This window comes from Bactrocera oleae, chromosome 2 (genome assembly GCF_042242935.1).
Source record: "Bactrocera oleae isolate idBacOlea1 chromosome 2, idBacOlea1, whole genome shotgun sequence".
NCBI lineage: Eukaryota > Metazoa > Arthropoda > Insecta > Diptera > Tephritidae > Bactrocera > Bactrocera oleae.
Genome location: NC_091536.1, coordinates 91221302 through 91293390, shown reverse-complemented (window position 1 = coordinate 91293390; position 72089 = coordinate 91221302). Strand labels below are relative to the sequence as shown.

The 72089-nt window shown below is 35.0% G+C and overlaps 5 protein-coding genes and 1 long non-coding RNA gene across 7 annotated transcripts; 1 reads left to right on the top strand and 5 right to left on the bottom strand.

The window, feature by feature from the left end:
• Positions 1-5672: 5672 nt before the first annotated feature.
• LOC106624155 (uncharacterized) lies at positions 5673-11116 on the bottom strand. Its single transcript, XM_014243837.3, has 3 exons — positions 10820-11116; positions 6787-7023; positions 5673-6707 (listed from the first exon to the last, which is right to left on the bottom strand). The coding sequence occupies exons 1-3, from the start codon at positions 10835-10837 to the stop codon at positions 5889-5891; spliced, it is 1074 nt and encodes a 357-aa protein (XP_014099312.3). The 5' UTR covers positions 10838-11116; the 3' UTR covers positions 5673-5888.
• Positions 11117-16955: 5839 nt separating this feature from the next.
• LOC138855591 (uncharacterized) lies at positions 16956-20916 on the bottom strand. The gene has a single exon (XM_070105992.1). The coding sequence runs from the start codon at positions 20495-20497 to the stop codon at positions 18602-18604; it is 1896 nt and encodes a 631-aa protein (XP_069962093.1). The 5' UTR covers positions 20498-20916; the 3' UTR covers positions 16956-18601.
• A 2553-nt stretch (positions 20917-23469) lies between these two features.
• Positions 23470-40559, bottom strand: LOC106624157 (putative mediator of RNA polymerase II transcription subunit 26). Its single transcript, XM_036356878.2, is given in 8 exon segments — positions 23470-27992; positions 28452-28826; positions 28905-29273; positions 29355-29467; positions 31046-31625; positions 35216-35374; positions 37126-37660; positions 39217-40559. Coding segments are annotated over 7 exon segments (2382 nt in total). The 5' UTR covers positions 37459-37660; positions 39217-40559; the 3' UTR covers positions 23470-27539.
• Positions 40560-41694: 1135 nt separating this feature from the next.
• LOC106624741 (nucleoside diphosphate kinase homolog 5) lies at positions 41695-43458 on the bottom strand. The gene is made up of 3 exons (XM_014244512.3): positions 42679-43458; positions 42536-42624; positions 41695-42476 (listed from the first exon to the last, which is right to left on the bottom strand). The coding sequence occupies exons 1-3, from the start codon at positions 42948-42950 to the stop codon at positions 41803-41805; spliced, it is 1035 nt and encodes a 344-aa protein (XP_014099987.3). The 5' UTR covers positions 42951-43458; the 3' UTR covers positions 41695-41802.
• A 145-nt stretch (positions 43459-43603) lies between these two features.
• Sap-r (prosaposin) lies at positions 43604-56573 on the bottom strand. Of its 2 annotated transcripts, XR_011394965.1 has the most exons (13): positions 56361-56573; positions 56141-56222; positions 49716-49998; positions 48661-49647; positions 47735-48052; positions 47450-47672; positions 47273-47391; positions 45171-45351; positions 44760-45107; positions 44527-44672; positions 44321-44462; positions 43908-44256; positions 43604-43848 (listed from the first exon to the last, which is right to left on the bottom strand). XR_011394965.1 is itself a non-coding variant. In XM_036356873.2 (12 exons), the coding sequence occupies exons 1-12, from the start codon at positions 56404-56406 to the stop codon at positions 44252-44254; spliced, it is 2880 nt and encodes a 959-aa protein (XP_036212766.2). In that variant the 5' UTR covers positions 56407-56573; the 3' UTR covers positions 43604-44251. The 2 variants fall into 2 exon arrangements, 1 of the variants encoding a protein (XP_036212766.2); XM_036356873.2 differs by having other exon boundaries at positions 43604-44256.
• Positions 56574-65095: 8522 nt separating this feature from the next.
• Positions 65096-66845, top strand: LOC138855778 (uncharacterized). Its single transcript, XR_011394851.1, has 3 exons — positions 65096-65244; positions 65743-66098; positions 66170-66845. It is a non-coding gene; the product is annotated as an uncharacterized lncRNA (long non-coding RNA).
• Positions 66846-72089: the final 5244 nt, after the last annotated feature.

Below are 72089 nucleotides of genomic sequence, written 5' to 3'. Positions count from 1 at the left end.
ATGTAAATGTTGACACTAATTACTTAATATTCCTATGTGCTCTAATTATAATTACAAATGAAAGTTGTTGTCAGCAAGAAGAACTTAAAAATCTGTAAAATGACTTGCAAAAGCTAATGTATTTTTATTTCAAAACAACAATATAGTAATCGTTATAAATATGCTCGTATATATATAAGAATATATATATATATATATATTTGATATCGAAAATACCTGTTGTGCGGCTATTTGTGAGAAAAAATTTATTTTTCATTATACATATGTACATTATATGCAGTACAGCGCTAAAACTACACAGACCACACCTACACACCAATTTTGTTGCAGCGAAGGAGCGCAATGCGGAGTTAATCATGGCTTGAAACAGCTGTGCCGTGTACCAAATTTATTATGGAAACCATAAGGCAAACAACTAATGCAACTAATAATATATGTATACAAACACACATACCTATATACACACAAAGACAATAAGTTGTATTTATACATGTTTGTATGTCTACGTTTTGTCCGCCGCGTGGGTTGAGCCGGAAAAGTCGCGAACTTGTCGACTTTAAAGCATTTTGCGCAACTCAAATTTTTCACACACAACAAGTACATTCGCCATACGAGTACCCAATATTTATTTTGCTGTTGCTATTGCATATAGCTTTAAATTTAATTCTTTGTTTGCTTACAACATCGTGCTTATGCCAGTCACACCTGGTAGTTGTTTTTGCTTTAGCGTGTAAATTCAATCAAAATTCCGAATTAATTTTTTTTTTTTAATTTTTCATAATATTAGACAATATGTTGTTAAGCCGTTCTTAGGCAAGTATACTCTTAGCTACTTAAAAAAATGTAATATATATGTGCAGCCATATGCTTATATACATACATATAAATGTATTTCTTAAACAAATACACATATACATATGTATGTGTATATGCTATATATAAATACTTAACTATTTATTTGTAACCATCCAACTGCTCATAAAAGTAATTGAGCATTATATTGCAAACGCCAATTGCCAATCACTGTGTTTATTAAGTTCTGTGCAAGTCGATTTCCTTTAGCGAATTCTTTCCTTCTCACTTAGCCATAAATACTAGTTGGTTGCTAATTTATTCCACTTACTTGGCTAATAGCAATTGCATGACTATTGGCATATTTACTATTTTATTATTATATTACGCACATACGCACGCACATATATTTATATTGGCAACACATAAGTAACTCTTGCATATACTTAAGATGTATATATAAATATAAATTTACACTTCATACTGCATAGTATATAATTTTCCTACGTCAGCGTATATGAATGCAGTTACTTTCAAGGTCACTATTTTTACTGCCTTACAACTTTATCCGCCAAGCTTGGCCTGTTTATTTCCATTACGTATTTGTTGTGATTTACTGCTTTGGATATGTCTGCGGCAGCGCTTGAATACATTAATCATTATTGGTAATTGTTATTTTATATGTAGGCTTCTAAATACAAGTACTTTTTGTTATTGCACAGTATTACGTTTTAAGCCAACTACGTTACAGGGGGAGACAGACGTATGGAAGCACAAATCCATAGTATATGGTTAAAATATGAAGCATGTTTGTTGTGGTTTATTATTGCTTGGCTAGTGACGAGATCTCTTTAGTGTAGTGTTATTTCTCCGAAGCAACAAGTCAGCCGAAAATTAGTCCGTGTCATGTCAGATTCTTATACCCTGAACATGCTTTATTTCAGTAATATTAAGTTTGCCACGAAATTTAGTTATGTCCATCTGTCCGAGTCCATCATTCGATCTGAAATTTTGTACACGTTGTTTTTTCCCCAAGAAGCTACACACATACAACGGACCGGCGGTTTAAGCTATCCAAGTGTGATCCTTCTTAGGATCGACCTTCTAACCTAACCTAACCTACGCGTTTGTCGGGACCGCCGATATCGGACTACTATAATCTATAGATGCCATACAAACTGATCGATTAAATCAAAATAAAGATCTTTATAAAAGACCTTGTTTCTTTGTTCTGTCACCTTTATTCCACTCGAAGTTTGTTTTTACACCCGACTATAACAGACATGTGGACAACAACAGAGACTCTAAAAACTCAAAAGTTTGTGAACTTAAGCTTACCTATTCGTCATAAATCCAACACGCTGTAGAAAAGGCGTATACAATATTAAATTTCCAAGTTAGCATAATGTTGGCCAATATCGGAGGACCGACACAGAAAAAACGGAAGCTTTTGATGTCGGTCACAGTGAATGTCTTGCGGCGCAGAGAGAGACTCATTCAGGAAATAACCGAAGTAAAGCCCTAGAAAAAGTGTATAGCACAGCTGATCTACTAAGCGCTCCCATCGACTTAATAGCATTTGAAAGGAAGGAAATATTGAACTTGAATAAACTAAGAACAAATGTCACCACCTCAAAAGCGGAAATAAAGAACGATAGATTGAAACACTTGAAAATTCGTTCATAGAGAGACGTCATTGCAGAGGGACGGCTAGACTAATCCGAAATATAAAAGAGTGGTGTAACAGGAAACATGGTGAAGTAGTTGTTACCGATGTTATCAGAGCACGGACATTTTAGGAAATATATATATTATGTACGTAAAATGTTAAAAGCCGAAGAGCTGTCCTCTAAACCTATACAACGATGCGATCGAGTTGATGCCGAACGCACGTTTTTCAAATACATACGCTGACAAACATAGCGAAATACAAGTAAGCTTCAGACTTTGGTCGACCCCCTAAATATGGACAACCTTATAACTTCCATGATTAAAAATGAGAAAAACTAAAAGAGCATGAAGAATTACAACAAAACGTACTACATTACGTACGTTCTAATATGTATGTTAAGTCTTAAGACGAGAAAAATGAAACGCCACCCTGAAGAAATGGGGAAAATGGTCCTAGCGTGGTCACGGAGAATTTTTTAGTGACCTGAAAGTTGCACATACCATTGCTGTGACGACACTGGCGACACATTGATAATGCGAACGGTATTTTTTTCATCCTTCGCCGAGACAAAGAAGCATCAAACAACGCGGCTAGAAAGAACGGTCAAAACGTTTTACAATGACAGAAAACCATTTGCCGGTTAGGTTTTCAGATTTAGTTGTACAAATAGTTGCTTCGGTGCAGCCGAAGTTGACGTTTTTTCCTGTTATATGTATCTACTGCAGAGCTTTAGCACGATTGACTCTCATTCCAAATCATTGACAAAATCGAAGTAACAATTTTTTTTCAGCAGCGTGTGAGATGTCGTAGTAGATGTAGATCATCGTAGAATTAATATTTGTACAATGAAATAGCGGTATAACATCAAAGGTGTTATGTTTGTTTATCTTGTTGACCACAACCGCGACAAGTTACCGTTTTTCGTCAGCTGAAGGGAGAATAAATCCAATATAATATTATATAATTAAGAGAAGTCAAATCAGAGTACGTCAGCTATGCAACAATAGTTGAAGAATGGGTTGAAATGTGTTTTAAAAACTAAATCACTTTGAATTATCTAAGCCAAACTCAGGAACACGATTGTATGTCATTACTTTCTGTTAAAATATAAAATTAGACGAACTTTGGAAAATAATCACGTTTTATATATTGATATTTTTAAAAAACTTTATTTTGAGCAAAAAAAACGATCCAAATGCAATTGTACCTGCCTTACTAATATATTAATACCTAATGCCAATGTTTCATAACGGGCGCTTCGAACAAGAGAAGGAATACAAAATGCCCCATCATTTTTAAAATTTTTTGGAAAAGTCACCTGCAATTTTTCTTAATTTGTTTCATATTAAATTCGACATTTTTACAATTTATTTAGATATTTTGTGCATACGACATCGATCAGGTTACGAGTTTTGCAAAATTAGCTCATTTGGCGTTTTATATTACTTGTTTGATCATTTTGGACGGTATAGCGATAATTTCGGTCCAGATGCTCGGTTTCAGCTGGAATTATTGGCGAATGCTTTAATTTTCTAGCAAGGCAACAAAAACAAGGAAGCGAGAGTAAATTTTAGAAATATGGATGGATCTTTTCCACATCATAAGCTTAGGCGATTTTTAATAATATAACAATATAATATAATATAACCAATAACAGTTAATATAATACATCAATCACACACTTGCAGGTAGATAGATGTGGCAGTGTGCATCGATATCGATTTTTATCGGCTATTAAATTTTTTATGTTTTTGAATATCTCAATGAAAAGCATGCTGTGTTAACGAAACTCAGCGACCATTTTCATTGTAAAATATATCTTGTTCAGGGCGTTGTTTCACGATGTAATGCTGCTCATGGTTAGAATTGTCCTAAATTAAGGTTTCGAATATGCCTAACCCTTTCAATTGGTTAGTAAATATCAAAATTATTCAATTTTCGCATACCAACAAACATGTTGTGCAATTTACTCTTCGACCCAGAGTTTTATCTAACTTCATAAATAACAAAATATTATAATAAACTCCGAAATAAATTGGATTTAATTTACTAAAATAGAAATTGAAAACCAAAATTTATACATAGTACGTATATAATTAGAGCAAGTACCTCGGATTCGATATGTTTAACGCTAACCTTCTTAACCGCAATAAATTCTCTCATAACATTTTAAGCAATTTAAAACCAACCTATTAAATTTATAATGTAACGTATTAAGATTTCATTGCAGTGCCGGAAAAAACACCCTGTGCTCAATTCGTTGAGATTAATCTTAAAATGTTGCATACCTTAAGGCGTATTTATGCTGTGGTTATTAAACAACCCTCGCTTGTTTACTGATATGAGTTACTACCATACTTCATAGCTGCGGTTGACGCTGGTTGAGTGCTAATCGGAAAAGTTTCTGCGCCGTTTTGCGACATTTGACAAAAATGGATGCATTGGTACACAGGCCTAGAGCCATAGGCCAAACCCTGGATGAGCCTGCTCCGTAGAAGGCACAGAAGATGACCACTATTTACTGGGTCTCACAAAGTGTGATCTATGTACATCGATTACTTAGAGAAAAGGTCACAGAGCTCTACCAAATTATTGGGCTGATTAGACGCCAAATTACCGAAACACAGCCCTTTATAGCGAAGAAAAAAATGCTTTTCCACCGCAAAAACCCACCGACTCACACTCCCACCATCGCCCCTGCCAAATTAATGTAATTAGCCTACGAACATCCGCAGTCGAACCATTCACAGCATTCTGAAAATTTGGCTCCGTGTGACTTCTTTTAGCTTCCAGACTTCAAAAAAGTCAGAAATTTGGGTGAAATGAGGAGGGTATGGCTGCCACAGGAGCCTCCTTTGCAAACCTTCCACAAAACGAATTTTTCAGAGTTAAAGAATTGAGAACATTGCTGGGTAAAGCCATTCATATTCCTTGGATGGCCCTCATATTATGCACATATATTTTATATGTTTGAGAGGATCACTAATCATTTCCCCCATTTTGGCGGAAACTATTCCTTAAACATCCCTTTTAAATATGTAAGATTCATTCTAACTATGTAATCGTAATTGTGTACAGATTTTAACATTTTATACTATTTTTAAAGGCTTAAATCTTTTACCAGGCCAATAAGCAATAAATGTGATCACATAGACCCATTCGAGTAATTTTTCAAATTTTTTTGTAATTTTAATTAAAAGCGCCAAAATTTACTAGAAGCAATTAAATTTTTATTTACATGTTTATATATTGTTACAAAATATTTCATAAAGTTATTAAAGGCAAAAAATTAATATCTTATGCAAATAAATCATAAATACAAATTATAAAAACTAGAAAAAATCGTAAAGCACCGTTAGGCGCACAAAACCTAAAACTATTATTCACTTTTTAACGTAAAAACGTCCAATAGACATCGGCATTCTCAAACATTGATGACAAGTGATGGGCGAAATCGCCGCTTACTCGTACCAACTATGGGCAATGGGGGCTTTGGTGACTTCGGTGAACGCTTCAACTCGACACCCTTTGGGCGTCTTCGCGATTGATTCGACTTGAATGTTAAATTGTCATCGAAACTAGGGCGATAAATTGGTGGAGGCTGTGGATCGATAGGCAATTCTTCAAATTCACCCTCATCATAATGGCGTTCGGCATCTTTCGATTTCATCAAATGTTGAAATTTCGGATTATTGAGCAATTGCAGCTTAAGCGCTTCATCGAGTAGCTTTTGTTGATCTTCCAAATACTTTTCTATTTGCTTTTGCGATGCAACACCCTTAAAACGTTCACGCAGTTGAGCTTTAGCTCTGTTAGAACTGAATGGATGCACATCGTATTCATCCTGTTCGGGCTCGTACACATTGTAGCTAAGACTGGGGGTCGGTGAGACGGAGGAGAGTGTAGGTTTAGGTGGGGATACCATATGGAAAGGATCTGGTTCATAGAATTGTGTATATTTATGATGGTGAATGTGTTTCTTAGATGGTGGTAACTTCTTGTCGTGTGCTTCTGTCGAAAGGTTAACATCAGCATAGGTGGTGCTCTTGAAATGATTAGGCAAGTGTGTGCTATATTTCGGGTGAGATGATGTGGACTTTTTCGGTACGGTTATTGGATGTTGCACACGTATTTGTGTGCCAATTGTATACTCGCGGCTATCATTCTCCTTGGAGTTGAAATTATGCGCCTCATTCGAGAACTCACTGGAACCATAGCGTTCACTAGAATTGTCTTCTTCCTCCTGTGAAATAAGTGAAAGCGAAACGAATCGTAATATTTTTATAATAAACGTAATTGGAATTTAATTTCTTCTAACTCACCGAAGCTACATGACGATAAGAGATTTTCTTAGCATATTTTTTCGGTGATTCCTTGCGTTTGCTTTCTTCGGTATGTAGATCGCTGGTGTAAGAGAGCGGCATGAACTCATGACTACCGGGATGTGAGGTGAAGTAGTGTGTGGGTGATGATGACATGGGACTGTAATAAGCGCGTCGATAAAACGAACTTTGCGCTCTCACGCTAGTGCCCATCCATAATAGGCTGAAATACAGCAGCTATAGCGATGAAAACGTATAAAAGAGAAAAAGAAATTGCAAATTATAAATTTTCACTGACAATATACAATAATTGACAAACTAATGACGACCAGTTGCTAATCTGTAGAAAGTCGCTTCTTAGATTTTACAGTATATTCATAATTACATAACTCTGATTATTGTCTATAATTGCCTTTGACTATAAGTTTCTCAGTAATGATCTTTAATATACATATTTAAATAGTTAAGTCATTATGTAGAAAGATCAATAGACAGCTTTGCAACTGAATACAAAATCACTGTCAATGTCTTCGCCACTCATTCACACTTACTGAAAATATGTAATAATCGCTTACTTATTTCCTCAGTTTTTATATTCAAACCGATTTTGAATTAATGCCTAATAACCCATACTAGTTTTAAAGTTTCTGGTGTACTAATATTTATTTATTCATATTTTCTTCAAATTATTATAATTTTTTTTTTGTATTTAAATAGTAAGAGACCGCAGCCACTACACGTGTTCAAAGAGCATAATTTATTTTGAGCAAGCCGAAGTATTATTGCATGAAGGTCACCTGCAGGCAATCTTGTAAACTTCTTGTGATAATTAGACTAGTTCCATGGAGTATAAAATATATTTACCCACTCTTCTTATGTTATTCAGTTAGGTCGTAAGTACGTACTTCCAAAAATATAGGTTAGTAATATAAAGTTCCTTTTAGTCGAATTCAAAATTTTTCCACTTTGACTTTGCCAGCATATCCTCAATTAACCCTTATTAAATTAACCATTTACGTTAAACTAAAGTTGATTCTCTCTTTTCAAATGTCTTAGAACTACTACAAAGAAAATTTCATATTATAATCTTCTTCACAGCAGATCAGCATTAGCACTCCCTTTGAGAGAGAAATTTTTATACACAAAATTAGGTTCATATGTATGTGCTATTCGGTGTGTCCCTTTTACCGAGTGTGAAATTTTGAAATTTTGAAATTTAAAAATAGCAAACTAAAATTTTATTTCAATATTTCAAATATCTTTTGAGTTACAGACTTTTAAATTGCAACCACTCAGTTCAATCAGCTCTATCAGTTTATCTTTAAACGCGTTTTTCTCAAAATCGCATTTCTCGCATTTTTCAAATTCGTTACAGTGATTACTCGATTCCATCACTATAAAATTTTTTCTGGCTTTTCTGTAATCATCCATACAATAACGAACTAAATTCTTGATCTGAACAAAAACCGAATTTTGGTATTTCAAAAACGACCAAACTTTTCAATTTGTTTTCAAAGAATTTTTAATTTGTCATTTTGCCAATTTTTGTATCGGCAATATCTTCTAAAAAGAAAAAGTTTTAGGTTTCAGAGAGAAGGCCGGAATCACTGCAGCAGTGGAAGTCCTTTTTCTAACGCTGTCTGGGATCACATATATTACGAAAAATATCTCTTCATTTTTTTTATAAATTTTACTGGGTATTCTTCGAATATGTATCGTTAAAATTTTAAAACAGTCTAAACAATTTTTTTTTACATATTCAAAAATCGACTTTTTTATTAATTAAGGTGCGTCACTGAAACTTGGTATACATGATAATATTCAAGGCATGTTGTTATCAAAATCAGTATCAAAATCTCAAATAATATTATTATGTGACTAATTAATCTAAAAAAACTCTATTTGGTTCAAAGAGCTAACATCTTTAGGAATAAATATCTTTAGAGTTTTAGTAACAACTCAGTTCCCACATAGCGGTATATTTTTTTCACAGTGCTCAGTAATGTTAAAAAACGAGAAAAATTGAAAAAGGAGGAACGTCAACATGCTAGAAATTTCATTATGATTTGAAAATGGGCAATAGGAGTGCAACGCCCAAGTAAAATTTAATATTTCTTCACCTAGTAATTACCAATATTTTTAATAAAAAAAATAGTATCAATCAATATGAGGTAACAGAGGATTTACGAATAATTCTCGAATAAGTTAATCCTCATTACAAACTAATTTTAATGAAAATTTTAAGAATTATTCGAAACTATAAAGTTTGCGAATGTATGGCAACCGTTTTGCTACTTAAGAATTTGAACTATAATACATATGTATATCTAAATAAGCTCAAACCTTTCCCTCGAAGAACAGCAAATCGCCATATCAGTAGAAGGCACAGCACAGACACACTTTAACACACCACACTACGCAGCACAACACTGATATACCTCAACACACGACCGGGAAACACAACTTATGTGAACGCCACTCGTGAGAACACCACGCTACAATACACACACAGCTACCACCCACGATGGCACCACGCATGAGGACACCACACCTGTTCACACCAGCCTACACCGCCCAACAATAAAAGGGATCGCCCCACCTCTTTTCGCACGATTCGTTCGATACCATATCGCATGTTGATATTTATCTTTATTAGTTTAATTTAATGTCTTTTCATTTGGTCGTGAATAATTGTTGTAATAATTTATAAGAAAGTGTATAAAAATAAAATATCTAACGTAAAATACTATTTGTGGCTATGTAAGTGAATAATTAAAAATTACAAACAGTGGTGAGTGCTCTTCTAAATAAATTGGGTCGAATTTTATTCAAAACAATATTCTAAATCATATCAAATGAAGTCTTCTGAAATGTATTACTTGTATAATATTATTATTGAAATGTATGTTATGAATAATCATGACTCAAACCTTGGAAAAATTTATTTTTATTTTATTGATAATATCTTATAGTAATAAAAAATTATTTTTTACACTATTAAATAATAAAAAAATTAAAATTATAATAATAAATAAATAAAAAAAAAATTTAATTGTTATTAAAGTTATATATTTTTTTATTTAATTTTTTTGCATTAATCTTAAGTTTTTTATTTATATTTCTTTTATAAAATGAAGTACTTTTATTTTTTAATTTTATTTAAATTTTTTTATTTAATTTTTTTTTTATTTAATTTTTTTTTTATTTAAGTTAATTTTTTTATATTACTTTAAATTACAACCGAGCATCGTGAATAATTTATAAGATAAATGAGCGCATATTAAGGTTGATCGAAAACTATGGGTAGTTTTTAATTCAATATTATTTATAAAGAAAGATATTTACAATGCTAATAGTACCCTAGTTTATTTAAATGCTACTTTCTTCAAGCCGATTATAAAAATACTATTCCAACCAACAAAATATATGTATTATACACTAAACATAATATTATTAATTATACTCAAAATTCTATACTTTACGGTTGACAGTAAGCCATTTTAACTACTCTAAAAATCTGTACATTAAATGAGAAGTTCAAATTTTAATAAAAAAATAAAATAAACAAAAACATGTTTTTTAAATAATAATTATTATATATTCCATCCATATATTCTACTTTCTCAACAATAACTCTATAAATTATATATTTTGGCAATTATATATACATATTTTCATATATCCCTCAAGCTCTATTATCTCTGACTACTTATTGAATACACAAACACGTCTCTAAATTTTGCGCCTTGCAAAAATGTGACGCAACAAGTTTCGATATGGGTAACTATGCATTCAAAAATGTTAGCATATTTTGAAAATGGACATGCCAGTAATTTGGTAACCATAGTAAAACAAATAAAATCTAACGAAATCGCTTTTATTAAAGCATTCGTTTACTTATTCAGGGTAGAAATATATATATTGTTACATACAAAATATTGAATTATGATTTATTCACTCTGTTAGGCCATTCTGTCAGCTGTTGCTACAAAAACCTGCATATGTGTAGACACATGTTTGTACATTTACTTACATTCCAAAACCTCTTCATGTTCACGCTTATTTACAAAATTCACAATCACCAAAACACCTTCAGCGGCACGCAAAACTCAAATCGCTTGAATCGCTCAATTCAATGAACAAATGAAATTTGGCATTAATTTCGACGCTATAAATTATATTAATAGTATACCAAATAAAAACACACAAGGCGCGAACCGACACGCAGCGCAACTTATTAACAGTAAACAAATGCCAACAGCTAGTCACAAAACGCGCCAACTACAAATACTCAAATGCCACGTAACTAACGATTTACGCGCCAACGTTGTCTCTATGAAACTGAAAGTTTTCCCAATGAGCGCATTGGTTTTATGCAGCTTCCTAATGCCAAAAGCTAGGCGCGCTGCCGCTACACACCACACCGCGCCGCCCCGTGATGCGCCAGAGCAGCGCTCGCTTCGCCTAGTCTAAGTGATGGTCGCGCTGCCGTTGTGGCTGTGGGCTTTATGATGGCTCGATTGGGTTGGTGGCTCTGGCACTAGTTCAGGCAGCATTCGTTGGCCATTTCGATCGCTATCTGCAAAGCAAAAAGTTAAATGTGTTGCCAGTAGTTATGCGCCGCCTCTCCCACCACCCATTGCTTAAGCGGCAGCTGTGCAACAAGTGGCGTCAGCATTTGCATTTCCCGAGGCATTACGCTGGCGCGCGCGTTAATGTAAGCCAATTGGGAAAAACGGGGAAACACTGAGATGGGGGGCTGCGGCATATTGTGTTAAGTGGTTGAAACAGCATAAATACTTACCGATATTTTCTTATTATCATTTCGTACGGTGTGTGCATAGTTGCATTTCTTTTGGTTTGCGATTCATGAGCGCGGTTCAACCGCGGCCAAGGTAATTAGTTTGTAAGCCAGTTTCGCTTAATGCTTGCAAATATTTTGTTTGCATACGAATCACACTTTTCTTTTGCTTTCTTTTTATTATTGTGTAAACTTGCCCAACTAAATTACTCAGACATTACATTAAATGGGTTTATTGCACCCATTCAGCATTGAACTTGACGGCTCTTAAGTCGATAAATTAAAAGAAGATTCCCGGCAGTTAAGTAATAACTTTAATGTATATATACTTATTTAGAAATACAAAGAAGGCCACCCACACAAACATAGTAAATTTCCTGAATGCTTGCATAAACAACTTGAGAACACAATAAATTGTTAGTAACTCAAACCTCTGGACTACATTGTTGACTCAAGCAAAGCCTTATGGCATTAGTTTACGCATAGGAAGGCGGTCAGACAATGACTTAGCCTCGTCACCAGATAGCGCTATTTAAGCAAGAGAAATTACTATCATGCAGTACATTCTCGTATACGATTATTGCGAAATCGGATTCGTAGTTTAGTTCTCATTCTCTCCACGATTTTTAGAAAAAATGGAACAACATTTACCAAATTATTGCTTTTAATCTCTACAAGTTGTCACCATCTGAAAAGTCTGTTATGCATTTGAACCGGATCGTCGAAAAAACACGATAAGGTAAGAGGAGGGTTACAAAATGTGAGAGCAGTCAGTGAGATTTAAGGGAGTAGACAGAGGGGTGGAACGAAAAAAAACTTTTTTCTTTTTGCTTAGCCTGAGGGTAAAATTTGTAGATTATAAAAATCGAAAATATTTGGAAACAATATAAAAAAATTTTAACATCTAGAGGTCCAAAAAAAAATTTGTCAAAAAAAAATTTTAACTCGGAATTTACTTTTTCCCAAAAGTTTTCTTATTTTATAATCTACAATTTTTACCCTCATCCTACGCAAAAAAATATTTTTAAAAAATTTCGCTCCACCCTAGTAGACAGGTTAAATAATGAATCAAATGCATCCCAGACAATGTTCTCTTTCAACAGATCCTGAAAAGGAAAGAAATTGAGTCTCAGGTATTCCCAAAACTTTTCTAAAATCCGTCTTATACATCCACCCTAACTTCAAATAGTTCCAGTAAAAACCAATAAGACCTCAAGCGCTGTAATCTCTTTGATATCAACACGACTATTTTCAAGCATTGTTTCTTTAACTTCCTCGTTATCGGCATTCATTAAGGAGGATGGACGACTCGAATAATAAGGAAGTTTTCGATGACTTCACTGAATGCTTTTCGCCATTCTCAATATTTCACTTATTCGTGATAAAGTAGAGTTCCCAAAAATCTTCTGCAACATATTCAACGATTCCGTAGTCGTGGTTCCATTGGCATTATAATATTTCAAGCAAATCGGTTGTTCATTCCATGGTAAAAATCACGCCCTTTGAACTTTTTATTCCTTGCAGATATCTTGAATACATAGTGTCCAAAACAATCCGGATTTCATAGACATTTAATGAATATGCATACAGGTTGCCTTTTCTAGGTTTCGTTATTAAAAAATAATCAAAAATCACATATGATGGATGCTCTAATCGAAAATAATACATAATCAACATTTCTTAACTTTTATCATATTATATACCACTCCAAATCAATGTTCAGAGGCAGTTTTCAACTACGAACTTCTAATACGTGGAACAAGATCGAGTTGTAGAGCCATCAAATTATGGGTAGTATAGATTGTCAACGACTAACGATGGCGAGAATAATCCACTTTATGTATTCTTTCAGAAATTATGCTTAAAACTACTTTGATTACTAGTTTAGCTTTCCTCATATAACGAAAACCTTCAGAAATACGTATATCCAACTACAGCCAACGAGCAAAAGAGTGATAGAAAATATTTGCAATGACCAGAAAACATTTTAATCCCTTATTACAGACTTAAAGATTAAATTAATCGAGAGCATTGAGACATTTTAAAAAGTTAAAGCAAAAGTATTTTTAATTTTCTAGACTCTACATAGGCGAGAAACCGATAAAGAGAGAGAGGTAGAAAGTTTATATTTTTAGATATCCTAGAAATAGTTCCGTTCAAAGCCCGTGGTAATGTTCGAGAAAAAAAACCAAACATTATAAAAAATATCTGAGATAAGCTTCAAGTTACATTGATGCACCATAAAAGAATCACGAATCAAGGACCAAAAATAGTTTTTGCATCAGGTTTGGAATAATTCACCATAAAGGGACCACTAATAAGACTAAGGTATGCCAAATATTCGCACATTCTTTTTACTAGTTGTTTTTCCCAATTAATTCAATTAGTTGACACCTCCAAAAATACATTTTCCACTTTTTAGCCTACCCGATTTTGAAGTGCTTTTTATTTATTACTAAAAAATCCTGCATTAGGCAGCACCTGTTTATCTTGTTAAAGCCTAAGTCGTCATTTTCAAATTGCTAGGTTATGGTACATCATACAATATACCGTTATATGAGTGTGTTAACACTGACAAATCAGATTTGGCAACAAAGTGGCGCGAACCAACTACAAAGGGGTTAAGCAAGAAAATAAGAAATCATAAAAATACTTATATTCACCCATAACCAATTGCTTTCGTTTTTTGAAGTTCAGGTTCAAATGCAGGAAACGTGCGCGTGCAACAAAGTCACATACACTGCAAGCAGGCGCGGCAACATTGCAATCACTTTTGCTTTATGCAGTCAATCGGGTTGCCATAAGGAGTTAGCATATGGCATGTGGCACGTTGCAAGCTGTATGTTGCTACACACTTACATATGTATAAGCCGCATGCCGCAAGTTGCGCAGCCCATGCACTACTTTCTAAGGCCGTTCGCTGCGGCAGGCAGCAGCAGCAAACAATTGCCTTGGCATTGATGTTCGTCGCAGTCAGCGGCCACAAGCCAGTAGCAAGCGGCAAGCAGCTGTTCACTATTCGATGGCGCTACAGGATGTGCTGCGCGCAAATGCGGAACAATTTTGTTGTTACCGGTTCGCTTTGCGCTCGTTTGGCAATTTATTTATTATGTCTGTATGTATTGGCAAGCGAATAGTAACAACAGGTCGCCTGTTTGGCCAATTGCACATTGCAAGTGGCAAGTTGCAGCTATTTTCCCTCATTGCTGCCGGTGTTTTTGTAATTGATTATTTCGTGTTGTCGTTTTTCATCGTCTTTCCGTTGCTTTTATTTCGTGCGCGCGCAATAATTGTTGCGTAACCATTTCTTATGCTGCATACTTATGCGGCCGTGTTGGATTTGAATTTTTCAAATTACTCAATAGTTGTCGCGAGCACGTACATATAATCGCGCATGCGCACATTTCCTCGGCATATCCTGTCTGTCGGGTGGCTTGTGCAGCGGGTTCGCGTATTATGCTTCGCATGTTACATTCGTTATGCATTTATTTGTGTTTATCTTCGGCACGCATAAATGCAATTGCAACGTCTAAATAATATGAAAAACCAATTGCTTTAATTACCGTCAAAGTAGCCGGCGGGAATATCTAATTTAGGGGTCTCCATCAAAGTAATAGATCTGTCGGTAATACAAGTGAGATTAGTATTTAATTGCGTAAAGCGAAGCTCATGGTTGCATGTTTATGCCATGAATGCGATCATGCTCGTGTCGTAATTTGATAGCCAAATTCAACGTGCCACATGTTATTTGACTTTACTCCAGAGTCTTCATCTTTATGCAACAATCTCAAGCTTACCAGCTGAGTATTACACGAATTAGCTTATAGTAGATAAAGTTTTCGCAGTTAAATGTGTGAAATTTCGTTGACAGTGGGTCAACAAGGTCAAGGTCATTCTCTGAAAGCGAAGGAGAGTGAATTATCATCAAAGGAATGTCTTTTGATACGAAGAGATATAGTACACCCTCTTGGTATATTTTGATATACTGACTGAAGAGCCAATCTCGATTCTATAAACGCATCAATCCCGTATAGTCAAAACTTTATTCTAATCAGATGACGAACTAGAAAACGAACGAGTCAAAAATTAAGCAATCAGGCATTTTTTTCAGATCTCACTAAAGTGATATAATTCCATCCTTCGATGCTACCAATATTCGTTTCATAGTTTTAGAACGCAAGTGCTGCCAGACTATTTGAACAACTGCTCCAGTTGTACAATTCTTTCAATACAGTACTTATAGTTCTATTAACCTTCTCAATTGCTTACACTGTCTACCCATACAGAGACGCGTAACAGCTGGCAAGGAAAGTCCCTATCCATGGGTTAGGTTAAGGTTAGGTTAAAAGCTCGATCCTTACAGGAATCTCACTTGGACGGCTTAGAACGCCGGTCCTTTGTGGTACCTAAAATCCCTATATAATTGATCATAAGACCGTCTTAAATCGGCAAAGCGCTATAAGCCAACTTTCTTAAGGCGGCTAATGTCAGTTTGGGTTATAATTCCTGGTGCTTCGAATGTAAGTCTGTTGAGATGTCTTGCAAAGGCTGGACAAAGAAGGAGAAAGTGTCCGAATATTTCCAACTGACCTTCTTTTCGCATGAATGCCTCCTACGATTGTGGAAAGATGAACATTGCTAACCAGGCACAAAATGAGTCTGGTAATGAAGTAGGTTGATGCTATTGACAACAGTGAAAATAGATAATATTTGACTTATTTTGAGCACACACTTAGCGACCTCAGAGCTAGTATTGCCACTCAGCTGACGGAGTGAATGCTCACCTCCCTAAAAGAGGCAGCACTTCGGATCAGTATGTCTACTCCCACCTTAATAGCAGCCATTTGCGGCTGAAAAACACTACGACGGTCCGGTAGCCTAGAGCTTAGCTTTACGGATAGCTTCTTACAGAAAACTCTTCATCCAAGCTACCTTCGATCCATCCATCCGAAAGCTTATTACGCCTCTTCTCCAGCGACTACTTCCCGTCCACATGTCTCTTGTCGATATGTGAACAGAGAAACAGCCATCACGCGTAGACCCTGCGACGCACGTCCCAAGCTTTCGGGGATGCAGTTGTTTAGTATAAAACTCTTCTCACAAAAGTAAGTTTAACATAAGAAATTGATTTATTTTGCATTTATAGACACAACTCTGTTTTCGAACAAATATGCACCATCGCAATTGCAATTGTTTCTCGTAAATTAACTCACCACAGTTGACTGTTTTGATCACAGTTCATCATCAAAAATACATATGGTATATAAAACCTGTCACTTTTTTTCTCAATCGACCAACAAGAACAAAAAGAATTGTTCATAAACACAAAATAATTTTTTTTTTGTACGTTTTAAACAATTGAAACCAATTTTGTTAGTTGGGTTAACATTTTTTATTTTTGAAACATTGTTAATTGAAAGTATTATTGATTATACAAACTAAAAATGATCATGACTACAAGAAAAGTAATTCTAATATTTTCGAAACTAATTACTAAGTTTTGATATAATTATGGCATATGTTATATATAATATATAGATCTTATACTTATCACATACATATATTCAAACAAAAAACGGAAGTTACAAGTTATTTTATTTTATAAAAACCTTTTTTAACAGTTTTCTTCATTAATTTTAATAATTTTTCATTCATACATATTTAGTATATACATAAATCGTTGCATTCGATGCCGTGAGCATTGAAAACATGAAACGAAAAATAATTTAGGAAAGGTCCGTGGTCAAATTTTTCAGGATATAAAACGGTTTATCTCGATTTCCAGAAAATCTAAAAGTCCTAAATGATCTATTTTTATGTCCCAAATACACGAAGTTAACGTTTTTTCTTGTTCCATAGGACTTTTATTTCTTTACGCTTAATACCCAACCACCACACTCCCATCTACTTTCCGACCTTAACGCGTCCGTAAATTATTTTTCCTTTCATTTTAGTTATATTCTCAATCTTTCAAACTGAGTTACATCCTACTAATATTTTTTTTTTGTGGTATCAAAATTTTTTAATCCTTTTCTATTTGGGTTTAAAGAATTTAACGATTATAATGTTCATTTTTCAAAAATATGTATCGCATTATAGATTAGATTACAACTTAAACCAAATAACTTAAAATTAAAAGCAAAAATTGTAAATGATCGTAAAGTTTCATTCGACAAAAGCTGCTCTTTTAAATGAATACAAATAGAAGATAAGATAATTACTAGCTAGCTGACATACAGCTGTTTATTACAAATTCTATTGTAAGTACTTCGAACAGTATTTATTTCGGATATTTTTAATTTTTTCACACTGAAATTAGTAAAGTTAAGTTGGTATTAATCTCTGGAGAAAACCTTTCGAATCTTCAGATTTTGAACTGACTTTTTGATATGTACAAGAATTGGAATGAAATATTTTTAATTATCTGCTTTAAGATATAGGTAGTTATATATTTATGTTAATACCGTTAAGCTTTAAAATCAACATAAAATATAATTTATATGTATTGTATATATAGTTAAGTAAGTACATAAATTGTTTACAACGACGTGTTCTTGAATTTGAGTGTAGGCTTGCCATTGTATTTGTATTCATTGGTATTTATGAATTTCCAACTTTAAGAACACACAACACCATAAAATACTAGTTAAGCCCAATAAAAAAACACCAAAGCCGTATATAATGGAATACTGAAACATATTTACACATATACAAATGAACATTTGTACATAGCATTGAAATTTGCATATGTATATGCACATATATTCACACTGTATATGCTATATAAAGTTCATAAAGTCACTTTGTTAATTTTCCATTTAAAAATTCGATCATTTCAAGATACAGCCAAAACAACAAAATGTACGATCATATATCTCATTTTATGAATAATCATTGTATTAGCGAGCGCGCGCTACAAACAAGTACGTGTACGAGCCATTCACCGTGCCCGCGTATATACAGCAGCTGCGCGTCCAGCTACGCCGCCGCTTAAGCTCAGCGCCAAGTCAGCTGTTAATCGGGCAGACCCACACTAACGCGCTGACGCGTCGACGTGCTGCGCGCATTGCGCGTGGGTGCCTTTACGGACGTCGAACCGACGTCATCGGTCGCAATGATCTCGCCATTGTTAAAACAGAGGCTGCTGCGCAAATGTTTTTTAACGCCCGTTGCAGCCGCCGCTTCTGGTATTGCGCTTCGCATGTCGGCGTTTTGCTTTGTTGTCACGGCTGTTGGCATATTTGGTGTGATTTTTCGTGCAGCTGATGCGATAGTTTGATTATTAAGACGACTCGTTGTGTTATTGTAATTGTTGTTTTTGTTGTTATTTATTTTATTGACCACACGCCTGTGCTCTTCACCCTCAATGCACTGGCGGTTATTGCTTTTGTTATTGTAAATGCCAGCAATATTTAATGACTTGATTGTTGCTGCACTGCCGCTCATGTCATTTTCCATAAATTTCTGCTCCAACGTCTCATTAACATCATCTGCGAGATCTATTTCACTATTGTAGCGTCGTAACTCCGTTTGTTGGCGTTGCAGATTGTTGCTTCCGGTGCGCATATTTGCTGCTGTTTTTAATGGTGGTGGCGCGCGATTACGCGACTGCGCGTTTAATGCGATCGGTCGTCGTGACTGACTTGGCATTTCGTCGTCGTGCGAGTAGGTGACATGCTTTTTTGGTGATGTGCAAACGCGCATATTTCTCATGCAATCCTCCATGTAGTCCAAATTTTCCTCAGCATCGTGCTCGTTATAAGACTCGCGTTCATGCACATCGTTATTTCTGCGCCTATAACGTTCATTAATTCTACTGATCTCACTACTTCTATAACCATCTTCTACATAATCCTCGTAACGCCTGCGCTCCCTTGCGGGTTGTTTTAGTATGCGCTTTGTTGGAGTCGTGAAACGTCCAACGCTGTTGGAACGACGCACTGCCGTTTGGCGCCCATAACGTCCACTGGGTGCATAATCAGGTGCCCCATATTCATCTTCATACAGTTCTTGTAAACGATTTTCACGCCTGTAGCCATGCTCCGGACTAACAGTTCGTCTACTTTCCAAAAAATCTAGTTCACGTATGCGCTCGTCTCTAAAACGATCTACGCTTGCAGGCGGATTTCTCTTATTTCCTGCTGAATTGTGACGAACATCTTCGTATTCTTCATCAAATACTTCTGTGGCGTAACGATCCTGCGCTCTGCTCTCCGTTTCTGCGTGCATATTGTTTTTCAATTGTATTTCAGCATTATCCTGAACAGTTTTGCTATCCACTCTGACTATATCTACCTTCTTTTCATTCGCGCTTAAATCGCGCATATTGTTTTTCACTTGCAATTTAGGGCTATTCTTCGTGTTCCGCTCCATCTCTTTTTTATCGTTCATATCCATTTTGGCGCGTCTTAAATTATTTCGATTGTTCAACTCATCACCCACATAATCGTAGAATTCGATTTTCGATGTGAACGCTTGCTTCTTCTTGGCAGTGGTATATCCAGCGTTCACCACATTCTCGGGCAGTGGCAATTTCAACGCTGTCGGTTTGGCTGTCACCTCTGTAGCTGCTCTCCTTTGACCCCTATAGAGCAAGGGTTTTCTTGCTGGCGTTTCTTCACAAAGATTATCCAAAAACTCGATTGATGATTTCGAAAACTCTTTCTGAAATAATTGTCGTGTATTTATATCTGCGTCACCGCCACCGCTCACCGATGATTGCATGCGCAATCGTGGCCTTTCGGCTTGTGCAATTTGTAAGCTATTACGCCGTTTGACGCGCGTCTCCACCGCCGAGTCGACTTTAGTGTCATCCGGCCAGAAAATACTTGATTGCAGGCGATTACGCTGTGTCGCGCCTCGTTCGATCATGCTGGGCGGCAGGCCCGTGTAGAATTTTCCATTCAGCATCTTAACTTGTAAATCACCGTAAACGACCGTCTACGCGAGAATTAAAAACTCAACTGATTCAACAGATTTGATGGCGTGCACTCAGAATCGATTGAAGGTGATAGGTATGTAGGTTGATTGGCTGCAGCAGCTGACACTTGTTAATGTTGACGCTATACAAGTATTATAGTGGAGTTTGTTAGTTTTCTTTGGCAGTTAATAGTTGTTGTTGCGTTTGTAGGCGTTGTTGTTATTGCTTGAATGTTAAATATTCAATTTGCTGTTCTATGCTAATTAATCCCAACAAGCAAACGCTTAAGTACGCTCTAATATTTACCTTCAAGTGTTTTAGAAGCGTGTCTAGGTTTAGTTGAGAGCAAAATATTCAAGATTTGTGTTAAGGCTAGTGACGTAATTGCTTAATAAAATAGTTTCGACAGCCTTGGGAATCAGTCCTCTCTATCACTGAACCTAAAAACTAAATGCTCGTTTGGTTATTTCACATTGCAAATACCATTGAAGTCTATACAATTAAATTTCTGTTAGATCAATATTGTCAGCTTTCAAGGTGAAGCTATTTATATCGCAAATTTACTCGTAACGATCTAGGGAATTGCGTTCCAAAAATTAACCGAAACCGAAAAACCCAAAAATCCTTTTAGCCTTTAGGCGAGGAAGGCAAGGAAAGCCATCGCAGCCGAGTCTTATAACAATTGAATGGAAAACTGGATTACGCATTGGCATCTTTGCTTGGCTCAGGAAAATTCGTGAAAATGTACCTTTTTTTATCAGTCCGGGTCAAATTTGATCAGAAATCTGTAAAACTTTTGAAATCGGTATAAAATATAGAATCAATTATTGATGTAATTGTAATGAAGGTAAAGTGGCGACGCTGTCCGTGGCGCAGTGATTCCCTCATACTCCAAAAAATGCCTTGTATAATTTTGACATGACAGTCTTTCGCCATGTCGAAATACGGAATACATATGCAATTTCTGTTAGTTATGTAATTTTAAGGTGCTTAAAAAATAATTTGTTTGCTGGGTTCGTAAGATATAACATTTCCAATAAACAAACACAGGCGCACAGATACAAACACATGTAAATGCACAGCGCTTACCTCGTATAATTTATGCCCCCACTTTGCTGCTTTTGGCTCATAAAATCTTTCTTACTCTTGTTGTTCTTACTTATGTACTCGTATATGTCGTAGCAACTATTTTTGCAGCAGCAAGTTTCTGTTTATGGTCAATTCAACAGTTCAAAAACAGTTTGGTGGAAGTGGTTGGTGTTTGCCGTATTTATTTGTACTAATGGTTTGATGGAATGCTTGCAAACGGGCATTTTGGTTACTAAGATTTCATTCAGAATCTTCTAAGTTTAAGTGATATAGGCTCGTTTATGTGAAAAATTAGAAAAAGAGCCGTGTGCTTGGTATTTGTGCAGTGGTGACAATTGCGCAACTGTAACTTTAATGGTAAATTACCGTACAACAGGTTTTAAAAAAATAGTACACAGCTGAACTTATTGCATTGAAATATAAATAACTAACAGTAATTGGAATGCAAGTTGAATTCCGATATGAGAGTTTTATCAATATTCTATCTCTCCTAAACTTCTCCTCGTAATTTTCATATAAATTTTGATTTCATCAAAAATATGGAGGGTCCAACAATTTTCAAACAGATCATTGCTCTCGAATGATAAGAGATACTCGGGGAAAGAAAATATTAAATAGTTTGGATTATAATACTACTGAAAACTAATACACACGTCGACCTTTGGTAGGCAATGCTTAAAATATGATTTTTCTTGCGATTCATAAAATATGTGTTAAATGTTAAATATAATGAGTATAAACTCCTTCAAAAAAAAATTTTCACAATGTGATAAAAAATAAAATATTCAATTGTTTATTATAGTCAATTATTTCTAAACCTTCTACAAATCTTCTCGGAAATTTGTAATGGGCGAATGGGTTTTCTTCTCTCAAAATGTTGAACGATTTTTTAGAAAACACCATCATTTCAGTCACCGTTTTCTCGTTTTATGTAATTAACAGAAATTTTAACTATGAGGCTGCGTCTGACATCTTAAATACCCTTCAAATTCTACCATAACCACACATTATATTCGAAGTAAAATAATTTTTTCGACTTTATAGCCTTTCAATAGTTATAGCGCATTATTAAGTTTTAGTTATAGTTAAAACTATAGAACTAACTATTAGGAAAAGTAACTTTATAGCTCCACAAAGATACTATCTGATATGCCTATATAAGAACTTTTATACCTGATAGTTCTGTACCCGAGTTAATTTCGATATGACACTCTCACTATTGGAATAGTAGATTTTTACAAGCTTCTCTTGAGGCAGAAACAGCCGGTAATCACTTGGTGCCAAGTTCGAGCTATGAGGTGAGTATATAAAATCCATCCAAACAAGCGCGCGGAGCTTCCGGCAACTCACTAGCGATGTATGTATGGCCTGGTTTTGTTAGAACACAATTCCGCGCCTATTGACAAAAGCCGCCCACTTCTAAACAATTGCCTACATCAGAGATCTAATTAATGACAATACCGGGCTGAATTCAGAGCATCGGTCCATGCGGTTTTTTGTGATGTAACTCGTGTTACATTCATACATCGAGCTTCTCTTTATATCTAGCCTTCTTTAAATGGTACCAAACTAGAGCTAAATATAGCATAGCTCCTGTGCAATCGAAACAGTGCTTACATTAAGGTCGGACTCGACGATTTCCGTTGAAATTTCACAGCATGGTGCATATTTGACATCGAAATTAACAGAACGAAATCGACGAAAACGAAATTGAGCATGATTGACTCCTACAGTGATATGCTAACCTCTCTTTCTTATTGTTTTTCTCTTCGTGGTGGTCTCGAAAATGGCAAAAAATATATTAGATTCCTCTCCTTAGTACAAAGCATATATAATTAATTTTTAACAAATTAAGCGATAATTCACCTTCGAATTGTTTTTCACACTTCAATTTTATTTGTTATCGTAAATAGTTGTTGTTTTGGTTGTTTCTTTTGTTTTCTTTTAGCAACTACAATATTTGCAAATGCTCTCTACGAATTCGTTTTTCTTTACAAAGTTTTCTTTTCACATTCTACACATTTAAGTTATCAATTAAGGAGTCATTATTTGGCTCTTCATTCTACAAGTATGCAATAAATATAAATAATATGTTTAAGTAATAATTACTAATGTAAATATCAATAATTCGGTATATTTAAATACTTGGACTTATACATATGTAATATTATATAATATATAGAAAATATATAATAGCAAAACAATTTCAAACAGAATATTAGTTCAAATATAAAAATAACTAAAATTATTTACGAAAAATTTAATTATGAAATTAATTATTCTTGTAGAAAGAGATTGTTGTGGATATATCTTTGGCTCTATAGTAATGTAGCGCACATTTTTTAAACTAATTTCCTTTAAGTATCAACTCAGATCACAATTAATCTTAAACAATGCAAAAATCGACTAGAATACTCACAATACAACTCGCCTTTTATTATTATTATATTGAGGGACAATTTATCAAGCTCTCTCTGTGTTGGCACTCATATAACGAAGGAGCTCAGTAAACGAAATGAGTTCCAAAATCGATTCAGTGAGATTGACTAAAGCTTGTTAAATTATATTAACGGATATTGCACATTCGCTACATCTGAAACTCAAGAGATCAATTTTTATATATTTAGTCCTACAGTTTTTGCTCTATTAAATAGCCAGTGACAAAGATTGGATTACCTCTAAAAGCTCGGTGCCTTTAATTCGAACGCAAACTTTTAAGAATAATGTTCGTAAACGGCCAAGTATCACATAGGGTTGCCATATGTTTTAAAAAATATGCATTCAACATTATTAAAGAAATTGAAACTCAATTTTGTTACAAAATAAAAAATCAAATAAAAAACATAAAAATAAAAGATAAATAACCTATCGGACATAAATTCTTACAGTATACCTTTATAAATCCGTTTTCAATACTTTTTCCTGCTTTCAAAGTAATACATTTTTCGGTTATACATATTACAACATTTCCATACAAATATAGAGCGGTTTTAGCTAACTGCAAAATACAATTAAATGCTCCATTCACCATTTATATTCATTTTACTTCTTTTATCCCAGATATGTACTTAAATTTTCCTTAATACTAATCATACACAGACACAGTGTTTTTTATTTTTATTTTTTTCAAATTCATGACGGCTATTTAAAAGTAAAGTATAAGTTCATCATTTTTTTTTTTTTTGGAATTTTTTTTTACTCGTTACTATAAAATCATTTACAAATTACAGTTTTAAGTTTAATTTAAAAAGCGCTTATGCAAAATTTTGTAGGTGCATACACATCTGTATCGCTTATGGATCTGCGTGTCAATTTTTCGCTTTTATAATTTTATCGGTGTTTTTTTTTTAGTTTTTTTTACTATATATAGATTTTTTTTCGTTTTGCAGGGGGACGATCACTTTTTTCTTCTAATTTACTTTATTATTTACAAACTTTTTCAAAGTATTTTGGTTCTTCTTAAACAAAAATCTTTATAGTTATACATATATATTTTTTTACTCTTAACGGTAAATACTTAAAAATTTATATTAAGTGGGTTAGCTATTGCAACTTTGTGGTGTTATTTGTTTAATATTTGCATATTGTTTTTGTTGGAATTTTTGAGTTTTTTTATTTAATTTTTTTTTAGATTTTGGAGACCGCCAACGCTGTGATAAGCAAGATTTCAAGTTTTTAACTTAAAATTGCAGTTTCAAACTTAAACTTACAGCGCTTAGATTTAAGATTTATAATTTTACCGTTACCGCAACAAACCATAGAGAGTTAATTTCGAACCATAATTATAATGTGTATAGATATTTTGAACTTTTTTCGTTATCATAGCTTGAAGACATTTTATTAACATGACAATCTCTTTGCTCAAATTCATATAAATTTCCTTTTTTTACCCAACGCATCTTAAAAACTGAATGAAAAAGTACGTGTGAGTAATTTAAAAACGGCATGTTGGTAAATTACTGTATAACTTACCACATAACTGTACGGTTAAACCAAAGAAAAATTGCGCTAGAACTGCAAAAGTTGATAAATTATGTGAAATGAATTTCCAACCATTGTTTGCTTCGAGGCATAAAGAAACTCTTGGGTTCAAGACAAATGTTTACAACTTTGTGAAACAACCTGTATTAAATATCAATATCTAAACGTATAACAGGCTTGAGCTAATTTAAGTCGCTGAATATTATGGAGTTACAATGTATAACTGAACTTTTTAACAAAATTTAATTATTCGCTGCTTTTTATATGAAATTTTCACGGTCTACGTTGGGTCTCCGTTGTACTGTTGCGTTCTACCGCTGAACCTCCGAACTTGACAAGAGCTTAGCAGGCGCTGGTCACAATCTTGCGCGACTAAGGGATCCTTCTTGCTTACTACAGAATGCAGGGGATCCACTGAACTACTTGCTCTTAGTAAGGTTCGTTAGGAATTCTTACTGGTCATTGTCCAATATACGTGCATACGGTTAGACTGAAAACATTGTCCGACGCTAACTGTCAAAGTTGACTCATATCTTTGGCGAATACCCGTTTGTGGTAAACTCAAAGCAATTTGTCGACTTTTGAGAGTATTTTCGATCAATACTCAGCGTGTACCGCCGTTCTCAGCTTGTCCAAGTGGGACTTTAAATCGACCTTTTAACCTAACCTAACCTGCAACTACTAAACATTTTCATCTCTTAGATTGAAATTATCCTCATTCTTGGCAATACTAACGTTTCGACTTCGTTGTAGAGTAAAGAAACCTTTCATAGTCAAAGTAGGTTTAAGACTTTTCCCAATCCGTACACAATTCTACAATATCACAATATGCATTATATAAATAGGGCCTAATACCTAATGATCAATAGTAATTATTAATAACTTAAACACTTGAAATTTCCACTATTAGAATGCCATTCGTTTAAATTCTCTTAAGATCTATGCTCTAACACATACTTATGGTCCGACACAAACAAAAACACCCGTGTGGACTAAATTCTGAAAAGAAAATGGAGCTAAATCGAATATGTTCCGAAACGAGATCCAGACAGAATCACTCGGTGCGCTATCGATTGGAATTCAACAAAGCAACCGACGAAAAGGCCGACCCACTCTAACCTGGAGAAGAAATTTGTATATCGAAATATCTTATGTTCAAAGAAGTTGGTGCCAAATCAAACGTGGAGGCAAAGGATCGAAATAATTGGAGGAGTCGCATTGGGGTCCTTGGCTCCCCCGCGTTGCTTTACGAGTACTCAGAAAGTGGTAGTCAAGTATTTAATAGACTAGTTTTTTATGATTATAAGTATAACTGTTTGAGAGGTGATTGGTTACTGCTTTTCTTTTACGGCTCAAACGAACTTAGGTCTATATTTAAACCCGAAAGGTCAGTCATGCTACAGTACTTATGTGGTTAGCTTAACTAACTAATTTGGGCGCCCGACGTCGATCATCTTTAAAAAGGAATTTTTAACTTTTTAAAAATTTGGAAACATTATCCATACATTTTTGAGTAATATAGGGATTGTAAACACTCTAGTGCTGAAAGAAATTCTCTCGCAGAGAAACCATATATATTAAAGATCCTGAAAAATAATGTTCTTTCTTTGTTTCAAAAGTCTTCAAAATGTACTTTAATGCCTCATTGCGCCGTAATTTCTTTTACTGCTGCACTTCATAAGTGCGTTGGGTATAACATGAACTTGTTTATATCAAATATTTATATTACATAGTTTCCACTCTTATTTGCTGTCTTACACTTAAACTAAAAAGTTAAAATTTTCGTTTAATGCAACCGCGATACCTTCCTGCATACTGACAGGCAGGCGCGCCCTCTTTAACCACTGCCTTCTGGCTTCGGACAATTACCGCCGACAAATGCGCTCGAACCATTCCCGGTAAACCCATTTACATTGTAGACCTCTAAGCGCCCGACTCCGATTGCCGCACGGCAAATTCAATTTAATTTGGATTTTGCACTTCCACCTGCATCGGCACGTGCATCTGCATTTGCATCGGCACCGAAACCGGCGACATCAGAATTATATTCGTCTTACCCTCCTTGTCGGTGGTGAATTGGCCATGAATTTGCAGCAATTCCGACTTCTCGGCGGCACCCGCATCATTGCGCGTTATTACACAATATTGATTGCCATTGTAGGTGACGACCGGTACACCGGCGTTGCCGCTAGTCGGCTGTTGTGCCGCATTTGTTGTGATGGTGGCATTCGCATTGATGTTGGGTGTGGAAATGGTGTTGATGTTCGAGTTAATGTTGCCGTTATTAGCGGTGGCGTTTATATTGGCGGCGACATTGGCTGTAACGGTTTGATTATCAGCTGTGAAATTGATGCCGTTAAGTTGCGCTTGGACGTATGTGGCTGCCGTGGGGGAGTGTGCAAATAAATGGGAAATCTAGTGGAAATGAAGCGAATCATTGTTAGTGAAAGTGATGACTAAACTGGAGTTGTTGTGGTTGTTGTTGTTGCGGGCAAGGTTGGGGTTGTGGGTAATGGTTTAGTGGTTTGGTTAACATTCGAGTTGAAAAAGTAAAAAAAGAAACAAAGAAAAGGAAGAAGAAGAAGAAAAATACGTACACGCAAAGTTGTATTACACAATTCATACATACATACATATGTACGCACATACATACACACGTACATGCAAACTAACTACAATAGTTTTACAAAGCGGAGTTTTGGTTGCAGAGTTAACGGCAGGAAGGGGGATGGGTACAACTAGTGACTTGTTTTACTGATTGAGCTACAAATGTTTCCGCTGTTGCAGGATCACTGGGGTGAATATAAATATTGTACGACATACAAGCATACACACACATAGAAGAAGAAAATAGTTTCAGTTATTTTTAGTTACTTCGGTTGGATTGCGGTTATTATTGCTATTGTTGTTGTTGTTGTTGTTATTGTTGCTATTGCTAATATTGCCACTGCTGCCCATGTTGTTATTGTTGTTGCTATTGTTGTTCGACATTGCGGCCGTGGTGGAAAATAATGTGGACTGTTGCGTGTGCTTCTTAAACTTTTTGCCAGCATGTGGCGGCTGTTGTTGTTGTTGTTGCGAGTTTATAATCATTTGATTTTGTATGATTATTTTCTCTCTACGTGCATTCATCTCGACTTGCATCGCATTTTGATTGGACTCAGTTTGAAAGCTGTTCTGCTTTGTTGCGGCGGCTGTTGTTGCTGTTGTTTTTGTTTCCTCTATTATTTCCTGTTCCTGTTGTCAATACTGTAACAAACAACAAGATGCATATGTATGAAATGAAAGCAACAAATAACTGTTAATTGAATCCGTCAACCAACCCACCTCTAGATGACTCTTGGCATGCAATGTCCATTCGTCCCGACTCGAGAACATGCGTCCGCATAGCTCACAAGTCCACGACAATTGTTGCTGATGATGATGCGGTATGATTATGCCCGGTATGGCTGTGGTCTGTGTACTATGCTGACCGCCAGTTGTTTGCACTATAATATTTTGTGTGGCCACTTGTACGGCCTGTTGTTGCAATTGCAATTCCAGATTTTGTTTATTGTCCTCCGGTTCGGGCTCTTTCTTTTTCACCATATTATTGAGTCGCTTACCCAATGGCGCTATATTCGTTGGCGTCACATGCTTGAATTTGTTCATATGAATCACAAGTTTATCGCGTCTGGCGAATGCTTTATTGCACACCTACAAGAGAATTGGATTAATTTTTATTTTAGGTTAGTAAATGCTCGGTTTGTTTGTAGGTTTAATTGCTTTATTATATACTTCACAAATATATGGTTTCTCGCCCGTATGGATGCGCATGTGAATTGTGAGTTTATCCTTTCTAGCAAGGCCTTTGCCACACACCGTGCATTCGAATGCTTTGTTGTTGGGATCTGCGAAGAGATTTCAGTGTAAAAATCCAATTTAGAATAAACGATTCGAATTTTGTAACTTAGTGTAATAGTTAGAATATTTGACCTACAATTTCATAGTTTAAAGTCTCGGCCGTGTTACAAGCGTCAACAGGGATCTTTTTGGAACAGTCTAGAATGCCAATTTATTATGCTACCTAAAACTACCGTATAATGATCATAAAGACCCTCGTAGTTCGACGAAACGCTTTGAACCTATGACAAATTTTTTGAGACGGCCAACATCAGTTTCGACTACCTCTCTTGGCTCGTGGAAGGTTTGGCTGCCGCGATGTTTCACAGTCTTGATAAAGCTGGACAATGGATGCTTGGAAGTGTCTACTTCACCTTTCTACAACTTTGACAATTTGCGTCCAATAAACTTTAGCGTATGGATACCTATTGAACAATTCTCAGTAAAAACACCTACGATTGCGGCAAGATTAACCTTGCTAAGGGCAAGTAGTTCAGTGGATCTCCTGCGTTCTGCATTAAGCCGGAAGCATCTCCCAGTCACACAGGAACTGGTCATCGACTGGCACCTGCTAAGCTCACGCGAAGTTGAATGCAGGAGGATAGGGGGATACATCTCGTTCCAACTCCTATGAAAGTGGGCCGAGAGTGCCACGTCTTGCCGGCTCATCAGCTTTGTTGTTTCAAACGATTCCAGTATGGTCAGGCACCCAAAGAAGTCTAATAATGAAGTAACTTTGACAGTAAGTTTAGAGACTCCTTGACTAACTTTGAGTGCACAGTGAGAAGCTCAAAGCTAATGTTGCCGCTCTGCAGGAAAGTGAATGCTCACTTCTCTAGAAAGGACTGCACTTCCGCTCCTACATTTTGGCCGAGCTTTGACCCAACAATGAAAAATGTTACTAAACCACTTCTCCAACGACTTCGCCTTGTCGTTCAAATATCCCTTGTCGGTATTTGAACAGAGACAAAATCATCACTCTATGACGCAATAGTCCCAATTTTCGGGGTGAAGTTGAAGAAAGAGAGAATGTCCACGTTTGGAGCGTTTCATATAACCCACCTCCCTGAGTCTTAGAGTCTTTAACAGAGAGACCAAAAGTTGACCAGCAGATATCTCTCAAACTTACGAAATTAGGCTAATTTCCTCTAAAAACTTATGTAGTAAACTATCCAAGAAAAATTGAAGTGCTGGTATTCTTGTACCTTCAGATCATCTCAGATCGTGACTAAATAGTGTAGACTAAAGATAGGACAGCATACAGTTATGTTTCTGACAAGCATCCAGGCAAGTATAAACTAAAGTAATATAATCTAAAAAAAGGTTTAAGCTGGTGAGCAGCAGCTAAATCTATCTGAGGACCAAAATACAGCTGACCTTCCGGAGAAAATGTATTTCGAAACTATTTGCACTTTTATGGTTTTACTTAGTCGAATTAAGTTAAATTTTAAGTAAATCTTCTATCTTTTGAAAAGTTAAATAAAAAAGTAAACTTCCCCGTCAAAATAACTTTTTTAAACCCTAATCAAACAAGAGATACAAATATGCACAAAACCACTAAAAACACACATTTCGACCATACTCACTTTTAGATGGATTCGTTTTGCGTACGCCCGACGAGGCTTGCTGTACTTGTTGCAGTGCCTTCAGTCGACTGGCCGGATGCATGGAACCACCCTCGACATATGGTTCGGTGAATGGTATTAAATTTGGCTTAGGTATATTGTAGGTAACATTGTCCGGTGACCAACTGCCTAAACTTTGTAGCACGCGTACGCCGCCCTCGAAACCCATACCCACATCGTCGGGTACGGTGAAAGTGCTCTCAGCGCCACCCGAACTAGAGGAACTTATTTGTGGTACCTTAATTGTGCTGGCGTAATGAGCTTGCTGTTGTTGTTGCTGCTGTTGCTGTTGTTGCTGTTGCTGCTGCTGTTGTTGTAGTTGTTGTTGTGACGAATTGTTGTTATTGTTATTGTTATTATTGGTGGTAGGCGAACTCTGTTGTTGCTGTTGTGCGGAATTCGCGGAGGTTTGTTGTTGCTGCTGCTGCTGTTGTTTAAATTGTATTGCCGCCTGCGCCATTTGTTGTTGCACCGCCATATGCGCCTCAAGGTATGCATTCTTTTGCGCTACCGTCATTTTATCCATATTAACGGTACCGTCCTAAAGGCGAAACCGAATGAAATAATTGAAAAAGTGCATTTTAAAAATATATTGTGCCACCAATTGTGTTATTTGTTATTAATTAAAACCGACTTTAGCGCCTAAAAGCACTTTTTGCCGCGCATTTAATCTTCACGGTTTTGCTCATATTTCCACTGTTCTGTGCCAATCTCACTTCGTTTCAAACGCACTTTTCACAAGTTCACAAGTTCACGCTCATTTTCGCTCACTCTCTTTCTTTTACTCTCTCTCTCTCTCTCCTTAGCATCCACTTGCACTTACTACACTCACTTTCCGTTTCGTTGTTATGCGATTTACTAGTAGAGGGCATAGTCATTTTACCCTTGGAATGTTTGGGGAAGTGAAACATATTTTGGGGAGCATTTTGTGACGTTCAATTGTTTTTGTCGTATTTGCACACAGGGTGGGTGGGGATGCAAATCATTACGTACCTTATTCTAAGGGCATTGTGTATTTTATGTAATGAAATGAGCTTTTCCTGGAGCATTGCAACTTTTTCATTTCATAAAATATCTCCTCATTGAAATTCGTGGAAATGTGTATAAAAATAAATTTAATTTGTTTGTATTTGAATACAATCCGACTTTATGCATTGGTGAGTGAACTTTATTGTTGTTATTATGTACATTTGTATTATGTATATTTGTATGTGTGAGCGTGTAAGTACAAGCCGGTTGAGTTGTTCATTGCCGCCAATTACATATGTATATATAAAAATAACGGATGTTTTTTAAGACATGTGGTTTTCATTAAGGCAATATTTTTCCGGAGTTAGTCTTTATGACAGCTCTTACTTGATTGATACTGAGTTTGGTTTACCATTTCATAATAAACAGACTTACTGCTATTTCTGCTACAGAGCAGTGTATCGAAGAAGACTATTGAACTATTGAAGCTGTGCGCATCCATTTTATAGAAGATTTTGCGAAGGAATTTTGTTTTACATTTACATAATGTCCAATGCTTATCTTTATAATTAAATAATTGGCCATAACATCAAATTATATGCGTTACATTTCTTTTTGAAAACCATATGTCTAAAAAAACACCCATTATGTATTTATATATATGTGTGTTTGTAAGTGCATATATTGGTATGAGGTGAAAGTGCTTTAGGAGAGTTTTGTGCAAAAGCAAAAGCGAACATTGCTCCCCGAACAATGGAATAACCTTATGAGGTCCAGCTAAGGACAAAGGATGATGGAGTTAGTGTATGTGTTTTAGGTATAAGAAAATTTCGTTGTGATATATACATACAAGTATATGATAAACATATGTACCATAGTCATTTAATTTACAAAAAAAAAAATTAATAAAATATATAAAAAAAATTAAGTAAACGTCGATTAAACAAAAATTTTATTTACAGTCAATATTACAAAAATCCGCTAAACTACATATATGTACGTGTCTAAAAGTAGTACTCTTATATGAAATAATATTTTTATTTTAATTTGGAAGCATTTTTCTATTTATATAATAATTTATTTTTTGCATTTTTAATGGGTTTATTATTTTATGACTTCTTTTAACTTGCTGCACTTAATTATACACTTCATACTAATGAATGTTTTCAAATTTATTCAAATTATGCGCCAATTAAATTTGATTTTTTCATAACATTTTGCTTGGCGATCTTTCTGTTCGTCACAGCGCCGCCATTTGTCGGTATACTATTGGGGCGCCAACCGGCAAGCACTTCCGTGGCGGCGCTTTGGCGTTACTACAGCCAGCCGTCGTGCTTCCTGATTTCAGCGCTCTACCCAAAACGCACACACGCACGCACACACACACACACACCCATATATAACAGCAATTTTTTCACCAAATTCGTAAGCAATTTTCGCAAAGCGAAAAAATTAAATATTTGCACTAGTTTTTTAGTGAAAGTTCACAGCAATTAATTTTTTTAATTGGACGTTTTTAATTTTCCATCAACAAATATGTATGTACCGCTTAAACTCGCTTGCGAAGAGCCAACATAATAACGTTTGTCGCAAAAATTTTCATTCAGTCACCAAATGGAAATCAATCGATATTCGCATTTATTGTCCTTAGCCACCATATACACTTGCACAATGAGGAAATTTTTGATTTTCTCTAAAGTAACACCATAACAATGGAATTTTATTTCGGTGGAACAGTTGCAATATATATATATATATTTTTTTTTTTTTGGTTTTTTGGTGTTGCCTAAAATATATTAGTTTTTGACTGCAGTGAGTTATAAAAACCGTATACACTTTGTGGGTAAGTAAGTGCTTATGAAAAAATTTTCATCATCACCTTTTGTTTGTGTATGTATTGCGAAACTGATTTGCCACTCATGGTGTAGTAACCTTCCGTTTTACTTTTTCGTACATTTGAATTAACATTTGAGTGATTTCGGATTCAGACGTAGAGCGCTTGTCGGTCGCTAACTGTTATTGTGTATGGGAATCGTATCGAAATGTATCGAAGTGCCTGCCCGCCGCCGAAGTTATTGCCGCTTGACTTTAACGCCCGCACGACGGCTGTCTCTCCACCCACTGCGCGGACCGTACCGCCGCCCGGCGAATCAGTGCCTCATTTGACAGTGGAATACGCGAAACAGATTATGCCACACAATTGTTGTTGCACATTTTTAAATCTGTTCTATATATTTGTGTGAAATACTACTAAATATTTGTGTATAATAAATATTTCAACTCGATTTCGTAAAAATTAGACTCGCGAGTGGAATTGAAATGGTAATTTCAATTTTAGTGGGTCCCGAGTTATAATAAACAGTTATGTTATGTTGGCTTTTGTCGTCCTCAGCACCGCGACGTTATGGCAAAGAATGGCAGGAAGAAATATCCAGTGTCTACTAGGCATTCATGCGGAATTGGCGAGAGAACAATAAGTTTTTCTTGCGCAACTCATCAGCACCGGCTGCCGTTCGCCGGTACTCGTATCCTTTTGACGCGTCGACTCCCTACCCCAAAAAAAATCGTGTTGCCTGTATGCATATTAAATCGCGTACAATGTCAAAGTTTGTGTTCGTAGAGTAATTTCTGTGAGTATCTACTCATTTGCAATGCCTTTCTCAACTTTTTCCAAAGTATTTCTGCTCATATTGTATTTGGCTGCAGACGCCGGCCGGTCGCTTGGGTGGTGGGTGGCAATTTGTGTGTGTTTTTATGTTCTGTCAGTTGGCATTCCAAGAGTCTCTTGCAATGCATGAAAATGGAACAACGCGAAATGTACTTTACGACGATTTCTAATTAAAGTTGCCGAAAGCTTGTAGTAAATGAAGAAAGCAAACAGGCAAATTTCGCACGCCAGTGGCTCTTAACTTTTAGGTTTCAGCGTGGGCTTGTAGATATGTCATTAGGTATATAGGTTATATATAAATTCGACGTAAAGTCGTAAAAAGCTTCGCTTCAAATTTAAAATTTTCTTACTTATAGAAACGGTTTCTGAAAATAAAGTCAAATAATTCAAATTATCGAAAATGAACCTTTTGAAGTCGACTTTCTTCTTATTTTAATCTCACCTTATCTTTGTACCTAATATACAAGTTAATATCTTTTTTATTTATTATTTACCTGAAAATTAATTGTCGCCGTCACCGCTCTCATCGAGTCCGCATAATTCTGCAGAATATTCTCAATCTGCAATGTCGATTGTCGCCAATCAAATAATTGTTCCACTTTATGCACGCACTGCTCGCAGATATTCTTTGGAAGGTAGTCGTCCTTGGATATCTAAAAAACGCAGATACACAAAGAAAATCAAGTTTGCAAGTGTCGCTCAAGTAGCACAAAAAAAATTGCAAGAAATAAAGAATTGAACAAGCATGATCGTGAGGATAGGTGGATAGGTACTTATTATAACTAAGGCTTAAATTGGTGCGTATAGTGTATATAATTTTAACAGGCTAAGAGTATTTGATTTGTGGAATAAAGTTAATAGAATGGAGAAGGCCACTCCGTAGTCGAGGATGTTAGAGCCTCAGCTACCCCTTCGTTTATGAAGTTAAATATATATTTGGTTATGGAAGCTGTAAGCAGCAACTAATCTTTTTAAACTTAACGATGGAAATCGAGTTTCAGAAGATAAACCTTTTTTTAACCCATGAACCTTAATAAACAACAACAGCGTTGCTTTCTTGTAAAAAAATTTGTTGTAAAAGCATCAACAAAGTGGTCGAGTTGAATTGATAAAAGAGAATATGCGCATAGCTCATTAAAATGGTATAACCGCTACCTTCAGTGCTAGCAAATTATGCTTAACACATTTTATACCAGTTTTCACATTGTAAGTGGCTCATATGACAAATTCCTCTCAAAAATAAAAATACAATCGTTTTCTTTATTGATTTTCAGAATTTAAACTTTGAAATAAAGTACAGTTGTTTATAGAAAATGTATGAATGGAAATTAAGAGTTTCTTACTGCTCATTATTATGCGAAAAGAAGAATTTTTCCCTCCAAAGAAAGAAGCGCAACATAATTGCGTATGCGACGGAGTACATGGAAGTACAGAGCTGCAACGCAAGTGCTGCCATTTTGTTTGAATAACTGGTATAGTTTGTTAACTTCGCTACTCTCCAACGCTTGGCGAAACGAAGACAGCTACTGTCTGCTTAGATGATTATGGTCGCCTATGAGCCTGAATTTATACTTCCTTGCTATAATTTGCCAGATTTTTTCGTAAAAGTTCTACAGATTCAAGTAAATGAAAACATGTTTCAAATAATAAGGCGAAAGTAAATGGAAAGATATAAATTCTATTTTACACTTTTTTGAAAAACAATATCAAGCATAAAAAATTGCATTTTGAATATTTATATCAGAGTTCAATTTGAATATTTTTTTGATCAGTAAATAAAGTTTGACATTTATTATTGGCATTTTTTTATGTCTTCAGATATTATTATTTGTGTGAAAGCGCAGTTTTTGGTGTTATTCTTCCGCTTTAATCATCTTTTTACAGTTTTAATAGGTTTCGATCGAGAAATTCGTCATCATATACCACTCTTTTCAATTATTATTATAACTCATTGTGATGGATAATACAACTATGCCTTAACGGACTAAAAAGTATCAAAAAGAGCAATTAGAGCTGGACACATCTCTTCAATTATACATTATGGTTAACACAAAATTTCTCTTTTCAGTAAAGAAATCCTATTAACTTTGTACTCGCATAAATGTACGCTGAGTATAAAAGTGTCGCTGGCTTTTCCAAGAGCAAACCTCATAAAAATAATAAAAATATAAAAACAGAAGTGTTTGCCCCCAAAACATATACAACACACACACGTCAGCGTATAACAGTAAAACTTCTATATGACCGCATATTTGTTGACGGCTTCAAGTGGTCGCTACAACCCACAATGAGGGGAAAATTTAGAGCGCTACACATGTACATAGCAAAGCATATGTATGTACTCGTATGTGTATAAGTATGTGCACACATAAAAAATATGAAAAGTGTTTGCTTTTATACTCACATTTGTTGACATTAGCGTGCGCAGTTTGTAGACCAAATTCCTCTGCTCCGCCTCCTTTTCGAAGAGATGAATTTTGGCGGGACCATTTCGTATCGAACAGAAGCGGCAAAGTTCAGCGAATGTGGTAAAGTTCAAGTCGCCGTTATATACTTGTTGCTGTTGTTGTTGCTGCTGCTGCTGCTGCTGTTGTTGTTGTTGTTGCTGGTGATGCTGTTGCTGTGTATTGTGTTGCTGATGCTGGTGCTGATGTTGGTGCTGGTGCTGCGCGTGGTGTTGTTGTGTTGACTGTGATTGTTGTTGTTGCGATTGTTGTGTATTATTGGCGCTCAACATAACTAAGTCGTTTTGCTATTCACTTTGCTTTCTTTCTATTTGACTATCACTATAGGCACCCAAGTGCCGTAAACATCACTTTCATAACTATTCAATTCGAATATTAAAAGGGGTGCATTTCAGTATATATGTATGTAAACTTTGAATTGATCGATGCCAACACTCTTTTATTTCCAAAAGTTATATTTGTCGAAATATCTTTCTGTTTTATAAAATAATGTCTTGTCTTTCCGAAACTTTCAATATTCTATCACAACTCTCGGCAGGTTGGAAGAATACCAAATGTTCTATTGTACAAATATAAAAAGAAATGAAAACCAGTATTTCCTATTTATTACTTTTTAATCGATCTATCATAATAACACTGTTATAACTGTATATATGTTCATATGTATTTGAAAATGTGTCCATTAGACGAGTTAAAGGAAGGTAAGGAAGCCCTTGATCTATAGGCAATAGCAGACTGATTGAGAGATTATATAGACTAATTAAGTCTAGGTCATATCAGTGGTACACTGGAAGAAGCGTGAACGAAATTAGCAAACAAATTTTAAAGTACAATTTTTTAAACAAAGTAATCAAAGCACTCGAGTGTATAATAGTGAGGATCACCTACATCATCTGATGAAATTCAAAATCACAAAATTTCCATCAATTTTTATGCAAAAAGAGCATTGCTGCAATAACTCCACACACCGCTGTGAAGTAGTCTCATAACTGCGCACTTGCCCCCATAACGCCGAGAACTTTCTCAAATCCAATATTTTATCCCACGTGTTATTTTGATCAACCTACTGTCACACACAGGTTTGGTAGGTGAACGATTGCCAATACGAGATTGTGAAGATTTGAAGAATTGATAAACCAAGTCGCCGAGTCAAAGGAGAAGAGTCACCATTTACAGCTTTCACGCGCTCTTTGATTTTACTGCATCCAAAGAGACTAATCAAATTTCTGACCGATGTTGCTCTTTTTTTGAAATTCGGGTTCTAAACATAATTACTAGTCCGATTCAGCTTAAACTTTGATAGCCCGGCTACGAGCACTTACTACATTACTGTAAATTTCTTTTGCGATAGTGGCAGAATCGGGCGGTAAGGTTAAATATTTATTGTAACACCCTCGTAAAACCCGAGACAACTTGAAAATATTGAAATTTTTTGTTTTGAAGTAAATTTCAAAATTTTACAAACTACCTCAAACATGGTTATTGTACAAACTAAATACTTCTTGGCAAACTATTAATTCGCTCAGTGTACTGCACTTGCCATTTTGCTGCAAGTCAGTAGATATACGCATACATACATATGTACAGCATACTGCCTAACGCGATAATCGCCTGACGCAATCGTGACATACTACGATACACAGCAGCGAGTGCAATGAGCTATAAATTTAAATGCTTGGCAAAAACACTGCCAATATGAAGAATTTGAAGAAAAAAAGAAAACAAAATAGTTTTTTTTTTTAACACAGCGTGAAATTGGCGCTTCGAGCTTAGGCTTGCCCTTAGCAACACAACTACATACATATACGGGTGCTGCAATTGAAGGTGCAGCATTGGGCGCGCAATAACTGCAATTTTGACCACCCACTAACCTTGGCGAAAAATCGATATTGCACTTTTCCAATGACACAAAAAGCGGAAGTTCGGAGGTGTAGACTCGCAGCGCATACTGTTACTTGACAGTTATCAAATTTTTAAATGCGCCACTTAACCCTCAAAAGGTATTGTTTGGAACCTGTGAGCCCATTTACCTTTTTCTTTAAGTATTTGTTTAGTTATTCCATCGGCGCTGCAGAATGCCATGTAATGTAAAGGAATTTCACATTTGATGATCACATTACTGCAATTGCTGCTTCTGCTACTGCTGCTGCTGCTGCTGCTGCGGCACCAATGTATACCAATAAGCTGGCCATTGCACAGAAGTCATATTCATTCGTTCGCAATCACAGTTTATGTATTTTGCATTTCACTACTTGCACACTGGCTTTTCTTTAATTCTTTTGTACAATTATTTCTTTTATTTTGCTCCGTTGCAATTTCAATTCTCAAACCACTTGAAAATCGCTGCACACAATGAACTTCTTCGATTGATTTGCCCTTTTTTCAGCACTCAACTCCTGCAAATCTACACTGAAAATAATTTCTATAGATTTCCGTGTTGTTGTTTCTATTATTGTTGTTGTTGTTGCCGCCTTAATGCACTTTACACTCCATAGAATTAATATGCGGCAGCTAAACGCTTTTGACCAATGAAATTTCCGGCCTACTGCCTTCCTGCTGACAGCTGGCCGCCACCTCCAACTGCTGTCGCAAATGCACTAATGTCAAAATAACGTGTTCAAAAAGTTACAGTTTTAGCAATTCGAGAGAAAGGTTATGGCAAAACCCACCCTGTCGAAACTCTTATGGCATTTCCGCGTATGCGCAGTTAGCAGTTTGCTGCTAGAAAAGGAAACTGGCAGAAAGGAAAGGGTGAACCGATTATCATTTGTTATGATACAAGTTTTTGGTGCTTATTTGTGATTTAACAATTAATGTTGTTTACGAAATTAATTTAAACTTTAATGCTTCCTTCATTGTGTAACAAATTCGTTTAACGGTACCTAACATCGCAAGTGCTCTTACAATTACTAGATTGTGGCGGCTGGAACTGTCAAAATAGCCAACAGGTTGGCCATTAAATAGTCAGTTATCCACAAGCTCACACCCAACCAGCTATGAAATAGTACATATAAAGTAGAGTTGGTGGTTATTCCTATATAATTAAGTAACAGTAAAAATAAACCCACACTTTTGTTAGCGCCCACAGACTTCTATAAAGCGTGCATTGTTGACGTCAATATTGACTTTTTGGTCTAATAAGATAATGCTTTTTACACGTGAGCTGTTAGATAAGCCATTAATATTAGCAGTGCGCTTTGATGCACTCAATTTCATTACATTGGTATTCTTTTTATATGTCCTTAATACCGTTCCGTAAACCTTTGGATTCCAGTTTCACAATTTGTGAAAAATATTTAGTGATCTCGGTAGAAACCAATCGGTGCTTTAGCTTTAAGAGCATTTAGAGCAAAAATTGAAAGTTCAAAATATTGTTTGTAGCCCCTTGAAAGGTCACGCGACGGATTTTTATACCGAATTTGTAAAACAATTTGATCTTCTTGAGTTTTATTTGTTTAATCTTACGAAATTACTCGTATTTAATAAATAAATATTAATTATCTTATTTGAATTGGAATTCAAGGTGAAAAATATACGAGTTACAAAATTAACTTACAAATCTGTTTATGGAACAAATGAAACTTTTTTCTTCTGCATCGAGAACTCGATTTTTTAAAAGAACTCTCTGGACACATTAACAAATGAAGTAAAATATGGTTTTTGGAAAGCTACTTTTATATGTCAGTGTTAAACAAACTATATATGAACCCATCAACTAAGTCGAAGGAGATTTTCTGATAGATTTTTTTTCTGTGCGACCTAAACGAGGTTGACAACGAATACCTAAACAATATTTTATTCGCTTTACCTTTTATGCGGCGAGTCCCTTTTACAAAATTTCAAAACTAGTCTTAAAATAAACTGAAAGGGTTATATAATAGGTTAGGTTAAGAGCTCCTAACGATCCTAAGAACGATCTCACTTGGACAGCTTAGAATGCCGGTCCGTTGTGGTTACTAAAACTCCTAAATAGCTGGTTCACAAGATGAGATAAATTGTGCTCAGGGCGAGTAGTTCTCTAAATCTCTTGCGTTCTACTCTAGGCCAGAAGGATCTAGCGAACGCCTAGGAGCTGGTACCCTGTCAACCGATTCCACTGTGACCAGGCACCCAAACGAGTCTGATATTGAAGTAGCTAGATGCTATTTATAGTGAAAACAAAAGACACTACCTGAGAAACAAAAGACGCTCAGAGCTAGTATTGTCGCTCTTCTGTCGAAGTGAATGCTCACCTCCCTGAAAGAGGATGAACTTCGTAGGACTACGTCTACCGCCACCTTTATAGCAGCCCCTTCCGCGTTAAAACACTAAATTGGTCCGGTAGGCTAAAGCTAAGATTGAAGGAGAGCTCCTTACAGAAAACTTCCCCTCCAACTTTCCCTCTTAGCATCGACCTGACCGTGAAAGAGCTCACCGCGCCTCTTCTTCAGCGACCTGACTGACGTCATTGACTGACTACGCTACGTCTATCTTTTGTGCCTACTAACCCACTGTAAAATAGATGGAAAATGTTTTTTTTTCGAACAAATTTTGAATGCTGCAAAAGTATATTCTCCATAAATATAAAAAATTTAAAAAATATTATAATGGATGCAAGACATATTTACTTCAACCGCTCATTCGCCTATGGGGAATTGTTCCTCTTCAATTTCCATTTCGTTAATAACCTCCATATCCCTACCGCCATACGGTAGAACCTTTCTCAACTCCTCCTGATCGGCAATTATCTCAGCCTGCCACTGCTTTATGTGATCCTCACACACTTGCAAGCACATTTCATCTTCACATTCCTCATCTTCTTCAACCACTCTATTTCGTAGCAGCGCTACTTTTGGTGCGAAAATCTTTTCCGCTTTCTTACATACATCTTCCGTGCTAGCCTCAGCATCAGTACGCTCGAATGGTCGACAAGTCATACACGACGAACTGCTCATTATTGCTGAACCACCGGTAGATGAACATGAAGAGGGCACAGAAACATCCGTTGAAGCCGGTTCACCGCCAGCACCATCAGTATGAAAGACACATGGTTTTGTTGTAGTCGTTGCCAAAAAATTCACCTGTTGAGCTTTGTCTTCGAGGAAAAGTGCACTCTTAGCTGAACATACATTGCTTATAATTGGCAGCTCGGAATTTTGTAAAGTCAACCACTCGGCCAACTGTACTTTCCAACTCTTAGACTCTTCATTCGGTTTCTGTACGATTTCATATAGCTGACTAATAAGTGGTGCCATCAGAGGATCTGTGGTGAACTTATGACGCTTGAAAATCGGTATGGGCTCGGGAATATCTGTGGGGTGGAACGTAAATGTTACGAACATAAATTTATGTTGATTTCGTTAATTTTACAATTTGGAAATATGAAACTTATTTCGCGTGTCGCGCACTCGGCACCTTTCGAGACGTGCACATTGCGTTCCATTTCCACAGATGTAGTGCTGTAGAGTTTAAAATTGAATAACTTACTCAAAACCTGCATTTATAAAGCTTACAAGTAGCATATCATTGTGCAGATCAAATCATTCACAGCGCATTCCTTGGACAGTATGAAGGCTTCGCTGTTGCCCTTGGAAAGCAAAATAACTTGCAGCATGAAGTCTTTATCATCCGCCAGTGGTTTGTAAAATTCAGCGGCATACTCTGGCGAAAAGAGTATCTTGCGTTGACCTTTGATCATAAACTCGTGCTGCAATAAATGCAACAAGACGGGCTTGCGCTTATGCATGTAATCCGCCTTTATGATGAGCAGTGTATCTTCGAACATGATGAATATTAGTATGGGCTTCAAAAATACCGGTTATATCGAAGTATCGCGGATTCGAAAATAACAAAAATTGCTAGGAAATAAAATAAATTTCAAAATCGATAGGCAACGAAAAGATAGTGATGTTTTCACTAAAATAATTTTCTTCATTTTGATGCGAAAGAGATTACTTTCCATACATACAGACAGAAAGACTGGCATGGCTAAATTGACTCAGCGCGTCATGCTGATTACATATGTATATATTTTATAGGGTCTCCGATGTTTTCTTCTAGGTTTTACAAATTTCGTGGCAAACTTAAGGTACCCTGTTCACCCAGTGGGCTTCGTTAGGCGAGGTTGTTTATGAGAGAGTTCGTTACAAAACGGTTCCAAAAACTAAACGCTCTTCAACGAAACAAATTAAGGCAGCTTGTGGGATTTTATACAGCAATCTAGTGTTTGTACTAAAAACTTTTTCATTTGACGAGATTTACAAAATTTGGCATGGATTATTGTCGAAGACAGTGGTAAAATGCCCGAACAAATTTTTTATATCGCAAGCTTTCCGAAAATAGTTTTTTTAAAAAACTAACGTCTCAAACCCAGATCCAAGCACTTCTCAACTACATACTTTCCTATGTAATGCCATTTCATATATTTTTCAAAATTAATTTGGTGTTATTAAATTTTAAAATATTATTTATTTTTAGTTACTAATAACATTAAACATTCCACATTGGAAACAAGCATAGAAAAATCTTTTAAACCGAATGTGAGATACAGACTTTACCGTGACTTCAGTACTTTCCATTTCAGTATTGATATTTTCGTTTTAATTTTCGTTTTCATGCTCAACTTAGTGCCGCTTATTATATATATGTATGTATAAGTATATGTATTTATATTCTGCTGCTTACTACAATAAAAACGTAATATTATTATTATTTAAAAAATGGCGCTACAATATTTTCATACTTCAAATTTCATAGCCACATATAACAAAGTGGCATCATAGCGCATACAATCACATCACCTTAGCGCATGAAAAATATTCAAATATACTTATATTCATTAAGTGAATATTCAAAAGTGAAAATTTAATTATTTTTATAAAAGTAAAATCCACTGCTTTCTACATAAGTGTTGTAGATTTTGGTTATATATATGAAATAGAAAATAATAATGATTCACAGTTTTCATAGAATTTGAAGTAAGGTGAATAATAGATTATTTAAAAGAAGTTAAACGCATCACAATTAATCATCATCACCGTCATTCTATTTGTTGAGAAACTCGCGTTCACTTCGCAGAATCACTTCTTAAGCTGGAAGAAAAATGAAATGAAAATTTTAATAAAACTGCACATTTTTTCGACTGCTCACACTTACCGGCCACTCTGGCAAAAGCCAAGCTGGATTTTTCATCGCTGAAACACTTGCCGATTTTGGCGCAAATGTTCGTTTCGTCGGTTTCGCCATCGCGTGCAAGATTCAGAATGCTCTGGCCATAAGTGCGGATCATGCGGTTGCACTGAAATAAGGGACACATATGCTTAGCAAAAGTGTGAGAAAATTTAAGTAACACAGAAACTCACAATATCATAGTATTTGGCAGAGAGCACTTGGCAACCCTCCAAGAGCATATAGTATTCTGTAACCGATTCGTGATCCAAATGCTGTTTGAAATGTGGCAATAAAGCCGAGGTAGCGCCATGACAAACGCCGCACTCAATAACTTCATCTACAAACGCAGAGAGCGAAGAAGTGAGAAAGAGAGAGAACATATGTGCAAACAGTAATATTGTATAAAATAGCATCGGAAACCTACCGCTGACCACATCCAAGCCGGACATGCACAACTGTATTTGCTGACACATCATTTTGGGTGGCACGCTGCCGATCAAAGCCAAAATAGTGTTTATATATTGATCGATGAATTTGTTGCAGCTCTTTGTCACCGTTTTCGGCATTATTTTGCAAATATTCTCAACAGTGTGTTTAATTTCATCCTGTGTCGTTGCATTCTTCAATTCTGCCTCCAATTTGGTCATAACAAATTCACATAGCACGCAAGTTGGTGGATCCCTCACTATGTCAGCCAAGCCGGTGAGGCGATCATTTTGCCTTGCCTCAGGTAATACTACAACATCGTATTTGAGTGCCTCATCGATGTCCACTGAAAGAGTTTAACATATTTCTTTCTAATTACATTTGTTGTAAATATATCTGCTATACTTACAATCTTCTTGTTCACTCCAAAGACACAAGCCGATTTCGCGGCAAATAACTTTTGGCGCCATTTCCTTAACCAACAAATCAGCAATTTTATCACCATATCGGGCCACATATTTATGGCATTTATCGCGAATATTCTTGCGTAATTTCTCACATGACTGATCCAGAGTTTTTTTGATATCGTCCTGAAAATGTAATAATTTGTGAATAAGCATATTAAAATTAATTAAACAATTTTGTTAAGATGCTTTGAATAAAGCACATAATTTTTAAAGTAAACCTGAGCGAATAAATATATTATTATTGTTATATGGAATATGTACAGATTTCATAAATTTTTAATAAAAACAAACGTTAACTTCGGTTACACCGAAGACCTTCTGTCTGCATATACGGGAACTAGTCGCTCAATTTTTGAGATATCGATCTGAAATTTTGCACCCATCGTTTATTTCCTAAGGAGCTGCTCATTTGTCGGAACCGTTGATAACGAATCACTATAGCATATAGCTGCCATACAAACTGAACGATCGCAATGAAGTGATGGTATGGAAAACAACGGTACAATATCTCAAGAAATTGTTCTGACCGAACCACTATAGCATATAACTGTCATACAAACTTATCGATCAAAGTTAAGTTCTTGTATGCAATCTTTTATATTTGTGAAGGGTATTAATGTTTTTTTTTATTTTAATTTTAATTTTAATTTTATTGTTATTTATTATTTTTTTCTTTTTTTATTTTTTTTTTTTGTGAATAACACCATTTTTGCACTTGGCAATAGTCCCAACTATTCACAATATTGAATTCTCAAAGAGCACATGGTCTATTAAATTTTGTGTACTTAGACGAACACAGATGTTAAAAATCGCGAAACCAAACAGTCTCGATATTTTGACATTCTGATAAAAAACAAAAAAAAAACAAGTAAGGAAGGGCTAAGTTCGGATGTAAACGAACATTTTATACTCTCGCAAAGTCAAATAGTATACTCGTTTGAGATTTCTATGTGGATTGACTGATATTTTCGGTAGAAGGTCAACTATAGACACTGGGGTCCACATATTTAGTACTTAGGGGCTTAAACAGTTTTGGTTCGATTTAGACAATTTTTGGCCACAAGGTGGCATACTTTAATCGCATTATTAAAGTTTTTCCCCGATACAGTCATTGTTGTCTGATTTGCATAGTGGAAAGTGAAAGAATCAGATGGAATTTAAAATGGTGTTATATGGGAAGTAGGCGTGGTTGTAGTCCGATTTCGCCCATTTTCGCACTATAACATAAAAACATGAAAAGAACGTTATGCACCGAATTTGGTTGAAATCGGTTAAGCAGATCTCAAGATATGGGTTTTCACCTAAAAGTGGGCTGTGCCACGCCCACTGTCTAATTTTGAACGCGGTTCCTATAAAGTCATCTTATACCATCTTAGAGATAAAATTTAATGTCTCTGGCGTGTTTAGTGCTGGATTTATCGCGCTTTTAGTAGTTTTTAACAGTACCGTTATATGGGGAGTGGGCGGAGTTGCCACCCGATTTCAACTATTTTCACACCGTCAATAGAAGTGCTAAAAACATTTGCTTCTAGAGAACTTTGTTATTATAGCATTAGCGGTTTAGGAGATATGCACATTAAACCTATTAGAGGCGGGACCACGCCCACTTTAAAAAAAGTTTTAACTGCAGATGCCCCTCCCTAATGTGATCCTGTGTACCAAATAACAGTCTTGTATCTTATTGCGGAGCTTAGTTATGGCAAGTTATTTGTTTTTGATTAATGGCGTTTTGTGGGCGTGGCAGTGGTCCGATTACGCCCATCTGCAATACCAACCGTCTCACGGTACCAGGAAACATGTCTACCAAGTTTCATAAAGATATCTCAATTTTTACTCAAGTTAGAGCTTGCACGGACGGACGGACGGACGGACAGACAGTCACCCGGATTTCAACTCGTCTCTTCATCCTGATCATTTATATATATATAACCCTATATCTAACTCGATTAGTTTTAGGTGATACAAACAACCGTTAGGTGAACAAAACTATTATACTCTGTAGCAACAGGTTGCGAGAGTATAAAAAAAGCACTATCGTTCATACCTTGGTAGTGTGTTTTCCAATACGCTTCTCTGCAATCTTAATGAACTCCTCGCACAGCAAACAATTTGGTGATGCACCGAAAGCGATTTCTACCGATTCGTTGCTATCGATCTCATTAACTAATGGAAAACAATAGATATTAAAGCAAGATTTTACAACATAATCTTAACTATGTACCATCTTCACGGCTCTTCGCTTCCAAAATAATACCCAAATCATCCATTTCATCACCGGTAGTCGGGCATAACTTCACGGCAACACAGATTTCTTGTGGCGTAAAATCGGTGATCAACATATCGATCAGTTCGTTCGAATAAGTTTCTACAAAATCAACGCATTCGGTTTGAAGTTTTGAGGGCAAATGGACACACAAATGATCTAGCACATTCTTGATATTTGCCTGGAAAAATAAAAATAATAATAATTAAAAATCTGTTGAAAGACCGCAAATCCTTTGCTTACCTTTGATTTGTCGTTTTTAATTTGAGCTTGAGCTTGTTGAACAGCAAACAAACACAGTGGGCACGTGGGTTTGTCGCTTTCCACATTTCGTTGTGTTGATTGCTTGGTTGTTTCCGGAGCAAATATCTCTACGTCATCGAAATTGTCGTGATTAGCTGGACACATAGACAATTTAGGGCAAATTTCACGGGGATTGAGACCTTGGACGAGGAGCGCTATAACAGCATCGCCGTACATATCAATGAAGTTGTGACATTCACCGCGAAGTGTGTGACCCAAACGTTCGCAGACATTATTCACGAGATCTTTAACTTTATCCTAAAAGTAATAAATAGAAAAAATTGTATTTTTGGACATTCTTTGAACAAAATGTTATCGTGTTCTAAACGCACACTATGGCTTTTATTATACGCTAAATAGGTTATATTAAGTTTGCCACGAAGGAAACTTCCGAGACTCTATAAAATATATATATACATTATCAGTATGACGTGCTGAGTCGATTTAGTCATGTCTGTCTGTCTGTCTGTCTTATACGCGAATTAGTTCCTTAGTTTTTAAGATACCGAACTGAAATTCTGCACGCCTACATTTCTTCCAAAGAAGTTGCTCATATGTTGGAACCGCCGATATCGGATCACCATAGCATATAGCTGTCATACAAACTAATCTATCAAAATAAAATTCTTGTATGGAAACCTTTTGTATTTGACAAGATATCTTCACAAAATTTGGCATAAAATATTTTCCAAGGCAACGGTATAATTTCTGAATAAGTTGTTCAAATCGGACCACTATAAAATATAGCTGTTATACAAACTGACCGATCAAAATCAAGTTGTACGTTATCTTTTGTATTTGTGCAGGGTATTATAGCTTCGGTGTATACGAAGTTAACGTTTTTTTCTGTTTTATATTCAGCTTACCTCTGTGGTTGGTGTTGATAGTTCCACTTGGATATAGTGTAGCACATATTCACAGAAAGTGCAAAGTTCTCCGTTCTCCACTAGTAAACTCGGATTAGCAGCGCCCATCAGTGTATCAATTGGCAAGGCCATCTCGTGTATTTGCTCTTGTGTAAATTTCGGTTCGTTAGCGCCCAATTTACGTAGAGTAACCTTAATTTCAGCTGGTGGTAACGAGGGCAACAATGGTCTAATTTCACCCATGAACGCTTCCTCGTTACCCTTGGGGCATACACCAATCAAGAAACAAGCGCCACTAGCATCCAAATTGTTTACCAATGCATTATAGATCACATCATAGTACTGTTCTACCAAACTGTCGCACTCCTCTTTGAAACCTTTAGTTTGATTGCATAGACCATGTAAGACTTGTTTGAATTCTGTTTCGGTTGTATTGGCAATCAGTACGTCACGTAAATGTTGTACCAATTGTTCGCACAGTTTACATGGAATATCTTCACCCAAGTTACTGGCAAGTGCCACCGCATCCACAGGCTCTACAGGATCCTCAGCGTGTTTGTGATAATTGGCGGCGCACGAGCCAGACAAGTGACATATGCCAAAGGCATTGAGATTCTCCTTCATATGATTGTAGATATCGTTGAAATAGGTCAATACAATATTGGAGCAGGCATCGGAGAACGATGACATTTCACCGCAGAGATGCAAAATATTTTCCAGCACTTCATCGCGGTTGGCCTTATTGAAATTCTCTGCGATCAATGAACTCAAGTGATTGCAATTGCCACAAGTTAGCAGGTGTTGCTGCTGCTGCTGCTGTTGTTGTTGTTGATGTGGTGTGGTCGAAACAACTTCTTGGGATTCTTTGGACGCCTTGGACTCATCATCCTCCTCTTTTAATGTGCCATCCAAAGCGGATTGGTAATAGAATTTGAGTAGCTCATCAATATGTGCATTGTTGCAGAGGCCAGCGACAGAACAAACTTGCTGTAAGCGTTGAAAATAAGTAAAATATTAAATAAACATACATAAATATATTATATATTTGCGCATACATCTGGATTCATTTCTGAGGAAAGCGCCTCAACCAGTTCGGGCACAAAATCATCAGCCAACTTGTCACATTCTTTCTTAACAATTTTGATCGGTATGAGATTGCAGGAGCCCTCGAACACCTCTTTCAACTCCTCCATGGTTTCATTGCTGCGCAGCTGATCACGCGCTTGTGTCACCATATCTTTACATATTTTACAGATGGAATCATCATCGACCTCAACATTTTGCTTTTCCCACACAGTTTGTATGCAGTGACGCACGGCATGACAACCTTTAGCATTACTGTAAATTAAAAAATTAAATAAAACTCGATTAAATATTGAAGTATACCTCGTACAAGTATATATACAGAGAGATTTAATGCACTGCGGAAATGTGGGCATATTTTGCGCTGACAATCATTTATTATTGTTTTGTTTTGTATACGAAGAATATATCACGCATGTGGATATCAACGAAACGCTTTCATTGGATTCAGATAAAATTGCATTTCGTGAACAAAGTTCATATGCGAGCTTGTGTTTACTCGATATGGTTGCATACGTTCGTATATATGCGTAGAATTGCATAATTATTTCATTGAAAAATAAAAATAAAAAAATCAGGATAAGAAATGTAAAAGTGGTAAAAAAAATCAGTAGTCGTCAAAAACAATTCCGCGATGCCGTTTACACGACCGTCAGGTCTACATAATTGGAAAGGACTCGGATTTGTATCCCACTTTCCTAGATTGGTTCAACCTTTTTTATGTTCGAGAGAAGTTTGATCTCCGTATGCCCATTAGTGCGTGTTTGACCGCTGTTTCTTTACGATGTGAGAATTTCGTCTGGCAATTTTTAGCAAGGAAATAAATTGAACAATGAATCGTTGAAAATGTTGCATAAGTGTTATGGGGAGTCCACTTTATCACAAACACAAGTATTTGAGTAGCACAAAGTGAAGGTCGTGAAATCATCGAAAACTTGCCTGCGCACTACTTACTTTCACCGATGGGGAGGTTCAGAGTGTCATCAAAAAGGCCAAATCGTCTAAATCCATTGGCCCTGACGGAATAAGCATGCTGATGCTAAAACATCTAGGCTCGACGAGAGTAAGCTACCTCACCAAGGTCCTCAACTTGTCGATGTCCACTCTTCAAATACCCGATGTGTGGAAAGTCGGAAGAGTGGTCCCACTACTGAAACCTGGGAAACCCGCCAACAAAGGGGAGTCCTATCGCCCGATAACTCTCCTTTCCCCAGTAGTGAAGACACTTGAGGCCTTGCTACTCCCGACGTTCACTCACCACCTGAGTCTAGCAGATCAGCTTCCGAAAAGTGCACAGCACCACCACAGCACTTAGCGCCCAGATAATTCATGGCCTAAACCAGAAGCCATCCTGCGAGAGGACGATCCTCGTAGCGTTGGACCTGTCAAAAACTTTTGACAGGTCCAACACCCAAAGCTACTTGAGGACCTAGAACAATCAACGCTCCTTCCAGGGCTGAACCGGTGAAACATAAACTACCTGAGCGGTCGGCATTCATCCGTACTATTTCGAGGGAAAAACTCCAAACTTAGAAGAATTAAACAGGGGGTTCCACAGGGCGCTGTCCTCTCCCCACTACTGTTTAATTTATTTCTACATTTCGAAACTCCGCCAACCACCAGCGGGAGTTTCCGCAACCTCGTACGCTGATGACTGCACGATATTAACGTCGGGCAATGGAATCGCTATAACAACAACAACATGGCATGTGCTCAAAAGTAAACAACTACCTCTCCGACCTTTCTCGCTTCTTCTCTGCAAGGAGTCTGACACTCTCCCCCACTAAATCCACAGCGATCATATTCACAAATTGGACGAAGGAATACAGACTAGACCTGAATATTTCATTCGATGGCACAAAAATTCCGATAGTTAATAACCCTAAAATTTTAGGCGTAACATTGGTCAGTCTGTGCTTCTTCACTCCTCACACGACCGCGATAACTGCCAAAGTACAGAGCCGCAACAAAATCCTTAAATCGCTTACCGGCAGCTCTTGGGAAAAAGACAAAGAAACGTTGTTGGCAACATACAAGGCAATCGGCCGGCCGGTTCTAAACTATGCATCACCAATATGGTCGCCTGGATGTAGTACAACGCAGACGAAGAAGCTTCAGACTTGTCAGAACACTGCACTTCGGACTATCACGGGATGCCTCTTGATGTTCCCAATAGAAATGAGGCCCTTATGCTGCCGGTTAAGGAACATAACGAGCTCCTCTCCAAGCAGTTTCTGCTGGGGTATTTTCGTAGAAATACAAGCGGGGACTAGATAACCGTTACAGCAACAACAACAATATTAATGAAATGATGATAACATCGAAAAAATTAGCGATAACAGTGCTTGTAAATCGTCGTGTTGACAACAGAGAGATAGCAGAGGATGTCAACATCGCTTATGGAACGACTCAACAAATTTTGGTTCATGTTTTGGGTATGAAGCGTACCAATGCGAGACTCGTACCAAAATATGTGAATCTTTTGCGACCTGCAAACGACGTCGTGTAGAAGACGCGAAATAAATGCTTAACAACGTAGGTGCAGATCCTACTTTCATCAGACGCATCATTACGTCGAAACTGTCAAACAATCTAGCGAATGACGATTCAAAAGTGAACCGAAACCGAAAAAAACAAAATTCGCTGAAAGCCATTCCAGCCGAAGTTTATACCAGGTGTATGTAAAATTGGATTAAGCGTTGGCATACTTCTGTTGGCTCAGGAGCCTATTTTAAAGGCTTTAGTAAAATTTCTAATTAAAATACGTGAAAATTTATTTTTTTGCCAGTCCGGATCAAATTTGATTGCATTTTCTATTTACATATATTCTCCAGTTCTTGAATATAAGCACCTTGAATTTAGAACTATGTCACAATATTGAAAATGATAAACGAGTTTAACTAAATAACACATAAATCTTTTTAATATGACATCGTAGGAAAATATAATATAATCTATTGATAACTTCAAAAGAGTTCTTAGTAATAAAGATTTATTCGTTTTATGATTATTTAAAAATCGTAAAAAATTTTATTTCGAATTTGCGGAAATTTTAGCAGTAGAAATATTGCACACAATTGTAAACCTATTGGAAGGGTCTGGGTCTGGGTCTGCCCTAAATCATCTACGACTATTATATATACATATAAAATAGAACGTCTTTTTAGTTTTAAATACAAAACGCTCATTGCTGATAAAGCTAACGAACTCGCAGTTGATTAAAACTTGACAGTAATCCGCGCAGTTAGCTTCGGCATTAGTCTTTTATATTCCAATCTTAACTAAACTATAGGATGAGAAAACTTATAAAAAGTTGCCTATAATTGATAAGACATGAATACTGAGCAATATTGTACAATAATATCTATAAATAATAGCAATAATGTTAGTACAAACACAACACACACAAACAAAATGCAACAGTGAGGTCTCAGCATTGGTAATACATATATGCTACATAAATAAGTATATATGTAAGTAAAAATTACTGCTGAATATAACTAAATAATTTTGAATAGAACTTAATTGAGCGTACTTTAAACACTGTTTACTAATTAATTTTTGTGGGAAGTGAGTATGTAACGACGTTTAGGGATGCCGTTATAACCCACCCTTCATAAATAAAATGCAGTGAAACGCGTAACACGCTGTATACATGCATAAATGGACGGTCCGAAATCCTACAAACCAGCAGCATGCAAACACAGGCACTCACTTATGTATCCATATGTAAAACGTATGGTGTCAGACAATAAAAACAAAATTTGTGATGCACCAAAAGTACATTATCAACAAACACACAAAAAAAACAAGTACAGAAGTCAATAAATTTTCAATTATTTGCATTATATGACTGATTATTGACATATATTTCACATTTATTTATTCATATACCTACATTAAAATTTATATGTATTTATGGAAAGATCGAATGAAGTCAACCACAAAATTGGCGATTTTATTTCGGCTGTACAAATTATCAGTCCATAATAAAAATATAATAAAAATTTAAATATATTCATCTACATAAGTATGTATGTATCACTGCATAAACGTATTATATAACTTATAAATCAAATCAAACAATAATAATAACATTTATAAATTTTTTCGACAAAAAAAATCTTAAGAGCTTAGCGATATTTGGCATTTTTGTTACATAAATTTCCTAAGCTAATAAAAATTAATATTAATATGTAGACAAAAGCCTTGCAATGTGTGAGATCCCTGCAAGACGATAACACAAATATTTATACACTTATGCAAAGAATAATTAAAATTCCTCTGCAAGCAAATAACTAAAACCAGCCAAAAATGTATTTATGGTTTACTACAATATATATAAGTGCATAAAAAGCATTAGGATTGGTATATATTATATTAATTTCATATATAGTTATAAATTTTTCAAAAGAAATAAACTACAGAAGTCAAGCTATGCAATCATGAATTCGATAAATATAAAATTATTTCTTCCAAGTAATGCGAAGCCCAGCTTAATCAGTACAAAACCAGTGGCCATTTGCATTAGCTGCGCTAGGGCAGATAAGTTGGACGAAACATATGCAAAACAAATGATAAAGTGCAAATATGACAAGTTGAAAAGCTAGAGCTTCCTTTGAAAGCAGTAAAAAATGTGATGGCATAATTTCAATACATCAGACAATATATTTACTCATCTTATTTATCATGAAAACTAAACGGAATTGTATTTATATATTAATATAAATATAAGCTAAGAGACTACCTAAATTGATATTGGAGCTAACACAAGAATACAAAAGTTTGATTTTTATCGGGACAGTTTGAATGCCAGCTATATGATGTAATGATCCGAACTGGATGATAAGTATGTTGGCAGATTGTAGGGTTGCCTTGGACAATAATCTATACAAAATTTGGCGAAGACACCTGCTTTCTTCTGAACGTTCCAACTTTAGTGGCAAACCTAATATACCCTGTTCAAGGTATAATTAGTCACATATTTGGGCAGTTATATGAATTCATAATAATATCGTGCTTAATAAAACAATTTTCTTCTTTTTTTTAGTATAATATTTCGGGAATGTGTATTCATCCGAACACTATACGGCATATATATGAATTTTCTGTAAATGTTACTTGATAATAACAAATACAATGTAATTCAATATAAAACCAACTACATATGTATATGTATAAATACGGTTGTAGAAAACTGGGACGTAACATTGTAGTAGGAGCCTGCGTGCAAATATTTGCAAAATGAAGGTGTACAAATAAACGGATTCCACATGAAAAAAATATATATATACAAACAACAAAATAAAAATACACAAATCCGGACATCCACTTCAATTTGGTTTATAGTTTCAAGCGTATGCCTAAGACTTATGTCTTAGTCATACGATTCATTAGCGATGAGTAACGGAAAATGACTTATGTTTACACATACACATACATATAATCCAAGTAAAGGAGTGAAAAGTATGCAATATGAACCTAATTGCAAACACAACTAATTAAATTATAATCTTAAAGCGCCACTCAGTGAATGTTTTTTTAAAATATCAGAGAATAATGTGTGTGGTATAGCAAGTTTTATAAATATTTATAAAAGAGACGTCAACAAGTTTAATAAACTAAAATAACTTAGGGTTATCAGCTGCTAGCTGTTTGCTCTATTTTCTGTTAGTATCAGATTGTAGGAGAATATGGTAAATTGCAACGTAAAATTAACACCCGTTCGCCAGCCACAACAAAGACAAACCTAAGTAAGTGTGAGTAACTACGCGAAGCAGAACTCTTATCAAATATTTTTTTTGTTTCTTTTTTTCGCCCGTCTAAAATAACAAAAACCACACAACACATACTCCATATTTACAAACTTTTCGGCTGTAGGGTGAAGCCGAACAACAAAGGTATAATAATAAAAACCGAGAAATATACAAAATGGCTTGAGAAATTAGGAGAGAAAATATATTAACACACTCGCCATTTTTCTACCTATTAGCAAAACGAACAATGCTTGTGCAAAGCAGCGCATACGCCGGCCGTTCTGCTGGGAAAACCGATACGCTAACCTCAGGTAGATATGAGAACTCTTTTGTTTTCATTCGAAAACATATGTATTTACGAGTCGTGCAAACACTTTCGCAAACGTTATTGCATTTGTGGCTCTGCCGTTATAGCCAATTGTACGTCACTTTTGGATAGCATCCAGCGGCGCAATTTCTTTGACTACATTATATTGTATTTTTCAATTTTTGTTTTTCGCTTATCTTATTTCTTTACATCTCGTTTTTTGATGTTTTGATTTCGGCCATTGCGATAATCTTTTGCGTTTCGCAAAATTGTTAACACAATAGCTTGCTTGAGGAAAAACAGCTGACACAACAGAACTAATAGGTATACTTACGTTAAATTGCTGCACCAGTAACTGGGTCCCCAAGTGCATTGTTTCGCTCCTAGCATTGGTGTTGCATTCACAAGGAAGGCACCTACAATTGCAAGAATATTTTAGAAACGTCTTAAATACAAACATACGTGTAAGTCGTTGTTGTACGTGCGATAGTAAGTGCATATACTGCGTATTTGGGGAAGTTTTATAAAAAAAATTACTACTATTTCCCACTTACCAGCCAGAAGCGCGATTGCAGCGCTAAGTAAAAAGCTGCTACGCATCTTTTCTTTCCAATGTATAACGCCACTAAAATCTAACTTCTTACGTTATCAAATTCCACAATTAGAAAAATAGCTTAACCTTACAACACAATAAAATTTTAAAATTTATATTTTTGTAAGTCCGCCACCAAATAGATATTGAACTTTATTCGACAAATGATAGAAGATGAATAATCGAAAAATACAAGACAAAGCAAATTGAAATTTTTATTGTGGAATGACATAAAATTTGACAGCAGAGAATGCCGGGCGACATCTATTGTGGATCATAAGTAAGACTTTGCAGTGTTGCGACAGAGAACGTATATCATACGTTCTCTGTGCGAAATTGGATAGGTATAATTAGTTTTAAATTGATATATAATATTATTCATTTAAAAGGCGCTCCTTTAAACTGATATATTTTTATGCTGAATAATATTTTTTGTATAATTGTAGTATTACTATTATTAAAAATCATAGAAATATAACAAAATTTTAGACCAAAGACAGAGAAACGGCGGGGGAAGGTCAAGGTCAACTCCATCCGACCCGAAATTCCCAGGGTGGCCCGATGCTCTGCAACAACTTTTTGCATTCTATATACATCCCGGGCCCTGATTTTCACTGTACGGCCCTGTATAAGAGATGCAGTTAAATACCTTTCTTCTATTTGTATATGGAACCTTAAAAATTGAGTGGAACTTTGATATTGAGTCAGAGATCGTAAAATTCTTATATGTTCCCTGGTAGAGGTTAAGGTGTTATATGAGCTTGCAAGTCTGAAAAAGCGAGTTTTTTCTTTTGCATTTAATTTTATAATTAGATCAAGGTAATGTACATTTATAGAATTTAATGTATTTTAATAAACGGTGATTCATTTTTGATTTGTGGATTTCCTAGTTCCCACAGTCGATAGCCGAGAGTGTCTTTGAAAGAAGGGGTTTGAGGGTGAGGAAGAATTGTTGTTTAAATTTATCTCAAATACAAAAATAAAATAAAATATTATTACAACAGATAAATATAATATATGTGATGATCGAAGGACTAGTCAAAATTTTGCATTTTGACAAGATGTCGGTTTCTCAAAAAAGTCACTGTTTGTGGAAATATGTACACTTTAATTATTACCAATTGTTCTTCGAGTCTATCGGTACAGACTATTCGGAGGAATTTTCTTCATCAACTCTGAAAATAGTGTTTCGGAAAAACGTTAAAGCTATATTTGGTTGTCTAAGTTAAAAAAATTCTTAGAAATTTTCTCATTATCTCCGAAAATGTTTATTAATTTACATTTTTTGAAAGTACTCTCAATTGTATTTACATTTGATATTCAAGCAACCAAATTGATATTCGAAATTCGCAAGTTGATATAACCCCTTAATAGCCCTTGGCGCCATATAAGTCCGGTCCGGTTAAGTCAATCCACCTATCAAAATCTCATTGATCTTTTAACATTTTCGCATTGAAAACCCCCTTTTATTTGCAATTCAAAACAAAAAACTCCCAACCAACAACAATCTAATTGATTTTTTTTGCTATGTATTTTATAAATATGTTAAGAATTTAACCTGATGTTAAGAGATATCACGGCCCCATTATAAACACTTTGAATGCAAACAACGCATTTATGGTAGTTTTACAGAGTCGGGCTCTCCTTAATGTGAGTACAGAGCGATATAATTCACTAAACGTTTTACGGATTAAAATACCAATGAGTTATACAGTTTTCTTTCACATCATACTACGAGATGTAATAAATAAAATCCATTTTGGCTCTACTAAATAATTTCAAACTTTTCTTTGTGTAAAATACATCGTTTTCTTCTTTATTAAATATTTCTTAATTAATTTTTAATAATGATTGTTTTAATTCAATGAGCATTCTGTGCTGCAACAAGGTTACCCACATTCAGTTTTAGCACCTTAGCTAAGTTTCCGGTTTGCTTTGTACACTGCTTAGCCGACCAAAATCCGGTCTCTGTGCAAATTATTTCTGAGATATTGTAATGAAATTGACAAGTAGGTGACGCCAGAGAATGTTAATGAATGAAGAAGGCGCAAATGTTAGCTGTGCAAAAATGTAAACCATTAAAAGGGAACATCGAAAATGCGCAAATTCGAAAGTTCAATTACACCACATCAAAAGGGTACCTTCCCCTCATGATAATCGAATTCAACAGACTACACCACTCGAAGCAGGAACCAAGTAAATTGTCACCACCTTATAAAGGAACGTCTAATATATGTATGCGCAGATGTTCTTTGGCATGCGTGTTAGGGAAAATTAGAATAACAAAAAGAAATAATAGATTTTGAAGAACATTTATATAATGAGGAAAAACTGAAAATTAAATTAAAATAAATTTAATACAAAAGGTTTATAAAACTTAAAAATTGAATAAAACTACAACTGTGTTAGGAAGTGAACTCAGGCAAATATTTGATGTGAATTTGCAAAAACGAGCTGTGCTAAACAAGCAGCACCACAGACAATAATTAAGGAGTGATGTTTAATCGGTAATCAATTTGTCTGTGAATATTCCTGAAATTACCTTTCCCCCATTCGCATATCTAAATATATTTGCATATATGTACACATATGTACATATGTATGTATGTCCCTCAATATGCCTTTTGTAAAAAAACAAACATTCGCGCAAGTGACAAAAAAACGTCATCGCCATCATCGACCAATAAGATTCAAGCAAGCTCGCGCTATATTTTTTAAATATAATATATTTCATATTACAACGCCAACAAATTCATTCATAAGGAACGGGCGTATGCTACAAAACGAAGTGCGATCGATTATAACTGCAGTACGCTCTATTTTCTGTGCGCCTGGTCAACCAAATTTGGTTTTCATATGGAATTCCTACCGCAAATGCACGAAAATGAAGTTAAATAAAAATGATTGAATTTGAATTTGAATGTCTTCAGTAAAATTGAAGAATCAACAAAATTTCAATTATACAATTTGTATCACTGAAAATCCTACCATCCCCCTCGCATTTGTATGCGCCCACAAGCTGCTTCCTCACAACATTTGCCAAAAATCAGAAATTGAAGAATTTGTCTGATGTTCCCTTCAGAAAGGAGAATTGGCAACATGGCCTATTAGCGAGTTAAAATAATATTTAAATATATTTCATATAATTCATTACATATGACATAATTTATAAAATGCCATTTATATGAAATCCTTTATTACTTCTATATACTCTAAGCACACTCCATATAGTACTTTTATATGTTTACTTATAATCATTATTTCATAGTTTTTCGATTTAGCCCATTTTATCTAAATACGACGCTATGGAAATGCAGCCCAATCGGTAGTCGTAGTGTTTCAAAAGAGCATAAGTCGATTTTCAATAGCAAAACACGACAAAAAGTGCAAACGTGACAACATAGCCGACCGACATTGTCGCAAAATTCTTTCAACATTCTTTGCCTTTTAATAGCATTTTCCCCGTTTCGATCATTGCGTGGTGTATTTCTAAAGTTTCGAAGTGATTGTGAAAATCTCAAATTAGTACTTTTTCAGATTTGCGACTTCTCTATTTTCTAAAAAAAAGGTTCTCTGGTGAAAACTGAAGAACTTGTGTAATTTATTTGTTATACAGCGTATACCACTTTGATAAGAAGTGCTCTAGTTGTAGAAGAATTGGAGAGTAAAATATAATATTTGATAAATGGTATGCAAATGCTGCGACTACACTAACAAACAAATTACAACAACAATGCTAAACAACTAAGCGCAAACAACCTCAACTTTTGTACCATTCCTGCTGCGGGCAAATGAAGTATTGTAATTAAAAAGCATACAAAATTTGGGGGAAAAAATTTAAAAAAGTCAACGCATGATAACGGCACAAAAGTAAATATGTATGTGTGTATAACTTAGTCAGCCATTTGGCGTAAAGGTAATTCAATCAATTATTTGTGTAATTTGCGATTTTTTTGGTTTTGACAATTTATTAATGTGTTCATTGTTTTCCGTAGCAATAATTGCCAAGAGTTGCGCGTTTATGTTCTATCTAAAGAAACAGCGAATTAGCACACAATTACAAGCGTGAAGCAGAGAATAAATTACATGTGCACACATGCATACATACATATAGAGAATGTCGATTTTTTACTAAAGCACATTGTGATGCTGTGTTTATTTGTGTTTTACAGAATTTTTGCACTTGATGATTCGGCAATTGCTTGAATGTAATTTCTTTGATGAATAGTCAGCATCATATTTCAAGTTTTTCTTGCCGCAATGGCACTGGCTCACACATTGGCAGTCGTCTGTCATTCGAAATAGCGCTTTCAACGCCCATTTGACATAATCACAAGCTGAAAATTAAGCAAATTAATTAATTGCTTAACTCATACACATAAAGTGCATATGTATATATGTATATTTCGAATATGTGTTTGTCTATTTAAGTAATGATTACTTTTGCAAAAAGTTAATTAAGCTTCAAAGTCATTTCATTTTCCATTTATCAGCTCTTTTATTGCGATCCATTTAAATATTTTTTTTTTTTGTTTTTAATTACATAAATAAAGTATTTAAGTACATACTTCAGTACGTAACTGCAAGCCCAGCACAGATTCTTGCTTTGACAAACATCAGTCACTGTCTTCTATTAAAGAAAACCCGCTCTACAGCGACATATTCAGACTGCGACGGTTTTATTTTTTGCTTTGGTTCCAAGCCGCTTTCGAAGAGCTTTTATCAGTTCGGAAAAACTTCTATTTGCTTCGTATTATTATGCCAGAAAATGTCAATGAATATTCTCTGATTATGCTTTATAGGCAAGACCTTCGGTTAATAGGTAGCACAGCTCTCCGAATTGGTGTTATGAGTTGAATGAATCTTCTTTTCTCTTCTTTTCTCATCTGAAGTTATTAAATTCCGAAATAATTAAATGCTCTCGTTTTTTTTCGTCATATTCATTTCACTTTGTTTTTCTCACTTGGAGGGGAATATGTGATTTGGTCGATATATTTACAATAAGTAAGGAAGGACTAAGTTCTTGTATAACCATACATTTTATACTCTCGAAATTTGAGAAGAGAATACTTTAAGGTGTGGCACAACTTTATATAAAAAATGCTTCGAAAGAAGTCAACATTCATTATTCGATAAAATGGTGAACGGATTACAATCGTGTTTGGTATCTTATTAATTAACATATATTATATTATAGGTCGTAGACTCACTTTGTTTCAATACTATATTTTGCTTGCTCAAAATATTTATATTATCTGGACTGATTGCATTAACCTTTGTCATAACTAAAGTATACTCAAGAACATGTATGTATGCAATTTTGTGAAGAAAATTTACACACTGACCGACATATTGGACACAAAGTCTGCTAGAATAAGGAAAATCATTATAGGTAATATAAGGGGTTGGGGTTGGGGTAATTCGTTGACAAATTTTACACATTAAACTATAGTATATACAATATAAGACGTTCAGTTAATTTTGCTAAAATATCTTACATATAGACTGTTATATGTGGCATAAGCCCAAGCGGATGTTTGAAATTCTTATATTAGATACATGGGAGCTAGCGGTAATATTGACCCGATTTTAATAATTTTTCGCATTACGACATATAATTACCAGTAAAAAATGCTCTTTGAGTTTCATTTAAATATCTCCAGATATTAATCAATATAAAAGGTGCAGAGTCAGCCGGATGAGATTCGCTCTGAATTTTATTAAGGTAACTCACATATTGTATTGTATACTTATATTATTCCTCTTATAGGCTAAGGGATTGATCAAATTCGAACCGATTTGAAAAGGCAGGCATACCATTATCATGAAAATATTTTCTCCAAGTTTCAATAATATATTTTAGAGATTGACTGATATTTTCGGTAAAAAGTTGGCCATACACACTGGGCCCCACATATTCGGTATGTGTGGACTTAAACAGTTATAGTCCGATTTTGCAAATTTTTAGTCATGAGTATTGACGCGATCTATTCATTGTAACTTTATTTGTGTACTGAAAGTGAATGAATCAGATAAAATTTATAATTGTGTGTGAGTAAGCGTAGTTACTATCCAATTTCACCCATTTTCAGACGGCCTGATGAAGTGCAAGTTTGGTTTATATAGCTTTAGAGCTTTGTGAAATATATTATATATTAAACCTATTAGGGGGAGGTGAATACGTTTACCGCATGAAAATTCATCGAATTAAGTTTATCGATTTGATATTGACTAACACTTTTAGCTTCCTTCAGTTTCAGTAATTCATTTGATCACTGATTCACTAAATAATTTCAACATAAGAATAATATGGCTTTTTTTCAAATATTTTTAGCACATTATTAATTTCATTAGAGGACTTATGATATTTGAGTTGCCAAGATTTGACTAAGAAAGCTTCACTTTCATATTGCTCTAATAAACTTCTGAGCTTTTTTCGTGCTCCTAATCGATACTCCTAAGCGATTCGGACTAAAAATCGACAGCATAGTATTTTTAATTTAGAAGCCACTGCCAAAAGTAGTCCATTATACTCACTCCAATGTCAAATATGTAGTATGAATCATAAGATTCGTTTAATGCAAAGAAACGCGTATAATACGTTATATCACTATCAAATAGCTACAAGCATCCAAATGTTAATATATGGTAGCAGTAACCAGTACCATATACAGACATATGTACATACAATGCATTGCGACAAAAAAGCTAGCTCGTTAAACTTTACATACTTAGTAGTCGCATCTTCGCAATAGAAAATGGCGAATTGCTCAAAGCGACTTATTACAACCCCGCCTGGGAAAATAATTAATGTTTAGTTCTAAAAGACATAACTTTTTTCCCAGCAGGTATTAATTTGCGACAAATGGCGGTGATAAATTTACTATTTTCAAATTTTAACTAAAGGGTGCCAAACATCCCATATTAAAGTCAAGCCTTTACACTTCATTTTCTCACAACTGATTTAAAAGAAACCGGCAATAATCGTCATATTAGTTTCTCCTTTCTCCTTTGCTCTTTTAGAATAAATATGCATTTAAAAGCAATTACCAAGTTATCGCATTAAATTACTTGCCCGAGAGCACGATGATATCTCATTATGGGGGTATAAACTTTCTCTCTGTTCTATCTCTATTTAATTTAGCCCAATTTTCAGTTTGATTTGACACTTCCCAAGTTTTCACGAATTGACCACAACTAAGGTGTTAAATATTCCTTTGCTATTGCTAAGTATTTATATATATGTAGCCCTCGAGACTATTAGACACATTTCTCCCTTCGATGGGTAAGATATGCGTCAAGCGATCGATTTCTTTCCAAACTCAAACAAAGTGAAGGCATAACACTACATTTATACACAACAAATTTTTGTGTACCCTGTATAATTTTCGTGAAGCAACAACTCTTTAGGTAGACTGCATTATCTAAGAACATTGACTGCTAAAAATTCGAGGTCACGCGTAATCAAAAACCAATACCACGCAATAAAAAAAGAACGAATAAACCACAAACCACCACCCGAACCAGCGCCACTTTAACGAAGATATACAGACATACCAGCGGTCGTCGTGCAGCAAATTATTTGAGGCGCGCCGCGTATTCTCACAGTCGTAGATGCCCGTACATAGTACCAAAATATTTACATTGAAATGCAATAGCAACGACAACGAAATACAGTAAAAATAACCAAAGTGGAACTAACAATTCGTTTCCATTAGATCCCATATTTATACTGTGGAAACATATTACATTGTTGTTTGTAAAACCTAACACTAATCGAGATATGTAGATATACTTGTGGGCTTACATGCGTATATGATGAAACGAATTGAGGTACATGTACTCCTCTGCGGAGATTGGTGTGGAAGATGGACAAAATTCGATAACTGCCATGCCCACAAAATTTCCGTTAAGGGGTATGCTAGACTAGAGACCTAAATTTCGGGAATTTTTGGAGCTCGATAGAATAAATTTTAGGCATTTTTTTACAATTATTTATACCAGAATTTTACAAAAAAATTTCATAAAAAAATTCTATTTTAAAATGTCAATTATTGGGACAAGTTTAGAAACTAAAATTTTCAAATTCAAAATTCAGCAAATTTTTAACTTATCCGAATTTTTAAAAAATTATTTAATGTAAAAATTCTGATTTTATATCGCTTTTCGTCATAAAAAGATGTATTAGGAAAAGCAAAAATATAGATGCCATACAAATTAATCAATCAATCAATATTAAGTTCTTGTATGAAGATTTTTTCATTTAAAGAGATATCTTCACGAAATTCGGCATGGATTATTGTCTAAGGCAACGCTACAAACTCCAAAGAGACTGTTCACATCAGATCACTATTTCATATAGCTGCCATTCAAACTAACCAATCAAAATCAAGAAAAAGGTCTTCATAAAAGAAATGTCTTAGAAAACGAATTTGAGAAGAGAGTAAAATAAACAAATTTTTTACTATAACTAAAGATTTTTCCGGTCGCTCCAAAATAGAGTAAAAAGTATTTACTGTAGTTAGTAATAGTTAGTTGTGTGTAGTAGTAGACTAAAATTTGCAGCTGGAAATGAAACTTGACTTCAAGGTCTAATCAAAAATTCTATTCATTCGTAAGCGTAGCTACCAGAGTATGTTTGTCTCTGTATGTATGTCTGTAAGAGCGCCACCGCAATCGCCACCGCAAATAAATAAATAGTAACCAGCAGTCACTTCATCAATGCCACCAGCTTGTGGCAAATTGCAGTGTTCTTCAACTTGACGCGCTAACGAAATAGGCAATAATTATAGATATATGTGCGTATGTGTGTGTACGTAAGAAGTTGCAGTATTTAGCCACAAAAGGTGATTGTACAATTATGCAACTACACAAATGTACATACATATATATATGTATTCAAATTTATTAAATGTCTAACGCGCCAAGTTTGGAGCGAGTTTCGCTGTCAAAAGTTTGTATTTTGAGAATTTTTGTCTGTGGCCGTGACCGAAGTAGCAGTCGCTCCATTACAATTGCCTTCTTTATTGACGGATTAAACGGCAAAATGCAGCATATGGTCATTGCAGGTGTTAATTGAAAGGTGTCAAAAATAGCCGGGAGCTCTTTTAAGTCAGCACAAAATGGAAGATTTATTATTTAATTGAGTACATTTGTCATTGCGATGATAATTTATTAAATTTATATTTTCGGTACATCAGAAACATATCACTCAAATTTGTATAAAAAAAAAAATAATAACAAACTTGTATAGCCCTGCTAGCATGCAATTTTGTTGTATTCATATACATATGTATACATTTGAATAGTAGAGCCTTGTGACCATTTTGCCTTTCTTCTGTTAGATCACACTTGTGAATCTCACAAAACGGTGGCCATCAGCTTTCCGGTCCATGGGACAGTCTTCGACTTCTTCGGAGCATGTTCGCCGATAGAAGTACACGGTTTCGAATATACCATGGTCTTTGGTGTATACCAAAGGATTCATGTTTCGTCGACGTCCACGAAACGATGCAGAAAATCTTTCGGATTACGCTTAAACAGAGACAAAGTGGGCTGTGAAGTGGTTTAATGGTTGCGTTTGTTACGCGGAGTGAGCAAACCAAGAATGATGGCAAACAGGTTTGAGCCATCCAAATACCGGTGACGTCATTGGCTATAGAAGGCGGAGCGACAATATAGAAAAATTGTCAAATAGCTTGTTAGTTGACGTAAACGGTATTACGTTGGTGCAATTTTATTCTTTGTAATTTCTAAACACATTTGTTATAGACTAAACCGAAAAAATTAACGGTAGAAGCGGAGTGATATCTATTCTTATTATTCTTGGAGTAAACGTGAAACCCAGCGCGCTGACAGCTTTCTCAAGCCCAATATTTTGCAGCATATGAGCCAAGTGACCTCTTGAAATGCTTATAATCTCAGCCATTTCTAGAACGTGGTATTTTGAGAATTTTTGACATTTTGACGGTCGCCATTGATGAAGAAACGTCAGCGCATACTGTATCCAAGCGCTCTTTGATTTCACTGCGCGATTTTTAGAAACTAGAATCCCATCAATAACGCTATTTTGCCATTTTACAAAAATCAGCGAACACGACCTCTTTCACACTCGGTCAAAACAAAACTACGAATTCGATTCGGCGGAAATTTTGACAGTAATCTTCTACAAGAATTTACTACATGCCAGAAAACTTCTCTTGCGATAGTGGAGCTATTGGATGATGGCTATGTCATTCTTGTCCCACCCTCGTATATACATATAAAAATTAAATTATTAATATAAATTTCGAGTTAAAATTTTTTTTGGACAAGAAAAAATTAATTTTGCTTTAAACTCTTTGCATTTATATAAAAATTACCGAATGTGATGGTATTTGATTCAAAATTTATTTTAACGCTTAAGTAAAGCATGTTTTCGTTTAAGGCTTTTCTTAAAACTCCAATAGTCACCACAAATTTTTTTGTTAAGTTGATAACTTTTAATTGGCTAGAAAGAGGACTCTCTACAGCTTTTAGAAAACTTATCAAACATTTTTTACGAAATAAAAATTTTACCTCGAAAATTTTCTTTAAAACTAAGAACTGGATATAACAGTTTGTAAAACTTGTGAATATTAAAGTGAAAACATGGTCAATATCATATTTTTAGACATCTACGGATTAGGTTTAAATGCTGTTGATTTATATCAAATATGTACATACATAGATAACGGGTGCAATAGGGTGGGTCAAAAGCAACTCGCTTGGTACTCTAAAAAATAAGTTCTTAGAGCAATGATTGCCTACAAAACTATGAGTTTTCCTATTTATAATGATTTTTTTTATAGAGTTTTAAAATTTATAAAAATTTCCTTTAAAATAATTAAATTTCTACCGTTAAAATTTGTTAATTAAAAGCTGTTAGATTTACGAATAAATCGTAAACGATCTTTTTGTAGAGCATTCAATTTCCTACAGAATCAATGACACAAGTAGTTGGAAGCGTGATTTGAATTTTTCTATCTGATAATAAGAAAAGAATACAATTTACCATTAAAATTGAGAGCTCATACTTGCAAAAACTTTCCTAGAGGTGTCTAAGAACCAAATATCTTATATTTTAGAAAACATACTTACCTTATTTCGCTAAGTTATCGCACTTATTGATCTACTTGTATAGACATCGTATAAAGTCAACCGGAAGGTTGAGTATCATAAATTCCGCATGAACCGATTTCAGCCATTTTTTTGTGTCTTTATTTTAAATTATTAAACAAAGCAAATAATTGTAATTATTGAAACAAATTTAAGTATTTGACTTTAAGAAAAGAAAAATTTAATATGATATATAATATAATATTTTTATATTGATTAATATTTTATACACACAAGAACTTTTTAAAATTTGGTCATGTTAAATAAATATTATTTATCAAGTATTTTTATTTTAAAATATCTTTACATACTTCAAATAGGCCGGAAATCGAACTGAAAATACTACTGCAATCAACTAACATTTTTTTTAATGTTTCTTATTTCTGGCTAACAAAAAAAAAATAGCTGCGGTGCGCAAAGTGCACTTTTCATTAACCAATATCTCAGAAAGGCCACCACTTCCGTTGCAAGGTTTTAATTACCTTCATTACTCATGTACTGTGTGCCAACAACAACATTGTACTATGGGCATTTATGAACATATTAACATTACAGACATACGCGTAACATTTTGTATGCGTACATACATACATATTTACGTTTGTGTGTCTGTATAAAACAAAAGGCCTATTTAAATGTTCATTACTGACCACCAGCTAACAAACATTTATCGATACTAAATTATGTAGGAATGACAAAGGCATGTACATACATTAGCACATATTGACATACATACATATAAGTATACTTATGTATTTATTTATGTTTGCATAAGACCCATTTAACACCCGCTTATTCGCCACTTTATGTTCAATCGCTTCATTTACTCGCTATAATTGTAATGTTGGAGCGATCGCAAACGGAAAATTTGAAATCAATTATAAACGGTTGGAGAAAATATGTATACATTAGGGTGGAGCGAAAAAAAATTTAACTCGAAAATTTACTTTAAAACTCAGTGCGCCGCCTCTGGATGTTAAAAAAAATATTTTTTTTTTGTCCAAAATTTTTCTTTTTTTATAATCTACAAATTTTACCCTGAGGCTAAGCAAAAAAAAAAAAAAATTTTTCGATCCACCCTAGTATACATATACATAAGTATTATACTATACAATTATATTACTACTAAGATATTCTCGTATACGTTCTCTGTTATTTTTGAAAGGTTGAAGGCCCTTTGACCCCTGTCCGTCTGTCTAACTATTCAGTCAGTTTTTGAAATATCGATGTCTTTTTATCTCCAAGAAGCTGTTTAAATGTCGAAACCGCCGATATCAGACTACCATAAAATTATACCCTTATATGGAAAACATTTTTATTTGACAAGATATCTTCCAGAAATTCGGCATGGATTTTTGTCTAAGGCAACGGTACAATCTCTGAACAAATGTACAGGTCACACCACTATAGCATATAGCTACCATACAAACTGATCGAAAAAAAGCAAATTCTCGTGTGGAAAACCTACTTAATTATAATATAATATATATACCCAGCTTCGGTGCAATCGAAATTAATGTTTTTTCTTGTTTTTGCATTTTTTCAGTGAAGAATGCCCATTATAAGATCAAGAATCAAAATAATATAAAAATGATAAAGTGAAAATGAGACATACGTTTTGGTTTTAAAAACATTGGAATGCGAGAAAATTCTATACTTTACTAATTGCTAATAAAATTTATTTGTGTTCTTATAACTTTGATAGGCGGTGTACTTATTTATACATAGGTATATAAGAAAATGAGAAATGAAAAAATGTATTTTTTTTTTAATTACCACAACTGTGAAGTTAGCATACGTAACAAGTTCAAGTTGACAGATTCCACTTTGAAAATCTTCTCTTATACACCACACTTCTTTTTCCATGTAAATTGCTTTAAAATTGATTAACACCTTTCCCACAAACGCAAGCTTACAAATTTTTAAATACATACAAGTATTTCGGACACACTCGATTAAACTGTAATCAGTCAAGTAATTTTAACAGTGTGTTAAACGTTTTTCAATCAATTCTTCCCTTCAAATATTTTCACCATTGTTTTTTGTGATAAATCACGAGTGAGTGGTAAAGGGACTGAAGTTTCTTAAACGCGCATAGCAGCTACAGTCCGGTGATATACATCTGTATTACGGAACAGGTATAAAGTTTAGCGTCGATTCACACATTTTGGTAAGAAATTAAAAATTGCTGCGTGTTAATTGCATAACATAAACTCGTTCTAGCTCTTTTCGTTTGTTCTATGTTAAAATTATAAAAATAAAACACAAAAAAAACAACGAGGCATGCGCTTATATTTTTTGTTCTTAACAAATTACCGGAATTCATTTAAATGAAAGACACCAGTTTCTATCACACCTAAATATATAATATATGTATATTAACATATAAAATATAGAAATGCGTTATGCAGATATTGCATAATAAACAGGTTGGTCTATTAAAATATTTTACTTATATGCATTCTATTATTTTTTTATTGTATAGCTTCAATAAAAGTTGCACAAAAAATCAATTAGTAAAATTTTGTTAAAATATTAACATTGAATATCATTGTTCTCCTATGATTTGGACCGTTAAAGCATAAAAGCTTTTGTATAATATTTTCTGTATGCATATGAACTTTATATAATAAGCAAGAACAATTGAGTTAATACATGGTATGCTCGTCAATACACTCTTAGTTGAAAGCTTGCTAAGATATGCTTTAGGTAGTTGCTGTTGTGTAGAGAATTTTCGTAGACGGCTACTGTCAAAATTTCAACCGAGTCGGAATCGTAGTTTTGTTTGACTACATCAAAAATGGGTTGAATCGGATCAAAAATTCGCTTAGCCCCATATACCTAATAGTAAGATTTTCGAACTGACTTTATACCGCATATACCGGATATATAAGTAATCTTAATCAAATTGAATAGACTTGTTTTTCTAATTACTATGCATCTTTGGGCCTAAAATGGTTAAATTCAGGTTAAGACTAATATAAGGACTTTCGAACATTTAGTTGATTTTACTCCTTATATATTGACGATATATTGGTAATAATACTACTATATTGATGAAATATTGGTCAATACTACGCTCATCTCTGCCATGGCTTTATACCGTACATATTGGTCCATAAGTAAGATATCTCAACAAAATTCACTGAACGTATAATATTGGATAGTTTAATGCCGAAAATATGTAAAATTGGTCCACGAATTACCCAAACTCCCATATACTATATATAATGATTTTTATTATTCTTCAAACCTTATGCATTATGCAAAGTATTTTCCCGGATTTGACCCTGGCAAGTTGCAGCAGTATGAAACGCTCAATTGCATCCGAACTTAGCCCTTCCTTACTTGTTTTGTTTAGTTTTCATCCACGAAGAAGGTCGGAATAACTGCAGCAGTGGAGTTAATTTTTTAGCGCCATAGGAGATCACGTGTAAATATTAAATTTTTTTCATTAAAAATTTAATTTTGTATAATTACATAAAATATGCTTAAAATTTATAGCAATTTATTTTTTCTTAAATTCACAAAAATCGACCTTTTTCAAGGCGGCCACACCAAGGACACACCTAAATTAAATAAATTTATTACATGATATCTTCTTCGCTTATATCTTTGGTAACAAAGGCGAATGTGCTAAATCGAAAATCATTTACTACAAGCGAAAGCGTTATCATTCTTATGTCACCAAATGACACAGCAAAAATATGATAGTGAACAAAGACACGACTTTGCAAGAAGAAGGCAGTAAAATATATCTAATATATCTTGTTCTGATTTTGGTTAAGTTAGACAAGGTAATTGGTTAGACAAGCCTGCAATTAATTGGAATAAATTTAAATATTTTCAAGGCAAGAATATTTTATGTTTGTTATGACAAGATATTAAGAGGTTATTAAATGAAATAATACAATGGCATATTTTATATATACTTGTATTATGCTAGGTCGGATTGATATATAAATGATTGAGTTTTTATAATTTATAAATTCGCTTTTATTTTACAGAAAACTATCTTCTATCCCGTCAATTATCAGATTATCATCTTCTGACAGAAAAAGTGTTTATTGAACATTTTATGAATTGCTGTACACACCAGACTTATCAAGTGGAGCGGGTGAAAGACTTAAAATCCTTGCACTAACAGTCGAAGTGCCCCAGATAATTCCAAATTATTATATTTAGCTAGGAGATAAAATACCCTGGTAGTATGGAGGGAATATTAGTTTTAACTTCAGTAAGAAGACAAGAAATTAACATTAATTCTGCCGCTAGTTTTTCTTTTAAAAGTATACGAAACATTTTCCCACATTTTTGGCTCAACCAGCAGTTGCTAGATTGTTGGATACTTGTAGTTGAAAATAATTCATGTCTCGTACTGACAGGTTTTATACCCAAAACATTAACGAAAATTAAGAAAGTTTTCGGTGCCTTCACTGAATGCTTTGTGCCACCCAAATACTAGTGTTCGTTATAAAGTAGACTTCCCAAAACACTGTTGCAACATTTTCCGTAGCTGTGATTCCATTGGTAACACAAAATTTCAAGAAAGTTG

What these genes read in the sequence shown, in the direction of transcription:
- LOC138855591 (XM_070105992.1), bottom strand. Translation starts at nt 20,497, where the DNA reads ATGCTGAATGGAAAATTCTACACGGGCCTGCCGCCCAGCATGATCGAA.
- LOC106624155 (XM_014243837.3), bottom strand. An exon ending in CTTATCGTCATGTAGCTTCG is followed by an intron (nt 6,708 to 6,786) that starts GTGAGTTAGAAG and finishes CTTATTTCACAG; the next exon opens with GAGGAAGAAGACAATTCTAG.
- Sap-r (XM_036356873.2), bottom strand. Translation starts at nt 56,406, where the DNA reads ATGCGTAGCAGCTTTTTACTTAGCGCTGCAATCGCGCTTCTGGCTG. An exon ending in CCTCAGAAATGAATCCAGAT is followed by an intron (nt 49,648 to 49,715) that starts GTATGCGCAAAT and finishes CAACGCTTACAG; the next exon opens with CAAGTTTGTTCTGTCGCTGG. An exon ending in TTGGAAAACACACTACCAAG is followed by an intron (nt 45,352 to 47,272) that starts GTATGAACGATA and finishes TTACATTTTCAG; the next exon opens with GACGATATCAAAAAAACTCT.
- LOC106624741 (XM_014244512.3), bottom strand. Translation starts at nt 42,950, where the DNA reads ATGTTCGAAGATACACTGCTCATCATAAAGGCGGATTACATGCATAAG. An exon ending in TGCACAATGATATGCTACTT is followed by an intron (nt 42,625 to 42,678) that starts GTAAGCTTTATA and finishes TAAACTCTACAG; the next exon opens with CACTACATCTGTGGAAATGG. An exon ending in AAGTTTCATATTTCCAAATT is followed by an intron (nt 42,477 to 42,535) that starts GTAAAATTAACG and finishes TCCACCCCACAG; the next exon opens with ATATTCCCGAGCCCATACCG.